Below are 72,089 nucleotides of genomic sequence, written 5' to 3'. Positions count from 1 at the left end.
GTTAGATCAAACTAGTTACATCTGAAAGTAACCACCGAAAAAGCTTAGCTAAATTCAATAGAACAGCGCAATCATGTTAAAGGAAGTTGTGCTATCATGTTACTGCTATTGTATTGGTGAAACTAGACTAAAAACAGATTACTTGAAGTTCAGCTTGGAAAGCACAATCATTAATATAGAAGTGGACAATTCAAATTTATTAGAAACTGGATGCTGTTTGTCAGCTGGACACCTTTTAACATGATGGGATCCACAGCAGCAAATTCACACCACCATTCAGTGGATTCAGTTTCCAAGTAGAAAGCTGGCACTTGAAAGTTCTCCTCTCTGAACCAAGGGCTCTGGAACTTGAAAATTCCTCTCCTGGGATTCTGGAATAGTTCTAAATGGTGCTGACTGAATAGTGAGATCTTTGTTTTATGTTGAGCACAGCAAGGGGTAGCCACATGCGCGCACACACACACATACACTGAGTAGGACTTGCACCGTGGGACAGCAGACGGAGGAATTCCGCTCTTACTCATCGTCATGGTGAACACGCATCACTTTAAGATCTGTCTGGACTTTTAAAAAGTGCCCCTTTTCTCAAATAACCCCCTTCCCATATCCTCAACGTTCCCTCCATAGGGACAGCTAAATCTTGACTCATGCATAAAATGACTGTAAGGCAATTTTCCAGCCAAGAGAATTATTCTGTCCTTCTGTTGAATCCAGGTTTATAGATGTAATGTCAGTAGTTTTACCATTTAGCAGGAGGTTTTCGGGTTGTACCATTACCATTTCTACATCACAGGTGAACATCTGGATTAAGTATGACACTGCCAGTACTTATTGGAAAGCTCTACCAATGGTCTTGTGGACTCACACTAGATTTAATTTCAGCCATGATCTAGAATTATATCTAGATATCTAGAGAATGAAGATCCAAAGTTGTTCCATAGCCCCCATATTGTAGGTAAGCTAGCTGTCTGGAAGCCAGAGTGTTATGCACAGTTAAGGTCTTATTAATGTTTGGCAGCCAGTGTTTGGAAACTCTGAACACAGCTGTTTTAAACTAGTACAAGATGACACACAGTCTCTTTGCACTCACACACGCCTCTTTCTCAGTAAGGGAGCAAAGAGAGGTAGAAGAAAAAGAGAGAGAGAAGAGACAGATGAGGTTATAGAGCTTCCAAGGATTCTGGTGTAACACACCAAAAAATATGCAGACAACCACAACACACACACACACACACACACACACACACACACACACACACACACACACACACACACACTCACAAGTTAGCTGAAGCACAGTCTTTTTGATTTTTTTCTTAAACCATATGAACTGTATATAATAACTGTTTATCTCAGTGTGTGTGGTCTCCACTCAACACTATCACTATTTTATAGCCATCCAACAGAAAGGCAGAGAGAGGGATAGAAATGAGAAAGATGGAGAGAAAGAGAGAAAGATTCTACATACCCTCAATCAATAGGGAGACAACATGTCTCTCGTTTCCTCTTTCTATAAACAGTACTACATTGTGGTACTGTGATAGAAGTGTCCAGGTCTGAGTCAGACCGAAAAGAGCAAGTGAGACATATCGTCAAATTTGCTGTGTAATCAGGAATGCATCCCTGCTGCTTACTTTCAAAAAACAGACATTATTCATACAGTCCAGTTGCTGCCCTCGAGTTCACATCTTATGGCCACCCTTTTCATTGCAGTCCAGTTTCGCCCTGCAGAATATGTTGAGAAGTCCATAATGACGAGTTTATTAAGGATCTCAGTCAAAAGAGGATGCCAGTCAAAACCTTGGCCGGTCCACTCAGCCCCGCCCACAGCCAGACAAAGAGCTGGTGCTAATCACATTTCAGCAAAGGATGATCCAACTTGTCATCTGTCTCAACACTACATACACTCAAACTTTAGATCCTCATGGAATGAATGTTACGATTTAAATATCTACTTTAAAACACAAAAAGGTTACCCCTCCTAGAACTTAAGACTCACACTACTTGCATGGCTGATGAAGGACCTCTGTCCAAAACATACTCGTTTGTTGGAATCCTCGTGTACTACACTGCAATTTCAACTAACTTTAAACCTTTAACTATGGTACACTGTAGTTACTCCCTGGATATTTCTTCCCATATATCCATCATCAGCCTAACTCATCTTTACCCGGGTATTATAACATAAGCTTTGTCAGCCTTAACATCAGCCAATTAAAAATTATCTGACTCTTTTTTTGGCCTCTTTTAGAGAGAACACACACACACACACAAGCAGACCAGACTGTCCAAGATGTATGATGAGGTAAAGTAAACCATTATTATCTGAACTTAGACAATGCAAACATGTTCACAGTCATTGCATACACTCCCTGCAAATTGAAGGTCCAGTTATGGTTCCTGAGCACCATCCCCACAATGTGAAATACCACGTGAAAATGTACTAAAGTAAATGCATATTCCCTTTATTGGGTCCATATGTAGTTGGAGAGCAGCCACATGTGTTGCCTCTGCACACTAGAACACTAGCCTGGCGTGACTTCCTTCCCTGAAAAGTGACTTCACGACTTGACTTTCTGAAGAATGAAGAATGACCAGGTAAGATCTACAGTGTCTGGTGATGTGTGTATGTTGTACCTTGTAGTCAACTACAGACATTCTGAAGGACTTTTCTCCTTCAGAATGATGTTTGATCTTAGTTTGTCCAAATACTTTTGGATCCATGTAATAGAGGATAATGGATTAAAGGATTTGTCATTACTTTATGTTTTACTCAATATTGATGTAAATATCCTCAGATTAAAACTGGGATTCTGCTTTTTAGCTTTTTAGTCATTGTTCCATTTTAAATCAGTACAGTACACCAGGAGCGTGGGAGAGGAAGAAATGTTAGCAGCTCGCGATTGAGACACCACCATATGTTGAAAAGGCAGAGCTGCTAAGCGCTAGCAGCACAGGAATCCATGCTGCCAGTGTGCTCTCTCCCATAGGAGGGAGAAAGTTGGGGGTCGGGGGAAAGAGAGCGTGAGCTAAGCTTTCTCAACAGGCTGACATCAGTGCAGGGGAGGCCAGTCTGGAGCCATTTCACCACAGCAAGAAAACATGGCTTCTGAAGAGAGCTCACACACACACACACACACACACACACACACACACACACACAGGAGTGCTGTATTCAGACCTATGTTGCTGTGTCTGGAGTTTGGAGGTTGTTTGGGGGAACTCTTAGCTGAAAAATCTCTGCATGGAGAATTTGGAGAACATAACAGAAAAACATTAGAAAACATTTAATAATTAAAAAAAAAAAAAGGAGGTCTAATCTGAACTGAATAACTTGAATGGAACTAAATAAAATATGGTGATATTTTAGTTCTGAGGACACCAGATGAGATTGTTGTGAATTTCAGGAACAATGAAGACATTACTTCAGTGTTACATTTCTGTTGACCTGGCACAGGACTGCAATTTATTTTTTAAACTGATACATCTCCATGGCAACATAGATAATTCTTGTTTTTCTTTTTTGGACTCTATGGTCCTTGTAGACCCAGAAATCCCATACAGTCTTAAGTGACAACTGCTCCCTCATATCTTGTTGGTGGCGTAAATTACCTTCATCCTGCGTTACTGGTTTGCACAGCAAATTTTCTTCCTTGTGTCTTGTCAGTCTGCAATGTGAGTTAGTGTGACATCTCATCAGTCTTTAATGATGAATAAATCTTATGCCTGGCTAGCCTTTAATGGCTAAGTTGCTTCATGTCTGGTCAGCCTGTAATGATGAATTAGCTTCATACCGTTTCAGTTTGTAATGGTAACTTAGCTTTGGCTTGGGATGGTCTGAAGTGCTGAGCTACCTTCATGATAGGTCAGGCTGTAATGATGAATTAGCTTCATACCGTTTCAGTTTGTAATGGTAACTTAGCTTTGGCTTGGGATGGTCTGAAGTGCTGAGCTACCTTCATGATAGGTCAGGCTGTAATGATGAATTAGCTTCATACCGTTTCAGTTTGTAATGGTAACTTAGCTTTGGCTTGGGATGGTCTGAAGTGCTGAGCTACCTTCATGATAGGTCAGGCTGTAATGATGAATTAGCTTCATACCGTTTCAGTTTGTAATGGTAACTTAGCTTTGGCTTGGGATGGTCTGAAGTGCTGAGCTACCTTCATGATAGGTCAGGCTGTAATGATGAATTAGCTTCATACCGTTTCAGTTTGTAATGGTAACTTAGCTTTGGCTTGGGATGGTCTGAAGTGCTGAGCTACCTTCATGATAGGTCAGGCTGTAATGCTTGGGCTCCAACCCAACCTCCCCAAACCTCCTAATAACCACAGCACTGACTTTTTCTGCCTAACTCAGCTGGTCCATCACAGAGGTGCTGCTCGGAAATGAAGTCGCTCACACTGGCCTCTCTGCCTTACATGTGATGGAAAATGTAGGAAAGGGAGCGAGAGGAGAGCAGGTATAGTTTCAGATCAGGGGTTGCTTAAATAGGGGTGAAACAAGTCAATCTAGAAGAGTCTGCATGAGTGATATGCAAACATTTGTGGTGTGTGTGTGTGTGTGTGTGTGTGTGTGTGTGTGTGTGTGTGTGTGTGTGTGTGTGTGTGTGCATGAGAGAGAGAGAGAGAGAGAGAGAGAGAGATTTATTCCTCACTTTGAAAGGTATTCATGCACACACACACACACACACACACACACACACACACACACACACACACACACACACACACACAGAGGACACAAGCACCACTGCACAGTTCCAAAAAGAATACACATTGCCCCACCTGCCTTTAGTCTCTTGCTCAGCACAATGGAATGGTGCAATTTTCTAACTGAAAAAATGTAGGACCCTGATTAATTCTTTCTGCTGTAGTTCTAAAATGCAATGCGTGTGTGTGTATGTGTGTGTGTGTGTGTGTGTGTGTGTGTGAGACCTTTGACGGTGCTGCCAATCAGTATGTTCTCTTCTACTGTACTGTCATTTTGAAAATGAAATAGAAATAAATTGGTTAAATTTCAAAAGTGCATCTTTAAATCAGCACCATGCATAGACCTGTTGCATTGCAAAATGGCACAGGGAGATATCAGGTTACTTATGGAATTTGAGCAAATATTGGATTTTGGAACTATGAACTTGCAAGTGTAGGTATCACTTATCGATTTTTTGTTTTTGTGAGGCTTCATGACTTTGGCAGAAATCGATGGAATTGAATACAGTGCCACTAAGTGTTTTGGAGTGGTTAAACCTCTCGCAAACCAGAGCCTTGTTGTTCAATACGAATGCCAAAAAACAGAGAAGTTGCTGTTTTATGATGATTTTGGTTTCATGTTACTCTCTCTCTCTCTCTCTCTCTCTCTCTCTCTCTCTCTCTCTCTCTCTCTCTCTCTCTATCATACACACACATGGTCACACACATGCATACACACAGACATTCACAGTTACTCAGAAAGGACCCTAAGCAATGTGTACAGTCCTACTTTTGACAACCTGGAAGAGTTGTCCATCAAAGTAGAGATGAACGAGCTTTTAAACGCTCCTTCTTCACGCCAATAAACTGGGAGCTAGAATAAACAGATAATCAAAGGGAGCAATTTGAGCAACTTACTGCAGGGCAAGCCAGTCAGCCAGTCATGTCTTATTGGTTAGTGAAAATGAATAATTTCAGATCAGGACTCAGAGACATTGTCAAAGGACATGAAGGGACACAGAACTGAGACTTCAGGGACACAGTCCTTACATGCAAAACACATGCAAAGAGGGTTGCCATGGAAGCTACAAAGAAGACAAACACTAAATACTCTCATTCTGGAAGGTTTATTAAAAACGTCATGGAGATGAGGTCAAAACTTACTACACGAAAAGCACTGCCCACATGACATCACCTCACTGTCTTGTTCTTTTTCTCTCTCTCTCCCTCTCTCACACATGCAAAACCTTTTTTTTTCAGATGCTGTCTGCTTAAATTTTTTTTAAAAGCACTTAAATCTTATACGAGGCAACCTTCCTCCTATCTGTCACCACACTTTTACCAGCCCATGTTACTGCTATTAAGCAATTATTAAACACGCTCTACTTTCAGTTACTTCATGTGTAAGTGTGCTATGCTGACCCCACCTAGACATGGTGATGCAGTGTCGTCGGGAGCTGCTTCTTTTGGTGTTCTTCTAAAAAGCGCTTCCAGTCTGACAAAATAAACACTGACCACAAAATAAACACGGTCCGACGAGTGGCTGGTGCAGTGCGGACAGGTTTTACGACAGAGATTTCTATGAGGCATTTCCTTCATGGAGACTTCTGATGTCATTAACGGTGCACCAAAGACCATTACACATGATACAGACATTACTCTTTATATACATGTTACTCTTTATACAGACATTACATATTATACTGTCCCATAATAAGGAACACAGGGCTTCAGATCAGCTATAAATCTCACACAGCTGTCTAATGAATCAAGTTTTCCACAGGTCTCAGAACAGCTCTGATGGGGGGAATGGACATTTTAAAAGCCTCCTGTCCTGTTTTTCTCTCAGTCTCTCTTCCCTCCACAGGTCTCAGAACAGCTCTTAGGAGTAAATTAACATTTTAATAGCCTCCAGGCCCTGTTTCCTTCCACCCTCCCTCCCTTTCTCAATTCAGAAGACTCGGAAACGGGTTTTCAGTGCAGGAGAGAAATGGAGTTCAGGGGCCAGGTACACAGACCAATTAAAAAGTCCCCATTTCCGAAGATGGCTGGAGGGAATGTAAGAAGGAGGAAACACTGATTTTGATCTTTTAAAAATCCAAAAGCCAGAAAGCAAGCAAGCAAGCAAGCACTGCTACCCACTGCCATTTAGGCTACATAAAATGAAAGAATGAGGGGTGGACTTTATAACCCCAGGGGTGGGCTCCCAAGCCCCATACATCCACCCACTCATGTACTGAGCCCAGCCCTCGCTGACAGCTCTCTCCTTCTGTCTCTCCTTCCTCTTCTTTCTCTCCATATGCTCGCTGTAACAGCAGAAACATATGTGCGCGCCCTCTCTCCCTCTCTGACATCATAACTGCGCCGTGGTCCAGCAGGCTGGTTGGGGATATGCGGTGAACTCCGAGAACGCTCCCTAATCGTTTCCTTCCCTTCCATTGCTGCCCCCCTCGCCTCTCCTCCTGATCCCTCTTCTCCGTTTTGATCCTCCTCTAAGGCACGATTACCCCTCGCGCCCTTACATGTTTCGGTGTGGATTTAGGACACAAAATTAAGTGTTTCTCCTTCTTCCTAGTCTCTCTTCTCTACATGTGTTCTGCGCCTGAGATTTCTTGCCATGCGCCTTCCCTTATCTTACTTTGCGTTTCTGCTTTCGGACTGATATCCTCTCTCTCTCTCTCGCTCTCTCTCGCTCTCTCGCTCTCTCTCTCTCTCGCTCTCTCTCTCGCTCTCTCTCTCGCTCTCTCTCTTCCCCTCATGCCGTAAAACTTGCCTGCTGTGCTACTATTCCACCTGAAATGGTGAATTGAAATAGACCAATCAGAGTGCCCCTGAAACATCAACAGCAACCAGTCACGACACAGGGGTGTGGCCTGAGAGTGTCAAATCTGTCAATTCATCAGATGATTCAGGGTTGATTAAGGGGGTGAGAAATGCACACCAAAGAGAGGAAGACCGAATCTGTGCAGTGTAAACAAATGCAGAATGAAAGCCACAATGAAATCACCATTACACTCCGCATGTTTGGCAATAGGCAAAGCATCCGTGGGACTGTGTGCGGGTTAAACAATTCATTTTATAGCAGGCTATATTTACTCACATGGGGACTTTCAAAACCAACAGAGGAGTTTATTTAGGATTAATTTTAGGATGACAAACAGATTGAGTATGAATGGAGAAAGAGGGAGGTCCTCTGCACCTTTTCTCTCTCTCTCTCTCTCTCTCTCTCTCTCTCTCTCTCTCTCTCTCTCTCTCTCTCTCTCCCTCTCTCCAACTTTACATTGGGGACAATGTAAACAGCAGTTTTTATGTGTAATGTTCATGTGTTCAATGAAGAACAGTCAATTTTCTCTAGGTTCATTGTAAGAGGGCTTCGAATTAAGAGATTACAGATTGTAAATAAAAACACGGAGTTGTATTAACCACCTGTGGGTCAAAGGTCGGGCAACAAAATTCCTTTTCTTATTTGTTTATTTTTTATAAAAGTTTCAGATAAAATAACATTTTCATATTAGGCAGGCTGCACTCCTAAAACAAAGGTGTGGAGAGGTAAAAGAGACACATGCATTTGGGAAAACCGAACCATCGGAAAAGAGAACCTGGCACGTCTGCGGTGCAAACCCATAATCATGGGTGGCGGTGCTGGACCTAGGTAGGGCCGGACCACAAGGGAGGCCAGACCTCAGTGGTTTGGGTTTTGGTCATGGGCAGTATGGGAAGAAAGGACAACAGAGCTTTAAATTACTGAGCAAATGAGCAAAAGTGACTCCTGCTGGCCTCATGGTCCCCACAAAGGACACACACACACACGGGGGAAAGTATTACTTTACCTGTGAAGTCTTTGCTTTCCATACTCCTAACCTTAGCTCTGTATTGTTTGATTTATTTTAAAAGAACGCATGCAAAGCTGTGATGACCAGTGAAGTCTTTTCATATGTTGCTGTCTTTGTGAGGACATTTTTTCCCTTACAAAGTACACAATTACATCCACTTACACAAACAACTAATGTTTCACACCCATCGACTAGGTCACAAGTGTGTGCACTGGGTGTCCTACACACAGATACACATGAACACACATAAATGTTTTTGTACACACACACACACACACACACACACACACACACACACACATACACACACACACACACATACACACACACACACACAGCCTCACAGAAACACCCCCCCCACACACACACACACACAGCCTCCCAGAAACACCCCCCCACACACACACACACATACACAATACCTCTATGTGAACACTATGCACTGTGGGCCAAGGATGGGAGTGTGTGATTTGGGTGTCAGTAGGTATGACATTAAACCTTATTTATGAGACTTTTCTTGTCACTATAAAAGCTTCTTTCCACTACTTGCAATAACTTTAGGACACCACAACACACAACACAGCACACAGTGGCACACTCAAACATGAATGTGCTTGACACACTAATTATATATCAAAACACTGCCAGGTAAAAACTTAAGGTCATTTGCTGTTGATAGAACGTGAGGTAAAACTATAGCACATATTACATCCTTATAACATTCTGTGACACTGCAGGATTCATTCATGTGTAAATGAGCCCAAATGCTATTATTATTACATCCATCAGAATCTGTATCTAAATTAATGTATCTAAAAAGTATGAATGTATGTAATATGGACTTATTAATTATTAATAATCAGGTATTATTTATATGTAGGTTTTCTCTTAAGTTGCATTAGTCAATATATAATAACATATAATAAGTGTCAATAAAAATAAAAAAGTAAATGAAGTAAATAATTACTCATTGTTAATCATGCCAGTTTTCCCTTGTCTCCTCTTTCATTCCTTCTCACTTTGTGTTTTCCACATGTGCCAAAAACACTTAAACTAGCTGGACTTCTCTCTCTCTCTCTCTCTCTCTCTCTCTCTCTCTCTCTCTCTCTCTCTGTCTCTCTCTCTCTGTATCTCTTTCCTTTGAAGGAGGGGTTTACAATGACCACTCCCCCACCCAAACCTTAGCTCTCCTAAGTAGAGGACCCAAGAGAACAATCAAGAATGATAGATAGATAGATAGATAGATAGATAGATAGATAGATAGATAGATAGATAGATAGATAGATAGATAGATAGATAGATAGATAGATAGATAGATAGATAGATAGATAGATAGATAGAGAAAAAGAGAAAAGAAACAAAATGGAGAGAGAAAAGAACAAAGAAGGAGAGCACAGAGAGAGAGAGAGAGAGAGAGAGAGAGAGAGAGAGAGAGAGAGAGAGTGAGAGGGGCATGGGACCAATGATGACATCACTACCACTCAGGTAGAATTGAAGCCAAAAATCTGTCTAATGTACAGCGACTGTAAGCGCGATGGACCCTAAGAAACTAGGAAAAGCCCATTAGAGGCAGTACAGAGATATAGCTCCTGGTCTCTGCCTCGCCTCCACCTCTCCTTGTCTCCCTCTCTCCATATAGAGTCAGTGGTGTTTTTCTCATAAAACGGCTGGGCCCCGGGTCCTGAGGGTTAGAAGTTTGGGCTTTAAAAGCTGGAAAAAATTCTCAGCCTTCTTTCCATTATTCATGTAGAAGCTTCCAGACTTACATTAATGGTAGAGAAGGATAGGAAGGGCGCTAGAAAATATATAAATTGTGCAAATTTTGTAAATTGCCAAAAAAGGAGATTAAAGCCGCTTTGCTGTGTAACCCCGTCCTGTTTTTGTCTGGAAAGTTACCCCTCAACTGAATGTTTGGTTGTTCAGGTCCATTACACTCATGGCAAAAGAAAATCACGTGGTCATGTAGCAAAGCATGAGAGAGCGTGTCCTAAAAAGCGATAGAGTGGACAAACAGACTGGACAGGTGAAGGGAAGAGGAGAGAAGAGAGAATGGAAGAGAAAGAGAAGAGGTGGAGGGGCTGGGGAGAGGATCAAGAGAAATAAATGCAAAAAGAAAAGGAGAGAAGACTGTTTGGGGGGAGGTGTTGCTCAAAAAAAAGAAGGCAGCTGTAGAAAGAGAAGATAGCCTTTAGGCAGAAGGGTCAGCTTGTTCCTTGTTCGTCTTCCGCGGTATTTCCCAGCTTTTCATGGCTGAAGCTGAATTGTACGGCATAAGGCTCATTTAGAAAAGGCACTGTTACACGCTGATAGAAATCTCACTGTTCAAGCAGTGCTAACCTTCAAGGTGTCTAGAAAGCAGAACAACTGGGCTGGATGAAAAGTGTGTGTGTGTGTGTGTGTGTGTGTGTGTGAGTGTGTGTGTGTGTGTGTGTGTGTGTGTGTGAGTGTTTAGTTTACACTGTGATAGATGAGAGCTGAGGGACTGTAATGCCTTTACCAGACGTCCTCTTTTATAAACATAAAGACGCACAATCTGGCGCAGAGAAAACCTTTAAACACACATACACTCACATAAACCCGCACAACCACCATGCGAGAAATTAACCACGAATGCAAACAAAATGTGTGTGTGTGCATGTGTGTGTGTGTTCCCTTCTGTTAGGTCAGTGGGGGATTAGAGAGTTCCACATCACTCTTCAGGAAGGGATGTTTTCCTACTGACTCATCCCAGCCAAAGTGAGCTCGCCCTGGGACACGGACTCCCAGCCTCCCCTTACACTCCTGCTCTCCCTGGAGCCCACAACCCCGCCTCCTTCTACTTCTCTAAGAAAGTATGAGTGTTACAAAAAAAATGGAAGTGGTGAATATTGCAGTTTGTCATCTGAACCTGTGGTTCTGAGTTTGTGGTGTTTGTGTGTGTAGGGGTGTTGGAAGGCTGCCTAGGTATCCTGTGTTACTGCATGTGCTAATGTTCTGTATAGACTACTCTACACTCTGTCTTACAAACATGCAAGCATGCGCACACACACACACACACACACACACACACACAAATGCTTGCTGGCTTTAATGACCAACACACTGAAAGGTAAAAGCTTCATGTCCTTTTCTGCTAGGTTTATTTCTCAGGCATGTGAAAGTACTTAATATGTAGTTAATATGTAGTTATTAGTTATTAGTTATTAGTTATTAATGATCAGGTATTATTTATGATGTCTATGCTTTTTTTCTTATAAATATACAAGTTAAGGATGCTGGTTTAATTTTTGTTACAGGATGTCACCTTGGGTTTTGTCCACCCGACATGGACATCAATTTACAGCCCTACAGAGATATAAGACACCCCCCACCTCTCTATCTCTTTCTTTCTTTCTCTCTCTCTCTCTCTCTCTCTCTCTGTTTCTTTCTTCCTCTTTAGCAAACAAGTCCAGAGAAACCATGGCAAGCTAATTTTTAAGGCCTTGCTGAGTCGTATTAGAACAACGGGAACAGAAATATCTGTAGTGCATCAGAGCCCCAAAACAAGATCAACCCAGAAGTAACTTAGTTTCCAGGGCCCGAGCATGCAAATGATAACATGAATGGCCGAAGAGGTCGCAGCGAGTCATGAGAAGCAGTTCAAAGTCATTAAGGATCTAAATGTATCATTTTTTAAAATGTTCATAATGATTTTGCCAAGTGTCTCATTCTGCCTCAGTTTTGATTATTGTCGCTGGGCACCATCTGCTTTTGTTTTGGTTCCTTTTTGTTCCCTGTTCTCTTGTCTTGTGAATCCACACCCTTTATTGCATTCATCTGTGTCTAATTTCCCTTGATTGGCCTGTATATTTATACCATGACTCTGTTGTTGGTCTTTGGTGGTGTTACTGGTTTCTTGTTGCAGATTTGGTGTCATTATCTGATTGTTTCTTTCTTCTTTTTTTCCACTTTTGTTTCTAGGTATGTTAGGTATTCAGGTTGCAAATAATTGTCTTCTGGTCATTTGAATATGGACTGTTGAAAGGCTAATGATTATGGAGTTCCCCAAAATAAACGTTGCTCAGCTCAGCGTTGGTGTCCTGCTTCCACTCACTCCACACTCACTTGCGTTACCCATATACCTATCCCTAGGTGCATATGTTGTTGCAAGCTTGTTTGGCATGAGCTCAATCCTAATGTAGTATAACCTAGATTATGTGCTCTCACTTGAGAATAATTACAAACATCTCACATGTATGAAATACATTCTTGCTAGCTAACCACAGCAGCAATATAATACAGACACCAGATTATTAAAGCGAATTTGAATCTAATAGAATAAACCCTTAAGACCAACAGAAACAGGTTCACTGAAATAATGATTGTGCTGTATTTCATGTTTTTGGTGACATTGGATTGGGACTTTATTTGAACTTTTTGTGTTACAGTGTACCTGGAGGACGATGGCACCACATTCGGCCAGCACTTCTAATCACACCTCGTCCGAATATTGTTGAAAGAGGCTCTGATACTGACATAAATGGATGTACACACAGATTTACATACTGACTGGTATTCATGTTGGTCAAGAGAGCCTCTGTTGTGCACTGCACTGTAGTTCTGTCAGCCAGATCTAAATCAATATTGGAGTGTATTCTACAGCTCTTGTAGAAGTGATAGTACGGAGCCCAAAGCAAGGACGAGGAACACCCCTACTGGTATATCCAGAGAGAGAAGCTCTTGGCTTAGAACATGACTTGGCCTTATCCCTTCAACCAGACTCAGCATGACAGTGTCTAATGGAGGTATTGAGTAAGACATACACAGTGGTTGTGTGTGTGTGTGTGTGTGTGTGTGTGTGTGTGGTAGAAGAGGGGGGTACAGGAATGTGGAAAAAGTGACATAGACAAGCAATTACCCCTCCCTCTCTACCTTTTTCTCTGGTTCACCCCCCCACTCTCTCTTTTTCAATTTCTCTCCCTCTTACTTCCTCTCTAACGTGTTAGCCAGCTGTTGTACATTCTTTCCACCTCACCACTTGGGTCGACTGTTTTTAACATTTTTTCCCTGGTTTACAAAAGAACAGCCATGCATGCACAAGCCTGACATGTACAGACACACATGGTTAGTTGGGGGTGGCGGGACTGTCCAGGTGATCCAGCTCAGCTAATTACATTTATTTCACTCGAGCCGGTCAGCCAGACATTGAAGTGCTCAGTGAATAATCAGCTCCACTTCTTCCAAACTCCAAACTGTGTGTGTGTGTGTGTTTGTGTATGAGAGAGAGAGAAGGAAGGAAGCATGACTAAAGGGTCAGATTAGGGGTTAAAGTTGAAGAGGATCATGTGGGCAAGGCTATGACAGACATCCACAACAAATGTCTAGTGTTTATTCCATATGTAAACCATATATAAACATAGATGTCACGAGATTTAAATGATAAATGCTAACAGTTTGTGTGATGCTTACTGATTACAATTTTACACAGATAAACAATAATTTGGCACTAGATACTCAAAATAAGGAAGATTTCGTTAGAATTACAATGTAATTCACAGAATTATGAATTCCAGTTCACGGGAATTACAATTTGCTGGATTTTGTTCGAGCCAAAGGAGAGCCCCACAGCAAAGTTTGAGCATCTGGAACTTTTCATGTAAGTTGGCTGAGACGCATTTTGACGAAACTGCAAGCATGGGAGTATAATAGTGTGGGGATTAAAAAGGGGAGGGGCCTTAAAAAGGGGAGGGGCAGCTTCAGAGACGTCTGATCAGGACATCTTGGCACTAGACAGTATTGGTGATAGTGATGACCTTCCTAACATGGTTGGTCTTTTATGGCTGGCAAACCAAATATAATCAATTACAGCAGAGGAAGAATGAGAATGGTCATCCCCTCCACCCAAGCCTTTCTAACTCTCTCTCTCTCTCTCTCTCTCTCTCTCTCTCTCTCTCTCTCTCTCTCTCTCTCTCACACACACACACACACACACAGAAATATGCGCACTTTGTCCTTCTTTCTTTGGATTGGTAATTGCTGCCATCTGCATTTTCAGTGAAGGCAATAAAAAATGAGTGATACATGATACAAAACACACACAGAGGAAGTCAAAGGTAACAGTATTATATAGAGCTGAACTGGTGTAACTCACACGAAACTAAGCGTGTGATTTTGTGTGTAAATTCTGTCTGAATGTAAAAATTTAAATCTAATTCCAACTCCTACTTAGGCATTACTTATTCCCTATCTCTTGGCCCTAGGAACATACATACAACACACACAGACACACACAGACACACACACACACACACACACACACACACGCGCACACCATGTAAACAGATATCTTACTGGTGGCTATTAGTGAAGACAAGCTCTTCATTCATGTTTTGCTCTATCAAACAGTGAGTCACAGCTGAACTCACAAACACACACACACACACACACACACACACACACACACACACACACACACACACACACGCACACACCACAGCGAGTGGACATGATCGGCAGAGCTCACATTCTCGTTTTTTTCTCTCCCTCTCCTAAATCACTCTTTATTCCCCTATTTTTTATTAATGCGGAAATCAATTAGTGTAGTGACTCATATGACAGGTTGAGACACCTCAGAGTGACACCCACCACACCGCCCATCTCTGGACTTCATCCTCATGTTATACTGGTTACAAATTTAAACACGAGAATTAACCCGCTAGTGGCTACACAATTTAATGGCCAAGTCATTAGAATTAGAACAATTCATGGGAATTGTAGGACTTCCAGGCCCTCTCCCCCAACACTCAAGCTGTTTTCATATACTGAGTGAATCTTCATTCGCCTTTACATACGTTGTTTGGAATTCACCCCCCAACACTATTTTGTAATGGCTTCTCCAGAGTAGAACAAGCCCAACACTGGCGCAAGAGGGAAAGATGGCATAAAATAGAAGGATTAACGAAGATGAGTGAGGAAGAGGGAGAGAGAGAGAGAACGATAAAGCAATGCAGCGAGAGACTGAGAGGGCGTGCAAAGAGAGAGCAAGATGATGTGGCTTTTTTTGTTCGTTTATCAGCCTATCAGTGAGAATTACAGCTGACTGCCACATGTCTTTAACTCATACTCTCTGTCTCTCTCTTTCTTCCTCTCTTCTGCTTTTTTTAGGTTCACATTGCTTCTCTGAGCCTCTGAGTAAATGGTTCTGTGGATGGGTGAATTAAGGATGCCATTGGCCCTAAACCTAAATGTGAAGAGCTGAAAACGAAATGCACTGTGGGAAATTGAGTAAATGGGAGTAACAAAAGCCCCCAGTACTGATTTATAGTCTTGATCGCAGTTTTAATCTAGTTCCATAATTATAGATGGTATAACATGCCACCTAGTGGTCATTAGGGGCATGACACCATGACCATAGCCTGCTCCCCATACGAACCCTATTACTCACACCACCATACAGCTTTGACTGCAGATACACAAACTCGCACCATGTGAATGAACACACATTCACATACACACACACACACATACACACACACACACACACACACACACACACACACAAAATATAAAACCCCACTGCTGAATGCTGCATGAAGTCATCAGCATCTGATCCTGTAGTTTAATTTGGCTTTGATTTGAATGTGCAGGGTAAACACGTTCAAACTGGTTTGTGGAAACTGCTCATGTATTGGGAGTTTTGCACCATCTCTGGTCTTAATGATTTCCAAATGGGCGCTGAATGTTGTGTCAGCGTGAGAATGTGTGTGTGTGTGTGTGTGTGTGTGTGTGTGTGTGTGTGTGTGTGTCTAGGTGGGTTGGAAAAATGTGTCGAATGGAACAGGATTTCCTTCAGCCAGATGCCAGAATATCCCCCCAACACACACACACACACACACACACGCACACACACACACACACGCACACACACACACACACACGTGCAAACATATAGGAGCTGTTGAAACAGCTCTGTAGCCCATCACAACTCCTGTCTTGTCAGTTAGACTCCAAAAAACACTGCAGAACTCTAAAATCATATTGAATACATCTCTAGAATACAGCAATGAAATACAGCTCCGGAATACAGTTCCGGAATACAGCTCCGGAATACAGCTCTCTACAGTCCCCAGCTGGCCACAAGCTCTATAACTCTTCTTTAATCTACTTTAGCCACTGTAGAACTAGAACTCGGAAAGTTCATGTATCTTGAAGTTCAGTGTAGTGAACTTAATAATTTGATATCTTGCAAAATGAACTGCGAACAAAAGTCAACTCCAATTCACTGCCATGTAAACTAAAATACTAAGCCATAATAAACAAATTAGGGGCTCTGAGGGACAGACAGACAGACGGACAGACAGGTAGATAATTGAATAAAAATGAACATTTGTTTATTTCCAAAACAGTGTTTCAGGCTTTATGAAACAGCTGTTCATAATCCTGAGCTAGCTCTCTCTCTCTCTCTCTCTCTCTCTCTCTCTCTCTCTCTCTCTCTCTCTCTCTCTCATTCTCACTCTCACACTCTCTCATTTCTGTCTCAGAAATGAGAATAACTCATATGCTTTTTTTTTCTTCTAAAACTAGTTGTTTATCTGTCACACAGCTTTGATCTTGAAAATAAAATCTAGTGGTTATAATTTCTTTCCAGCACTACCCCCCAACCCCACCCCCTTCCATGTGATAAGTGATTCCAGATGAGAGCAAGCTGGACCTGAGTGGTAGTGATGTCATCATTGGTCCCATGCCCCTCTCTCTCTCTCTCTCTCTCTCTCTCTCTCTCTCTCTCTCTCTCTCTCTCTCTCTCCATCCAGAAGAATGATAGAGGAGACAGGGAACATTTGCTTTGCATGGAATGGAAGAGATGAGATGGAGAATGAGAGAGAGAAAGGACAGTGTTCTCTTCTGTGGCTTAGAGGGGACAGCAAGACAGCAAAGAGATTATTCATTGTGCATATTTATACACATACAGATGAAACCTCTGTGAGTGTGTGTGTGTGTGTGTGTGTGTGTGTGTGTGTGTGTGTATGATAAGGTATTACCCCTTTGATTAGAACCCAGCATCACCTGAACTGTACTGATGGAGTACTCACAGCATTGTGTGTGTGTGTGTGTGTGTGTGAGAGAGAGAGAGAGAGAGAAAGAGAGAGAGAGAGAGAGAGAGAGAGAGAGAGAGAGAGAGAGAGAGAGAGAGAGAGAGAGAGAGGGAGGTCAGGCACTCACAGCACTGTGAAGTCCACTCACAAGCATGCATGATTAGAGTCACAAATTACAAACATGTGCTTGCTACCTTCTCCCTCCCTCTCTCCACATCTATTTCAACCCCCAGATTACCAACAGCACCTGGACATCTCAAAGCTACACACACACACACACTCTAATATTTTGTTGGACCGCCTTTAGCTTTGATTACTGCATGCATTCGCTACGGCATCGTTTCCATAAGCTTCTGCAATGTCACAACATTTATTTCTGTCCAGAGTTGCATTCATTTTTCCCCAAGATCTTGTATTGATAATGGGAGCTTTGGACCACTGCACAAAGTCTTCTCCAGCACATCCCAAAGATTCTCAATGGGGTTCAGGTCTGGACTCTGTGGTGGCCAATCCATGTGTGAAAATGATGTCTCATGCTCCCTGAACCATTCTTTCACAATTTGAGCCCGATGAATCCTGGCATTATCATCTTGGAATATGTCCATGCCATCAGGGAAGAAAAAATCCATTGATGGAATAACCTGGTCATTCAGTATATTCTGGTAGTCAGCTGACCTCATTCTTTGGGCACATAATGTTGCTGAACCTAGACCTGACCAACTGCAACAACCCCAGATCATAGCACTGCCCCCCCAGGCTTGTACGGTAGGCACTAGGCATGATGAGTGCATCACTTCAGCCGCCTCTCTTACCCTGATTCGCCCATCACTCTGGAACCTGGTAAATCTGGACTCATCAGACCACATGACCATAAAAGTACCAATCTTTATGCTTCCTAACAAATTGAAGCCGTTTTTGCCGGACAGCCTCACTGACAAGTGGTTTTCTTAAGGCTTCACACTGTGTGTGGAAATGCTCTTACTTTCACTATTAAACATATCCCTGAGTTCTACTGTTGTTTTTCTACGATGATCGACGATCATGATCATTCAAGATTTTTTTCCGACCACTTTCCTTCCTCGAAGATGATGTTTCCCCACTGTCCTTCCACTTTTTAATAATGTGTTGGACAGTTCTTAACCCGATTTTAGTAGTTCCAGCAATCTTAGATATTTTCTCTGCTTGATGCATGCCAATAATTTGACCCTTCTGAAACAGATTAACATCTTTTCCATGACCACAGGATGTGTCTTTTGACATGGTTGTTTAACAAATGAGAAGCTACTCACTGCATCAGTTAGGGGTAAATAACTTGTTGCCAGCTGAAACATAATCACCCATGCGGTAATTATCCAATGGGAGGCTCTTATCTATTTGCTTAGTTAAATCCAGGTGGTGACCTTTTTTTTGGCCAGGCAGTGTATATATGAATATTACAGGGAGTAGCTTGAGTGTACAGTGTAGTTGAGTATAGTACACAAAGTTTCCAAAGTAACAGGACCTTTAGGACAGGCCCTTCAACAGCTGTGCAAGCACATACATATATGCTTATGTGTCTGTGTGTGTCTGTGTGTCTGTGCATTTAAATGGGTCACATGTTTACATGAGACAGTTGGAAGGGCTGGAGGTTGAGAGGGGGATACTGTTTGGGTTGTTGCTATGCAATACCGACATAAATAAACTGCTGGAAAAAATACACTATAGACAGACATACATACTCACACACACAAACACCTGAAGAATAATTGAGTTGAAAACGCTAATGTTTTCCTGTGTTTGGATAATCAGACGTGTGAGTGGGTGTCTGTGAGACAAAGCCACATCAGTGATTTGGACACACAGGGATCATTTTCTTATGTCAGTAGATTTCAAGCACACGCACATGTGTGCGCACACATGCGCGCGCGCGCGCGCACACACACACACACACACACACACACACACACACACACACACACACACCAGCTGATTTAAAACAAGTTCACAAATCACCACTCAAATAAAAGAGTTTTCTACTGGAACTCCTCAGCTGGAGGATATTTCACCAGTTTGGGCCCTCATTTTCAGATGTGGATGTCAGCTCATATTTTTAGATGAGATTGATGAAAGAAAAACATCTAAAGACAGATGCAGACAATGGCTTTGGTGTGGGAGTGTATTACCTCAGCCAGTACCAATGCAGTGTGAACGCCTGTCCGACACAGGGCGTTTAAAACCTCCTCGCTTTTGACACGATTTCTAAGGTTATTTAATACCTATACTCGACCCGATCTGTCATGGTATGGACGTTATGGATTGGCGCATTTGGAGAATATGCGGTAGCCTATGTGTGAAGATCGAGGAGCATAATGGGGAACCAAAATGCACAAATCCCAAGTTCCAACCAGAAACCTCAAGCTGAAAGCCAAGTTTGCAATGTGCCACACTAAGCTTAGCTTGAGTGCTCACTGGCATCTGAGTGAGTCTGTCACAGCATGGTGAATGCAAATGACACACAGGAGCTAGAAGCTGATGAGGATGATATATAACATTAACATTCAGAAACATTCGCTAGATAAAAGAAAGGGAAGACATGTCTGGAGATGTTTTAAGTGCATACAAAAATCCTTCTTGAATGAAAATGGAATGCTTAATTGCTATTTAAATGCAGCTGGGGGTCTAGTCCATAGCTTATAGGCCTTTCTTGGACCTTCTTCAGAAGAGGAAATGCAAACCAGACATTTCCCAAATCCTTGTTTTACACATTGTGTGTAGATCTTGGAAATAGTCAACAAAGTTTGGAGCTGCCCACAAGGATTCTCAAGTCCCTTGATTTGGGCCTTGATTTGGGCATAAAGTTCTGCTTGATGCATAGCACTGTACATTACATCGTAATATCACCCTCCTTCCAGTAACAAAGTACAGCAATGTAGAGACAAAACTCACAGACAATAAGATTCTTTCATTCTGCTGTAAAAATAATGAAATCCAAATGAAATTTCACAAAATGTTTTAGAGCACTAAAGTGCATAGAGTAATACACAAGCTGAAATGAACATATACTGAGGCTCTGTAGAACTTGCAACAGAGTATTGTATATTTAACATAGTAATGACTGAAGTAACACAGCAACACTACAGAGAAAGAATAAAAATGTTTTAAGAGACAATATTTCAAAGTAGGGCACAGAAATTCATAAGTAACTGATTTTTGACCAATAAAAGTTGATCTATCCACAGAGTTTTTTGCTACACCATTCCACTGGAACCTCTTAACTGTTGTTAGCACAATTATTGTTCAATTCATTGGTAACACAAGACAGATATCAACCATCACTAAAGAACAGGTCCATCCAAATGAATCCAGGAGAACAACACAGCAAATATGAGTAACAGCAGTTAAATATATCCAGTAAAATATCAGACTTCAGGTAAAAAGTGATGGTGTAAAAGATAAAGAATGCAATCAGTAGGTACAGCACGAAAAAACAGACTCAAAAAAATATTCACAAGGACATACAAAGTCTGTCTCAAATAAAATTGTCTGAAACAACGAGGCCAGATAATATGCTTTTTTTTAAGCCTCAAAAAGTTTTACCCAGTAAAAATGGAAAAACGTCCCCTATTAAACAGACTTCTCTGGCATGCATGAATTTGAATGCATTTATATTTAGGTTTTCACATATAATTTGGTGATAATGTAAACACATTAGTGGACATAACCACAATAAATGTAATGTAATATATGTAAAATGTTAATATATAATGTATCAGAACTACAAATTAAAGATACAACATTGATTTATATCTCTGATTTGCATTGTAGGTAGCACTACATCTCAAAGCATGTAGTTTCACAGGACTTTTGGCCAACTATATATTGGTACCTTCTTGTTATCAACCAGCAAATCAAAGTAAATGTGATTATAAGATACCAAAAAATGTAATAGATTATTTCAATGAAAAATCGAATGGATCAAACTGGAATTTTAGGAATTGGCAGTGAGAAACACAATCAGAAGGGGGCGAAAACACAAAAAAAAGTCTCTGAGTCATTATGCACATGAAGGGAGTATATATATATATATATATAGCAACTCCCTTTTCTGTACTGTACAGTCTTTTTCTATCCAGCCGTATTAAAACTCTACACTATTCTTAGACAGGTGAAAGTGTATGTCAGATATGGTTTGAGCTAGTGACAGATGACTGTCTCATTTTTATTCTGCATATTCTCATGTCATGTGTGAACATGTTGCAGTTGTGATGTTATTTACATATTTCCACTTACTCATCTGATTTGCTCTCTGTATCTCATGTATCTTTGAATAAAGTCTACGTGCTTCTCAGCGTCTCTGACTCTCAGTGCCACTCGTTCTAAGAAATGTGCCCCAGGGCCCTGAGGAAGGACAACCAGACACAGGCGAGGCAGACAGTGGGACCAGAAGGACAGGGTTAAAGAAACTGGGGAAAGAGGAGAACACAGATCTATGACAGGAATTTTAAACTAAGATAGCCCAGATTCTGAAATAACAATTAAAATGATCAATTAAAAAAATATCAGAAACTAGATACTATTTTGCAGCTACACACTTTTTGAAAGGACAACTTTTATTATGACAGCTTGTATCTTAATTTGTTGTAATCAGCTTTCCTGGTTTTTTCCCTCAGGACCATCTTGTATGTGTCCTAAAACTCAGAGAAGCTTCTAGAAAAGCTGAATAAAGTATTAATGACTCAAAAGAACTTTGCTTTATCTTAACATGCCTCCCGAACACACAAACACGCAAGCATGGAACTTGCGCCATGGCACTGTAGACCTGAACTGAGAACATTCTAAGACCGACCCAGTGTTATGCCATACAGGGTTGCTAAGACCACACAATCATATGTCATTGAAATTGTAGAACTGGCTTGGTCTGGAACTGAATCTTTAAATCTGCAACATGAAGATCCAAAGATGTTCTAAAGCTGGAATGAAATGGTCATCAGCGATCCTCTGTTCCATAATTAACCAACCTGTATGAATGTGTGAGAGCAGGGGGATGGCAGCACCAACATGTCCATTACCTTTATTATCTAAACAAGGATCACCAGAAATGTGCATTTCCTGAAGAAAATGCAGAGTGATTGCACAGCTTAAGCCAGGCCCATGTGACTGCTAGGAGGTTGCTATGATCTGGCATGGTGGTTGCTATGGATTCCCAAGTGGTTGTTTTGGTCTTGCAGGGTAGTTGCTATGACGTTCCAGATGACTGGAATACCATTGCTAGGTGGTTGCCATGCTGTTACTAGGGGGTGCTAAATGGTTGCTGTGGTCTTGCTTTATGGTATCCCAGGTGGTTTCTAGGTGGCTGCTATGATATTCCATTTGTTTGCTATGGTCTTGATAGGTGTTTGCTATGGTATCCCAGGTGGCTGCTATGAAGTTCCTGGTGGCTGCTATAGTAGAGGGGCTGTAACGTGACAGATATGTACAGAATGGTTCACATATGTACTGTTGACAAGTATTGTTGATATTGTAAGATTAAATCAGAAATAAAGTATTAAAACTGAATTATGTGATCTTTTCACAATGGGAATTTGGATGGTTAACATTATTTTCAGGAGACTCTAGGCTACATAGATATTTTAAGTACATTTAATATGTATTTGCTAACATAATTATGATATCATTTTAATTCTATTAATATATTTGATAGTAGCTGCTTTGAATTTATTTCAGTGTGTATCTCTACATGTAACATACATTAATATGAGCACTGATGTAACATGTAATATTTTGTAGACAGGACCTTTGTATGTAAAACTTGACTTTATGGTGTTACACTACAAATAATGTTCTACAACAAAAACAATAGGTAAACAAAAATCATTTCAAAATCATTTAAAATGCAATTTTGAAGCATAAAGCATCTAAGCCAGACTGTTAGTTCACTGCTAGAACAGGATGTGGGAATTTTTGCATATAAGGGTACACCACAAGGTAAAAAACTGTGGGTAAACTACAAAAGAACTGCTACAAAACAGGAATGCAGAAGAACAAGATTACACTACTATATAGCACATTATAAAGTATGTGAAAACAACAATACTGCTGTAAAAGAATAACTACAACAATTATATAGAACATTATACAGCATATGTATAATGTGTAATATATCCATGAATATTATGTGTGAAATGTTTTCATAGCATTGGTGTAGGTGGACAAAAACATTGTTTGTCTTCTTTCAGTTGTGAGCTGAAAGCAGTTCATATCCAGGTCAGCTGACTACTATTCTGGATATTTACACTTTTAATACGATAAACTGGTGGGAAGAGCTTGTATGATCAAGATTATGTCATCTGTTGTCCCCTACATCTCGGTGACTTCTACACTCACAGGAGCATGGGCTTCATTCTCAGGGACAAACTCTTTGCAGCATTCATCGCAGCAGTCTTCACACAATGCCGAGCAAATGTCCTGGCAACAATGTTGGCAGCGGCTATGTAAGCACGGGTGGCAGCATTTTAAAGCCAGTGCCAAAACTGACAGTATCAGCATGAGAGAGAAACCTAGAATCTAGAACAAAAGACAACACGGTTCTGCTTAATTGGTCACTGGGTAGATTGTACGGTAATGTGCCCCCTACATAGAGAACATCATAACTTATTAATAAAAGCATACAAATACTACTGTGCATATGATAATAAATATCCATCTGAACTTGAAGACAGTTCAAGGACAAATCTGTCAATGATCCTATAGATTTGACTTTACCTATATACATTTAAATTATGTAACTATGCTCACCTTTTGACGAAACAAGTGAAGGCAAAATTAAGCATCAGTGATGAGAAAGATTGAGCTCATAGTTGCTTACCTTAGAGATGTAGAACCAGGCATGTGCACTGCGTTGGATATCAGTCAGAATTCTCTTTTTATCACACCATTCCCATGCAGGGACAGGACTGCTGTCAGCATATTCTCCATTTAATTCAGTGTGTAAGCAAGCCATATATCTACCATCGCTGAGAAACAAGGCTGTGCAAATGAAACTTGAAAAAAAGCTAAACACAAATCTGCTTAAGTAAATTGAACTAGTGGTGTTTTGACGACGTCTGCCTCTAGCTGAATCTGCAGTCTTTGGCATTGATGCAAGAAAAAATGTGACAGTAAAGGTAGTTGTTGCTGGAGTCACAAGGTACAAGATGAAAATTATTGTTCTGAATCGTTTATCACAAGGACACTCAAAATCATTCTCAATAAATTTTTCCAAAGCAATAAGGCCAATGATGATGAAGACAATCCGATTACCAATGTCTTTTGCAAACATGTTAAACATTTTTAGTTTATGTAATGGGTACTATGATGCCTAATAAACCAGAATACGAATGGACACTTGAGTGTGGAGATCAGAGTGGAGTTTAACACACAAGTGTTTTGCTTAAGTACCAGCCCCCGCAAAGCACCAACCATTCAGCTTTCAGAGCTGTGAAGGATCACATTACCTGCAAAACAACAAACAGGAAGCTGTGTGTGGAAACTAGATTTTGGGGCATCTTAAGATGATACATTTAATGTAATGAGGCTGCAAAACATATCAAAATGTGCTGTTTTTAAGACAAATGAGCTTCTTTGTAAAGAGTCTGGCACAATCAATCCATAATAAAGACAAAGTGCATATTTACATGAATTAGTGAGTGAAGTTGAGATTTACATGAAGTTTGGTAGTCATGCAAAAACAGCCCCATGGCAAAGTAACTCCACTAATTCAACTGCCACCATAATTTGGACATGCATTTTTCATACATGGACTTTGGTAAACCTAAGTCTGTTTAACTGAATGGAGAAAACAGTGATGTATTATTTGTAGTGTTGGGGAATGATATTGCAGTCATTGTGGGAGAACAGCTTTAAGATGTCTAATATCAATGATACTCCTCTCCCCAGCTCTGGGATCCAGAGGTGCTGAGCAACTGCTGTGAGACTGTAAGAGGCTGAGTAAGGGGTCATAATCCGCGAAATGTTGACTATATGGCTATTTATAATTCAATATTATTCTAGTATTATTATTTTACAGCATTTGCTTACCGGGCCACTGAAAACCTCTACTCACTTCTAATTGCACAAAACTAATCTAAAAAAACAAAAGTAAAAGTGTTTAGCTCCCTTCCTGTGACAGGATGTGGTTAGACTACATGTACTGTCTAACAAAAACAACAGCAAGCAGTTACCAGATATACTTCAAAAAGCCATTCTGTACATTGAGAAGAGTTTCTTTTTGGCATAATAAGGCCTCAGGTTTATTAGATCATTTCTGCCCTACAGTGTTCATAATTCTCAGAACCTCTAATGAACCTCCACCTTGTGGGATGTCTACATTTCCTTTATGACAAGCCTCTGGTCTTTCCTTCTGTAACATTCTGTAACATCTCCTTTGGTAATCTCACCCCACTACACTACAATACCTCTCTCTCTTTCATTTTTTTCATCAGTGTATCTTACTGAAAGGTTGCAGCAGCTGTAATAGTTGTTAGTGGGTCTTGCAGCTTGGTCCACCAGAAGTGTCCCCTTCTGCTCCTCAGCCACATACACTTCCACATACCTGCATTTATACATTATTCACTGACATGCCAAAGGTCATAGAACAGGAGCTAATTAACGTGGAGGACCCCCTTCTAGCCTTGCAAAGCGCAACAACTTGACATAGCATTGAGTCTGGGGGGATGTGGAGTCAAGTCATCTGGATAGCAACACACAGCTATGTGGTAATTTTAGGTGCAGGATCTTGGGTGCAAATGGATCTCTCCACCTCATTCCATAAATGCAAGATTGGGCTCATGTTTGGTGGATATGCAGGCCATATCATTTGTCAGAATTCTCCAGAATGCTCTTTGAACCACTTTTGGACAACTCATGCCCGAATGCACAGTGCATTATCCTGCAATATCCAAATATTTCATATTTCATCATGAAGAGCTGCAAATGGTCACCAAGCAGTTAAACACAGAAGGCACCAGTCAACGATGTGTGTAGGTGGACCAGTAGACCCAACCCATGCCAAGAGAACACACCCCACACCAGTATGGAACCACTACAAGCCTGCACAGTGCCTTGTAGACAACTGGGGTCCATGGCTTCATGTTGGCCTGCTTCACACATGAACCCTACCATCAGACCAAAGCAGTTTGTACTGTGACTCATTGGAGCAGTCCTCTAGGGTCCAGTTGGCAAGCCGCAGGAATGGTGCTGTGTCTGGTGTCATGGTGTTAACAAAGGAACAAAGGTGGGTCTTCTGCTCCCATACCCCATGCACTGACCTGTGGGATATGCCGGTGGGGCCTCCTGCTCTGAATATGCATGTGATTTCTGCCCAAGTCGCTTGTCTGTTTGCACGGACAGTTCTATCCAGATGCCACCAATTATAATCACTAAGCACGCATGGGCAACCACTGTGCTGTCCACTGTGGGTGGTAATGCCTTCTATGACATATTCCCAGTTCACATGTGACACTGGATCGAGGAATGTGAAATAACTGCAAAACTTCGGAAACAGAATGTCCCACCTGTATGGCACCCACTATCATGCCTTTTCAAACTGATAATTCATGTCGCCTTGCCATGAGCACACTGGCCAGTGTTCAACCTCAATCATAAAATAACATGTCACAATTTAATAAGAGTGTGGCTGCATCCAAGCTGTCCCCAGAGGAAACACCATAATCAATTGATATACTGCTATCCCATAACATTTAGCATGTCAGTGTAATCTGACTTGATATCATGGCAGCATGCCAAAACACTTCTGATCATGCATTTAGTGTAACCCAAGCTCTTTTTATAATTGTGCCAGTTCACGCCAGATTAGTGTATCTATGCCGGTTATGAAAATAGATGTTTCTGCCATGCCCACATGCCTGAACCATAGTCTCATACCTTACTTCTACCACGTCCAGACATCTTTGATGTCTGTCCCAGGTGAGCTCCTGTGCTGTTAGCCTGCACACTGACTGAAGCTGCTGCTATTCTGCCTTTCATCATAACTGTAGTTGCCATCGCTGCTCTGCTCTGTATGTTGTTTGAGAACACCTCCATCTCTGATGCTGTTTGCCCCACACACAATCCAGCTGCTAACCACACTAGCAGTACTGGTATCTGCTGCACTTTTGCCTGTTCATTTATGCCTGTGCTGTTCTATGCCCAACCTCTGCCCTCGCCTACTGACATACACATCTACTAATCTGCATAAATTCACTTTTACTGCTTCCCTAGGAACATTAATACAATTGCAAATAATGCTATTGTATTTAATTGATGCCATTATGTCCATCGTGTCCACCATGTTCATACTGGTTTTTACATAGAGACCAAAACAACCATGCATCACAAGTGAAGGTTATGTGTGTGTGTGTGTGGGGGGGGGGGGGAGGTCAGGAAGTGTTTAATAAAACGAATGAAACTGAACATAAAAGTGTACTAACTGGAACAAAAGAAGGCAGCATAATATTTAGAATGACCTATAATTGTTAAAAAAAAAAGCTTATAAAGAGCATAACAAAGACCTAACCTCCAGGTGGTGTGGCGAATACACCACCTGAGAAAGACGTGGCGGGAAATCATAACAAATACATGCGTAACACAAGGTGGATTGTAAACAAACAACACATGCAAAGCCACTGCTGCACATCGGAGACTACCAGCAAGGGGAGACGCCATTACACTATTTCATTAATGGCATTAGAATCTTTTACTCGAAGAGTCTGAACTACCATCATTGAACTCCTCCTCAAAATCTTCCACCTGCTTGCTAGATTCATTGCCAATGTAAATTCTTCACGTAGAATGTCTTAAAGAAATAATTATCTGAAGTAATGGAATCTCTGTTAAATATAATAAACTTCTCCTTGAACATTGGCAATGTACCTAAATCATTCAAATCAGAAAATATTAAACCACTAATCAAGAAAGCACCCCATGTCAGTTGTCAAATTACAGGACAATTTCAAACCTTCTTATTGTTTACAAGATCCTAGATTTTCGTGTCTCTAGGCTTATATTGCTTGATCTCAGTGCAGCATTTGACACCATAGATCACAACACAGTCCGATCTATTCTCAGACCCCTGCATTTTTCTTTATATATGCTATCTTTAGGTGAAATTATTCATAAACACCTTGTTAGTTTCCACTGCTACAATGATCATAGTTATATGTCTCAGTCAACCCCAAGGACAAATATCAGCTTACTATTATTGAGGAATGTATAAAGGACATCAGACACTGGATGTTGAGAAACCTTCTCTCATGTAATCCTAACAAAATGCAAGTGCTCCTATTAGGCACACTGGGAGCCAGGAGGAAGTTCTCTCTTTATGTAACAAACCTTGATGATTTCCCAATCATAGAATGTTTAATGGTTACAGATCTTGGTGCAATTATGGATGCCAGTCTCTTGTTTGAAGCTCATTATAACAATGGACTACCCCCAGATAGAAGGGATCCAAAAGTGAGAGGTATTTATTGAAATTGGGAGCTGGTAGAAGACACTTGGCAACAGGAAACACAAGGGATGAAGCAGGTTTGTGTAATCCAACATGGGCGAGATTGAGCTCGTGGTCACAATGATCTGAGGTTCTCAGGAGTCTGAAGATCACCAGGGGATTAGGCAGGAGGTCTAGTCTGAGGGGAAAGCACAATTCAGAGTCAGAGAAGGCAGGAATGAATGCTTGGTATGCTTCATAAATGGCAATACTTCTTGATGAATAAGTGGAACTAACCCCTATAAATAGCATGCTTGATTAATAGAATTGATAAGAAACAGATGATCAGAATTCTGGAGATGAGCATCACATTCAGCTTCATTCGGGAAGTGAACACCTGGGCGTGGTGTTTTTGGTGCTGTTGGCCAAATTTATTGCACTCATGCAAATAATATTTAAGATTGGAGCACTATCTCAGATAATAAGGAAAGGAACAAAGCATAGTTTCAGCTTGTTTCAGTTAACAGACAGGAAATAATTGAAAAAGGATCTATGAGTGAAGTTTATTTTCTAGCTACATCAAAAGTGCTGGAAATCCATAGATAAAGAATATATTACCCATAATCCCTTTGACAGGAAGACAGGGTTATAAGGAAGAGGAACAGGGAACCTTTTCTCTGGTCTCTTGCCATGTGGTTACTGATAGCAGAGGCATGATAGCAGATTGATCACATTTCTGTTTGGATGTGTTATGTAAGTGTTCCTTTGTACATTGTTGCATTTGATACTGAAACCCCAATCACAGACAGGAGTGGCGACACTGTTACTCACTACACACAAAAAAACAAAAACAAATTAGAAGTCCAACTATTTTCCCCTGTTGCTAAATGTGAAATCATAAAGGGGCAAAAACAGTACCAAAGCAACTGGCATTTACATTTCAACAGGTTGGGTATAAGATTGTTGAAAGTTGGTCTTAAGAAAGTTGTTGCCACTCATGAACACTGGATTTTTTGCCTTTCTGTTTCTCATAAACTTCAATGGCACTCAAGCTGGATGACTGTTACAGCCCATCTGTGCTATGAAAAAATGAATCGTGCATTTGGACACATTAGTTGGAGGACCATTGTAAAATTTGGCTGCAATTTGCTTGACTCTGCACTGCCTGTTCATCAGAAAGATTCTTGATGTCCTTCAACATCTCTTGAAATAAATACCACTTTTTATGAACCTATTCCTTTTCATGACAGGTAAAATATGTTTATGTGGGTAGGCCTGTCCCACACTTTCTCTACTGGGGGCAGGTCGGAACTCCAGGCAGGCCTATCCCACATATTCTATGTTGGGGGACAGGTCAGAAATCCAGGCAGGCCAGTCAATTTCTTACAAAAAAGATGACATATTGACTCATCTGACCACAATACACTGTATCTACACTGTGCAATGGTCCATCCAAGCCACCAAGCACAGAGAAGTCAACGGTGCTTCTGGATGCAGCTAACATATAGCTTCCTTTTGGCATAGTTCAAGTTCAAGCTCAAGTTCAAGAGGTTTTATTGTCATTTCAGCTATATACAAGTACACAACAAAAACAATGTTCCTCCAGGACCATGGTGCAACATAAAAACAACAGTGCAACAGACAACATGCTACACAAGTGCAAACAGTACAATTTAGTACAAAATGTCATAAAATAAACATTAAATAAACAATAATAAATACAGGACAGGACAAATACAAAATACAAAATGAGTAGACAGTGCAATTTAGTACAGTACACAGTACTGGGCATATGTAACGCGAGTTGTGCATGGCAATCAGTGACATGCTACCCTGAACATAGCAGTCACCGGTAGCAGCCAGAACAGTTCAGAGTACAGTGCTGGTTTAGTACAGTACTCTAGCAGCAAGTAGGATAATGTGCAAGACTGCAACAGGAGTGCATAGTTTATTTGTGCAAGGTTTGACTTCAGCACTAGTCCGATGCAAAACAATGTGTGAGTGAGTGTATAGATATGTATGTATGTGTGTATGTACGTATGTATGTGTGTGTGTGTGTGTGTGTGTGTGTGTGTGTGTGTGTGTGTGTGTGTGTGTGTGTGTGTGTGTATGTGTGTGTGTGTGTGTGACTGTCTATAAGTATGTATAAAAGTGCCCATTTTGGAATCTGAATTAGAATTGGAGTTAGCCAACTCTAACTCCCTTCCTATCTTTCTTTCAGGAATGTTGTTTTTAAATATTTCAATAATTTTCTTATATGTTTGTTGGCAAAGTGGTGATCCTTGGCTGATGTTTGTTCCTAAAGGACTAGGCCTTACCTGGATGCTGCATTTGCACCAAAATCATGATTAGTCATCTTTTGACATCACCTATTTCAAATTACATTATTATTTAAGTATTTTACCTCATAAAGGAGCCCTACATTGTCTCAACCCATTTTTTTAGAATGTGTTGCAGGTCTGAACAGCAGGAATATAAGCAAAACTGACCAGGCAAAACATGAAATGTATTGCTTTGTACTTCTGCAATGAAATACCAGTCAAAATAGTTAGATATTGCTTCTTTCTTTTTTTTTTTAATTTGCATCCTCCATAATGTCCAGACTTTTTCTGATATGTGTTTGTGAATATATACTAATTTGCTCTTAGTATCTCTGCTTCATGGCTGGGGGAATATTAGAGGGAATAAGATTTCGTTATGAAATGAGAGGAGCATTTCAAAACAGCTTTAAAAAGACTATGCCCTAGTTTTTAAGGAGGTGTGGTGGCATTGCCTAAGTTGACTGTCATTCAGACTGAAGCAGCTCCACTGCATTCTCAAGATTCTCCTTAAACAATAAGAATGGGCAGATTTCCATGGGTAAAATGATCCAGACTGTTTAGACACAGCTGGCTCTAACAATGCTTGCCAGCACACCAACAGGGAATTCATATGAGCACTTTAAATACGTCATAAGGCCTTATAAAGAGCTCAGGCAATGAAATGTACAGAGTGTTCTGTTACTTCACTGGATCGTCAGTGTTTATGTGTTCAACTGAGGCTGTCTTGCCTATATTCATATCACAGGATGATCAGCATGAAGTGAAACTTCTGTGACCCAAAGAGCAGAACTGAGAGAGACAGAGAGAGAGAGAGAGAGAGAGAGAGAGAGAGAGAGAGAGAGAGAGACTGTTCATTTGATTCTCATTCTACTGTATGACGATGTTCTACAACACATGGGAAACACATGGGAAAGAGAAAGAAAATACACCAAAGACAAATGGTAAAAATGAGAGGGGGAAGTAAAGAAAAAACACAGGGATAATGACAGACAGAGAGAATTGAGAAAATGAACGGATGATAACAGTTCCATGTGCGCCTCAAGGAGGAGTGTGCAGGCAGGAAGCGCTACATCTTGTGACTGGTGGTTAAAGAGAAGCAGGACGGGTACAGGACGTTCGCTTTCCATTCATCCTCGTGCCTCAGAGAGAGAGGGAGAGACTCTGTCATGAGTCTGGACCATTCGGTATGTCAAAGGCGGTTTTCCTGTCTAAGAACGAAGGGATGGTTTTGCTACTGTGGTCGGGCAGATACACTCATACACGCACACACCACCTTCACATTAAAGATGTGCATGTGCTGAAGGAGGGGGGGGGATCCCTGGAATTCTGCCTCACACGTGCGCTAGTGTTCCAGAACACTGAGTCAGACAGACACATTCTGGAATCATTCTTCCCTGCATCATTCCCCCTTTATGAGAGGAAATGTTCCAAAAACATATATTCAGTAAACAGAGGGTACATTGTGTTCTGGGGAATGTAGTTGTATGGCTTATGTGGTTATATGTGGCTTATACAGGATTGTTTCATGTCATGTTCCATTCCACCAGTATTATATGGAACAACCGAATGTGTGTGTGTGTGTGGGGCGGGGAATGGAGTTCCGCTTGCTGTCCGGACAGCAGAGTCCTTTGCAGTCTTCATATGCAGAATATTTACTGACCCTGCTCTTATACTGGCTAACTAAACTAAAACTTATTGTAGGGGTATTGTTTATTACACTGATGTTGTCTAACAAACCCTAGTACTTATTGTTTATTGCACTTATCATTGTTTAAGATAGACCTTATGTATTTTGGATTTCTAGGCATCAGCAGTGATCCCTGCATTTCTACAGTATTGGTATATTGGACTATAATTTACTTTACTGGCTAGGATGTATTCTATGAGTAAATGACAAAGCACTTTTGTAAGTCACTCTGGATAAGAGTGTCTGCTAAATGCCGTAAATGTACATGTAAATGTAAATGTGTGTGTGTGGATGACGAGAGTATATACCATATCCATCTATCCAATCATCCATGCATCCATCTGTCTTTCCATCAGTTTAGCAATCTATACATCTATCTATTTTATCTTTAACATTGTAGTATTGTAGTATTGTAGTAACATTGTGCATTGTAGTAACTTAGGAAATGTAACAAATTGTATGTATTCACATGTCATTTCTTTAAATATTATTGCTGTGTTGGTAACCAAAGATAACTTGCTTGTTTTTATGCACTTATTGTCAAGTCCCTGTGTGTGTTGGTGAGATGTAATGAGTTCACTGCAGTTTTGTCACAGAATTATGGGGGGAAAAAATCATGGAAAGTTGTTCCTCATCCTTCACCCTCCCTCTCTCTAATGCTCTCTCCCCCTCTCTCTTTCCAGCACAGTCTTGTGGAAAACACGTCACATGACTAAAACCTATGGAACAAACCAGAAACAGGCCAATTCACGATGAGACATTTGTCAAACTCTCCTGGAATCTTTATAGTTTCATACATATTTACATATGTTGAAGTGAAAGTGAAAATTAAGAGTTTATACAAACCCCAGGCACCTAGCCTGCAGCTATATGTGCCACATGTACAACCTCCACACTGAGTTTCTGATTAACAATTTCTGAGAGCAGTTTAAAGTGTATATAAAAAAGTATATAAAAAAAAGCACACTTGAGCTCACTCTTACACAAATGATTGCAAGTATCATTTTTCACTATGACTCACACACACACACACACACACACACACACACACACACACACACACACGTGGAGATGGCATGAAGCTGGCTGGTAGGCTGCTCTCATGAAGCGTGACCTGTATGAAACGGATGGGGAACAGAACGCTGTAAGGATAGCACAGTCCACAACACTTTCCTGTTTCGGAGTGGAGCGTGTACATGAGGGCCCTGAAACTGAAACTGAAACTGAAGCCGTGATACACTACTGCTACATTATTGGTGTTTCCCCTGCTCTGACACTTGACTTGAGCACTGACAGATGAGCTGAAACAGGAAACACTATGCAGTACAGTTGAATTACGGCCGCATGCAAGAAAGGGTACAGTTAACACACGCTGCTAGTTTTCTTTTGCTGCAGAGGTCAGAAGAGCTCTCCATAGCTTTTATTCAGGCACCAGAAATAAATCGCTTGAGCAGGTGTGCGCTAAAGGTGCAACTCGAGATCTTCTGCCATTATTGCTTCTCCTTTGACTTCCATATCTATAATTTGCATATTTGATTGTCCAAGCCGCCGCTGTAGCCAAATATAAAAAGCTCACCACTAAAATGCGGCTAAGGAGACTAAAAAACCTAGGAGACTAAAAAATCTAGGAGACTAAAAAACCCACCCAGAGGAACAGCAAGGCACTCCAGATTGGATTTGTGGTTCAAGACTATGTGAAAGCTTGCCAGAAAGTTTACTTATTGTTTGTTTGCTTTTGTCTTTCGAATAAGTTAGCTTGATTACCTTCCCCACAGCGTGTCTATCCTTCTTACCATTGTGAAACTGAAGCGCTTTCTCTTTTCCTCAACCCTGTTCAAAAAGAAGTGTAAATACAACAATGTAGCTAGTGCTAGCAGTTATCAAGAAGCTGCATGATGTAGTGTTGTTAGCATACTTTCGTTATTCTACTTTCGTGTGGGAACTTATTGCAGGTTGCCAAACTGTAACTGCACTGCAAACCAAAAAGGAGATAGATAGCACAACTTGCCCTCACTCACAGGACTCAGGAATCAGTGATGGAAAGCAGGCTGTGTGTGTGTGTGTGTGTGTATTCGGCCATGTCAAATTTCAGTCTGGTAGTCTTGGTCTCTCAAACAGACCCTGTGAGACACACTCCTTCATTCAGACACAAACATGCACATTGATTACCCTATAGGCCTCAGTCCCCACACCCTTTTGTCTCTGGGCATTCTTGCACATGGTCCGCTCAGGCACTTTGCCTGAGCTGAGGAAAAACGTTTTTTTTTTATCACTTAATCAGTTGCGTTACAGGGGAGAAAACACCAAAATGTATCCAGGATAGCGTCTGCAGCACTGGGATATGCAAATACCTGATTAGTGAAAATTTGTCATTTACTGTTTTTTAGATGACACTTGGCTGCCACCTAGAGGTGAAAAAGCTAAACTTGGTGAAATAAAATCCAGGGCCTGAACTAGGATTAAACCTAGTCTTATGCCTACAACCAATGGGGACTGGAAATCCTTTTTTTTTTTCAGGTTAGGCTTAGTTTTAACCTAGGTCTTGGATACCTATAAAATAATCTGAAATAATGTGTTAGGAAAACATTTGAGAAAATGAAGAACTCAACAGGAAAATAATTTTACATTAGCAATTTTAATGTTAATAGTCATTGGAACTGTTACTGGCATCTGCTAGGGTAAATATCAGACAGTTGTTCCTGAGTTGTTATTCTGCTTCTATTGGATATCATATACTATGTGACAATAATTATACCATATACCGCTGTTGCACTGATATTGTCCATAGTCTCAATAGTGCTCCACGTTGTATACCTGCTGCTATTTCACACTGTCACTTTCGTTATGCTCCATATCACTAGTCAGTGCAGATGGGATCACTTGAGCAATTGTGTACAGTATAGTGATTGTCCCCATAGTTCTTATTTTAACTCTATTTATTCAGTGCTGGATCTGATGGATCTCTCAAATTTCCCAAATGGTGATCAGTAAAGGGAATTTAATCTTATACAAATAAATGATACACTGACTTAAAATTTAACAGTGAAACCACTGAGCTACAGTAGTAAACTCAGGTGTTTTTGACATTGTTTAGCAGCCTTTTATACATGAATTATACTTGATATTCAGTTTAATTTTTTCATCAGTTTTTTTATCATTACACCAGTACAATATAACAAAAAGCTTTCTCACTTCCTCACTGGACTACATAAATTAATACAATACTAAAGTTCGTATAGACATTAGCGTGCAGACAATGACAAGTGCAATTAGAAATACCGAACATGTAAAAATGTGCTTAATAAAAACACAAGCTCATGCATGTAGTCATCATGCAATTTATAAAGATATGAAAGTGTCAGACAAAATTTAGATGGTGAAGAGGGCACTTTTACTTAACGCTTTGTACACTAAATCTCATATTGCACATCATTCAAAGCAACGCTATCTGGGTTACTATGGCCAGATGGAGGGTGCGATTTTATATGGCACTAGACATTCTCAGGTCCAGCTGAAAGATGCTTCAGTAAAGTAACCCTGGATTCCTGTCTCAGTCCTGCTCCTAGCCAATAACATCACCTCAGCACCCTGGACTGAGAGGCCATTTAAAATATACACTGTCCTTTTTGTTGGGATTCCTCCTCATATTAAATGGAACTGGCATTTACTCATCCTTCATGGAATCTAACCGAGGCAGCACAGAGCAAGCTTTGACTCAGTAAGACTGACTCATAGTTCAGCTTTGCCAGAGGGAAAGTTATGAGCGGATTTTAGGCCTGTCTGTCAAGCATTTCCTGAAACTACTGCACTGTAATGTTGGTCGTAAAACTGACAGTACTGCACAGGGTCCTGCTGTGTAAGTGTGGTTGATGACTATACAGGTCACAACAGATCTGGAGATGACTGTACAGGTCACAACAGATCTGGAGATGACTGTTTTCCAGATGGCATCTCACACATAATTTGTGAACAATATGGTCCACTAGATATGCAAAAAACACTGTAAAATCATACAAACACACAGGAACATATGAACAAAATTTGCACAGACGTCAATTCACGTAAAATAAAGCATAAAGTATAGATAAAGATTTTTCATTTATTTATTTCTTATATTGAAAACGATTTTCATACTTGGTGGTTCACTGCAAATCCTCAGATGTATGTGCACACCTACTGGCCCAGGTGGGTAAATACATTAATCAGGAAAAGACCTAAGAAGATACCTAAGAAGCAGACCTTAAACACAGCAGCCCATTAAATACACAATGCACTAGTTATACCTTGTCACTGTGGCCTTTAACCCATGTCAAGCAGTGGTCAGACATTTTTTTAAAGAAAGGCAGGAGAAATGCTAAATGACAACAGGTAGGCGAAGCTCTTTCTCTACTGTCGGGTACAGTTTTGAGGGGAAAAAAAAGTCCACTGGAGATGCTAAAGTGAAGCTCAGAATTTAATGTAACATTCAGATAGTTTTTCTATTGACATTTACTGTAGTTGACGTTATGATTAATTTTTTAAAAGCTACGTCGTCTTGAAGCTGCCAGTCGTCATGTAGTATCATTTGGGAGCACCTATGATGCCTACATTCGTGATTACTCAAAGCAGCTATGTAGCTAAATGCACCTCTAGCATAGCATCAGGTAGCTACCTAGCTATAGTTATGGCTATTTTCCTATCTGGTAGATAAAGCAGACTGGGGACTTGGTGGCTACCAAGCAGACTATGGCAAGCCATTTGAACTTTTATTCTTTCTTTTTTTTTCTTGATATCATGAATTTAATTTATACTAGTAAAAATTATATTCTTGTTATTCAAAAAAACAAAAATGACTAGTAAAAAATCTATTCTTCATAACAATAATTAAATTTACTAATTAAATTTTGACTGGTAAAAATACATTTTTAACTAGTAAAATCTAATTTCTACTAGTGACAATTCCTGACTTTTCCCATTTATTTTAATGGGGAAAACATTTTTGCTAATACGAATGTAATTTTCACTTGTAGGAATTAATTCTCTAGGGAAAACTTACAGCTTATGTACCGTATCTGGCATTTGTTTTCTATGGGTCCTTTGAGCAATACAGCACTGATCCCATTTATAGAAGTGTCTCTCTGTACCGTGAATGGTACCTCCAAGTTTGGGCTCTGCAGGACTGGTTCTCGGCAGATGTATGCAGGTCTTGGAAAGTGGTTTCGCCCTCTTGTGTCCACCTGAACTTTTGAGGATGGTCGTTTCATGTCAGGACGGTCAAGTTCACAGCTCAACTAAAGAAGTTGGGTATGAACCATTGGTACCATCCTACCAACCCTAGAAATTCCTTTTTGTATTTGGTGCTAGACAGATCCTAATGGTGTTGACCTTAAGGCTCTGAATGTCTCACCATGGTTGTGTCTATGAAAGACAATGTCTCACTTGAGAAACATTTTTTTCTCTACAAGAAGACCTCATTGATAACATTTATGGTATTTAGCTGACACTTTTATCCAAAGCAAGTTACAATTATAACTGAGTACAACTTGAGCAATTGAGGATTAAGGGCCTTTGCTCAGGGGCCCAACAGTGGCAACTTAGCAGTGCTGGGACTTAAACCAGTAACCTTCCAGTTACAAGTCAAGTACCATAACCACTGAGCTACTACATATCCACCATGGCGCCATAGCATCACTTCACAGTACAGTCATGGCCAAAAGTTGAGACACAAATTTTGATTTTCACAAAGTTTACTGCCTCAGTTTTTTTAAATCCTTTTGTCAGATGTTTATATAGAGTACAGTTATAAGCATAAGTTGTTTTTTTTTACTTTTATTTGACAAATACATCCAATTTAAGCAAAGACTTAATATTTACAGTGTTTACCCTTCTTTTTTAAGACTTCTGCAATTTGCCTTGGCATGCTGAATATCAGCTTCTAGGCAAAAACTTGACTGATGGCAATCCATTCTTGCCTAATCAGTGCTTGTTGTTTCTGTGTTTGTTTGTCCACCCTCTTTTTGAGGATTGACCACAGGTTCTCAATGGGATTGAGATCTGGGGAGTTTCCTGGCTATCACTTTTACTTTATGACATGATTCTCTGCCATGCTGGAAAAAGCACTGTTCATCACCAAATTACTCCTGGATCATTGGGACCAGTTGCTCTTGGAGGATGATTTGATACCATTCCTTATTCCTTCTCCTGAGCTAATGAGAAGATCACTGAAATTATGTTAGCAGGCCATGTTGTGGCAGGGCTGAAACGCAGTGGCTGGAATGCAGTAATTTTTGTGATCAAGTTCATTTTCATGGCAAGGAATGACTTTGCAATTAATTGCAATTCATCTGATCACTCTTCACAATCTAGAGTTAATGCAAATTGCCACTATAAAAACTGAAGCAGCAAACAAAAAAGATTGTGCTAGTCTTTGTAACTTTTAGCCACGACTATACACTGTATATGGATTTTATTTATTTATTTTGTACTTTAATAATAAGAGATTCTTTTCAATTTTGTAGCTTTTTGTGACTTATTGCCTTTTGTTTTTCTAACAGCTCAACAAAAAATATGACCTACACGAGTGTTTAAGGTTCGTTTTTTTTTTTTTTTTTTTTTTTTTTTTACTATTTACTGCTTAATACAGACTGTACCAGCTGCCTCAGGGGGATTATATGACCCTAGGTGGAACAAACTGTAACTTGCTCTACTGTCTGTTCAAAATAAATGAAAAAAAACCCCAAAAACCTAGCCTTATGCATTTGGGGTCTTTTTTTGCTTTTGTACTGAACTCATACTGAACTTTGATGTGCAAAGTGTGGTGAGAATTGAACAGTGACTTCTGTATACTGTTACACCTGCAACTGACTTTATTACATTATATTCCATCTCACTGACTTTGCCAGTGAGACATTTTTTAAAAAAACATTTATGTTTACTTACATTTTTCATTGTTTAAGCAATTTTAAAGCACAGAAGGCAACCCTGTCTCTTACTGTTTATGTAACCCTTGTTTCAGTCGGCTGTTCTGCAGCTGAGTAGGCCACATCCACCACAAACTGACAGTTTCTTCTACACAATTTGATTAGAGGGATAGAAGGCACTAACTGTTGATTTAAAACTTTTCACTGTCATGCAACGCAGCTCCTTTGAGTGTTTGCTTAATATTCATTTCAAAGCATCAAAGCAAAAGTCAGGAAACCTTTTAAATTGCGCCTCGGCTGGTACAGCTGTGCAGTTCTTGCAGTAGGTGAGCTGTTATCACCTCTATTTTTGCACTGCAGCAGCAGGTCTGGTTTTCACACTCAAAATTCACACATAGTCTCCTCTGTGTCTGACACAGGCAGTACAGATATGTACTTAGAGGCAAACTGGTAATTACCCTGTAAACCTTCTTAAGCTGTCCTTTCTAAAGGTTAAAAAAACAGATAAAAACAAAGATGACATGAAGCAATCATGAAACAGAAAACATGAAATAAAACTATTTGAATTTTCTTATGGTTATATGTAATTTCAGTGTTTTGTCTCAAGCATTTAGAAGGAAACCCTGAGAGGGTGTTATGTGATTTGTGGGTTTGTGGTGGTGGAGGTATTGGTGTTGAGTAAATGTAGTACAAAAATCTGACACAACTGATATTTTCACTCATAGGAGCGCATCATGGCAATGCTACAGTTCTTGCAACTCTTTTCTGGTAGCAGGTAAAACTTCATTTATCAAACCTGAGCTTAAAAGGGAAACATATTTGCAACCATTAACTGCTTACATTCCAGACTTTTTCTCTGTGCTGAGGTGTTTTGTTGTGCACTGTTAAGGTCTATGCATGCAGGCTCACACGGTTACCTTATAATTTGATGGTTATATAAATCTGGGGACTGTTCCACAGTGAGGAATGAATCTTATCAAGTAGAATTGCTTCCTGATAATTTGTTTGCTGTCTATAGGTGATATTCAGTTTATGTTTACAGGTACTCTGTTAACATTTTAAATGACCAGATGAAAAATCCAACATGCAGTTTTTTTCCCTTCAAGGGGCCCTTGTCATAGAAATAGTGACCCTTCCAGGATTCAGTGGAGGGTTTTTAACCCAACATCTTTCATGATTTGTTGATTAATTGATTGTGTGTGATTGTGATTGTGTTTATTGAGTTGTGGTTTTATTAATCTGCTTATAATTGAAAATCTATAGATAAGAAATCTAACATTTAGTTGATGTTTTACTGACTTAACTGAACTGTGTAGGTTGACAAGTAGTTGAGAACATGCAGTAGAATGACAGGTTTAGTAAAAATTTTGTTCCTTTTCTTTAAATAGCTTTTTTCTTGGTTAACAAGTCATTAATTTATTTATAAGTAGGAGTTTCCATATTCTTTGTTTTATGGCTATAGTTTTGCCATGTTATTAAAACAATCAAATAATAAAAAGACAAACAAACAAGAAAGACCTTGTTTTGCAGGTTTTAATTCCTCTGAGATTCAACAGCATTTGATTGGTGGAAAGTGCTGTAGTACAAACGAACGGCGCCACCAAGTGTGGGTCTTTCAGAGGACGACTACAGCTGAGGGTTTCTGTGGTGGGACTCTAATCAATAAGAACTGGGTGTTGACTGCAGGACACTGTTACAATAAAAGCATTGCTGGGTATGCGAAGGCTGAGGGATTAAAATACACTTGTTGCTTTACAATTATGCATTTCTCTTTCTTCTTCATAATGTGTGTGTGTGTGTGTGTGTGTGTGTGTGTGTGTGTGTGTGTGTGTGTGTGTGTGTGTGTGTGTGTGTGTGTGTGTTTATGTGTTTGTATCATGCAGACGTTTTTCAGTCTGGGCAGGTGTACATCCTTATAGAGAATTCCAAAAGTTTGCCATTAAGTCAGGTGACATCCATGTATATGATGTCACTGAGGATACAGGTGACATCATGCTGATCAAACTTCCTGGATCTGTAAGCTGCAGCTTGCTGGTCATGGATCTACTGTTGACCAAAATGGTAATAAAAAAACAAAAAAACAAAAACCCTTGGTTGGATTTCACACTGATGATTTAGTCCAAGTATGAAAGCATTCAGGTTTAAATTGAAACCACTTTAAACATCTGCAAACTGTCAAACTGCTCACCTTCTTATGGAATGTTTCTCATGCACCGTTTGCATATTTTGCAAATCAAAATATATTTCACATCCTCATAGTTATTTTTTTGTTTTGTTTTGTTTTTTTACTGTTCTGTTTCTTCTGTTTCTGTTCTGTTAAATGTGTATTTTAAGTCATTGTCATGTTTTAGACAGTCCTGACCGCAACAAACCTCTGCAGTGTGTCGAGCTGAAAGTGAGACACTGTATTGATCGCAGGGAAAACTATTTCTGTGGTGAAGGTCGGACTGGTAAACACGTCAGCCATGTCTCCGAGGTAGGATTCTCTGATGTCTATTACATTTAACATATTTATTTATGTTTAATGTTTTCAGATAATTTAATGATAGATATTTTTCATGTGGGTTCATGTTACATGCTGCTCCCACAGAGCTATACATCAAATAATGACATTATCTATTCAAGTAGTATATCTTAAATCTTATAGTCATGCTTTACTGCTGTGCAGTATGTAGTTTGGCTCTCTTGAAAAGCTCTTTCAGAGCTTTACAAATAATGTTTTCTTCCCCAAAGAGGCTTCAGCAGACCAGAGGTTAAAATAGAGTAGGTTTCCTAGGGAGGGAAGCATTAGTGAGCTACAGTCGGATGATTGCTGACCTGAACTGTGATGTGACTGTAGAATGTGCTTGTAGCTGATGCTACTGACACCTGGTCTATGACACCAAATATACTGAACACACGCTTGATTGGATTAACTTACTTTCCAGCAGCACTCACTGGCCACTAAAGAAGGTCCACCATTTGTTCCATTTTGACTGGTCATTATATAGTTGGAAAACACATTTTCAACACATTTTTTTAAATATATATATATAAATGATTAGTAACTGTGAATGATTACAATTACTCTTTTTAAGGCTACCTACAAATTTTTAATGTGCCACAATTAATTGCAGATTATTTATAATTAGGCCTGAAATAATAAATGATTATAAACAGAAGTATATTGTATTTTGTATAAGCAGATAAGTAGGTGTTTTAAGTAGGTGTTCTGGAAGGTCTGGGCCCCCCAAAAGGATACTGTTCTGAAACTAAGAAATAGAAGCACTCAATAATGTTGTTGAACAAATGCAGTGGTAGCTCAGTGGTTAATTTATTTATAATCAGAAGGTTGCCAGTTGAAGCTCTGAAACTCTAAAAGAAGAGTTTACTGATTCTCTGAAAAACAGGGGGACTCTGGTGGAGGCTGGCTGAAGAAGAAGCGGAGAAAGGACGCGATCTATGGAGTTCTCCATGGTTTCTTTGAAGCTAGAACTAAAATTGCTGTATTCACAAGTGTGTGTTCTGATCATATAATGAAGTGGATTAATCACATCATGAAAACATTCTGAGGAAAGTTCTGTGTGGAGTCCTGTGTACAGAATATAAAACATTGCTGTTCTGTTACACTATATATTTACATCCCCAATTTAAGAATAATAAATAGATATCAATTCATAATGTGCATATCTTTGACTTTCAATTTCATTTTTTCATATGTCCCTGTGTCGAACGTTCACATAAGGCAGGATACAACTGCAAGTCGAGTCCGTTTAAATAGTTTAATGAGAGCAAAAACAACAAACATAAAGTCACACAGGAACATAAATCCAGGCAATCACAGACAAATAACTGAAGAAACAGTAGGATTTAATTACACATGCAAACGCAGAAGGGAACAAGACACAGTGGAATGGCAATGGGGAATGAGCAGGGTGTGGCCAGGGACTAAAGAGCTCATGGAAATGGCACAATGGAACTGTAAGAACACTGTCACGGCAGGGCCCCCTTCTCTTAGACTCCTCCCTATTGTCATGATTGGCTACACTCCTGTAGCATTCCTGTCTCCATGGTTTCTCTGTCTTATGTCTTTGTTTTACTTTACTTCCTTATTGTGGTTCCATTCCTTAGTTTTGTTTTCTCCACCCCTCATGAGTTGTAGCTGTGTTTTGTTTAGTGCTCATTATTTAATCCCTGTGTTTGTGCAGTCCTGTTGCTGGTCATTGTGAATACAAGCCTCCATGTACGTATCCTAGCTGCTGTTCCTCTTTTCTCTGCCTGTTTTGTTATTCGCTAGTGTTAGTTAATGTTCTTATCATTGCTTGTGTTTTTGATATAGCTTGCTCAGGTTTTTTTGGCACTTCATGTGTTTAGTTCCTTTTAGTTAATCATGTATTCTCTACACCTTGGCTTTATGAGCCTGGACTGTTATAATGATTACGACTCTGGATTTGCTCATAATAAAAATCACTCTTCTCAGCATATGTGTCTGCCTCCTAACTGCTCAACTTAAAACCTATATTTTTGTGTGTATGGGGGTGTGTCTTCATGGCCACACTCTTCCTGTGTATCACACTTGTTCCTTGTATAACGTTGTTAACATGTGTATTTAAGGGCATGTTTAGTCAGTAGTCTTACATTTAGCAGACGCTCTTATTCAGAGCAACTTACAAAAGTGCTTTGTCATTTTCTTATAGAATACATCCTAGCCAGTGTCAAGGAGCACTCCTCCCCATATGAGTCACGTGGTACGGCCCACCGCGTGCAGGGGGATTCACATGTATGTCGTTTGTAACCACACCCCCCCAGGATCGCATACACCTCTTTAGGGATTAATATTACATGTTGGTCTGTCTATTTAAACCCCTGTCAGTCTATGCTCCCCGTTGGTCATTGTTGCTTTGTAGTGTTAAACATCTGTGTAGCAGTAATACCTGTTTGTATCATCTCTATTAATGTGTAGGTTATCCTTCTTACGTGTAGGTTAGAGTCCAATATACTAATGAACTAGAATACTGTTGAAATACAGGGATCAGTGCTGATGCCTATAAGTGCAAAATACATAAGCTCTATCTCAGACAACAATCGGTGCAATAAAAAATAAGTACTAGAGCGTTAGGTAGTCATCATAGGAGCAGGGTCAGTGGTCATTTAAATATTTTGTGAAGTTTGTTCCACCATCTAGGACCCAGGACAGAGAATTATCTTGATGCTTGTCTTTCATGAGGCTTGAAACATGGTATTTCAAGATGAGCCGTACTTGAGGTTCGAAGTACTCAAGGCACGGATTGGGCTTTGATCATTAACATCATGTATGGAGGATCTGGCCTATTTTTGGCTTTGTAGGCAAGCATCAAGGTTTTAAATCGTATGCGGGCAGCTACTGGAAGCCAATGAAAGGAGCGCAGCAGTGGAGTGACGTGTGAAGTTCAGCAGATTAAAGACCAGTCATGCTACTGCATTCTGGACAAGTTGGAGGTCTGATGGCTCTTAGAGGAAGACCAGCAAGTAGCAAGTTGCAGTGGTCTAGCTTTGAAATTACAAGAGCCTGCCCAAGTACCTGGGCAGCTTCCTGCAAGAGAAAGGGCTGAATCCTTCGTATGTTACAAAGGAGAAAACTGGAAGACCGGGTCAGATTTGTGTAACGTGACAAGGAAGAGCAGACGCTCGCGGATGTAGATAGATAGGTTTATTATGCTCCAACTTCGTAATGGGTGAACCAGCCAGGGTCTAAACCAGGAAAGCCAATATAGGGGTAATCCAAATCATGTAGGTAACCAGTCCGAGTCCAATAACCAGCGAGAAAAAACTAATTAGGCAAACAATACAAAGGGGTAGGCAAAAATCAGTAGTCCGGAGAGCAAAAACACGATCAAATATACGGGAAAGCAAACAATGAAACAACACTCTGTATGCACAGTCGGAACTAGTGGCAATACTTCACAAAATCCAAATGTGAGAGACAGGCTTAAATAACCAAGTATACAGGTGAAGTTAATATTCAGGTGATGATGATCTGATGTGAAGTTCAGGATTGATGGAGTGCTGGATTGGGTGATGAACTGCCTGCTGGGTGTTGTAGTGAGACGAGGAATCAGGTGATATGACAATTTGAAACATGAGTTGAGAACAACTGGTTGTCCAAAGGTATGCCCAGGCTATGAACAGCTTCAGATGGTGATACCAGGGAGGAAGGAAACTGTGCAGTCATGGTAAGGGCTGGGAGTTCCTAGCTCAGATTTGCTGAGGTTGAGCTTCAAGCTGTGAGCTGTCATCCATGACACAATGTCAATCAAGCATGCTGAGATGTCTTAAGACCTGCACATTGGAGGGTGGGAAAAAATAAATAATTGGGTGTCATTGGCATAGCAGTGGTAGGAGAAGCCATGAAAAGATATTACATCATCAAGAGAATGAGTATACAAAGAGAAGAGAAGAGGGCCTAATACTGAGCCCTGGGCAACACCAGTGGAGAGTGTACATGGATTGGATGTTACCTCTCCATGTTACCTGATAGGACCTGTTACCTGATTGTCTTTGTCAGTGTTTAACCCATGTAAGCTGTGCTTACTGCTAACTGTTGGTTGGCGTTCCAAAAACCTGTTTTTTGCTTGTGCTTAGTGTTTTTCTTCCTGTGTTATGGTTTCATTTTTGTGTGTCATGTTTAATAAATCTTTTCCTTGTCATAGCTGCATCCTGCCTCACCTCCTGTTACAGACACACAGGTGGATAGACTCAAGACAGGGATGACATGAGTAGGAAGGTGGCACAGAGGTAGCAAGAGATGAAGCTGAAAGAAAGAGTTTTTTTATTATCCATAACGCATACGACTGCAAAGCAAGCGACACAAAAAGAAAACAAAACAGGTGTTGGAAGTAGCATTGCATTCTGTCATCTCTCCCAGTCTCTAGGTGACACAGAAAACAAATCCGGAGAAGAAGAGTGACCACTGAGCCTGCCTGGAGTTCAGCCTCTTGGTGGTTTGGAGGTACTCCAGGTTTTCATGATCAGTTATCACTGTAAAGCAGAGTCACACTCCTTCCAGCCAGTGTCTCTATTCTTCAAAAGCAAGTTTCATTGCCAGGAGCGCTTGGTCTCCCACCCTGTAGAGGGGCTTAGCTTCTTAGAGAAGTAGGCAATGGGCTTTAGTTGTCCTTCCCTCCCCATGTGTTGGGACAACACCGCACTGACTTCCACATCCGACATGTCAACCTCTACCATGAAGGGCCTCTCTGAGATCGTTGCCAGCCTATTAGTGCCTCGACTTTGCAGGGCTGCATGCAAACGCTACCCTCCTGGACGATATACCCCAGGAAACTGACCTCTCTACTATGGAAAAGGGTACAGAGAACATCACGAACATGTTGGTCCAAGGAGGAGATATAGATCAGGATGTTGTCGATATAAGCGATGATGAATCTGCCCCAAAACTCCCTTAAGACCTAATTTATGTATGCTTGAAATATTGAGGGGGCCGTGGCTAAACCATACGGCAGAACTAAATACTCATAGGGCCCTGAGGATGTACTGAAAACTGCCTTCCATTTGTTGCCTTCCCTGACCCATATGAGGTTATAAGCACTGCATAGTTATAGTTTAGAAAAATACCGGGATCCCCTCAGCTATTCAAGTGCAGCAGGGACTAGGGGAAGAGGACAGGGGTATTTTACCTATAGTTCATTAAGCCCTCGGTAGTCCAGACACAGCCTCAAACTCTCCTCCCTCTTCTTAAGGAAGAACATACTGGCTAAGGCTGGAGAGGTGGAGGAATGAATATAACCCAGAGCAGATACCTCCCTGATGTACTCCATTATACGGTTCTTCTCCAGGCAGAGGGGATAGATCTTGCTCCTAGTAGGTACAGGCTCCTCCCTCAGGTTTATGGCAGAGTCCCATTCATGATGAGGGGGGAGCTGTGTAGCCTTAACGGAGCTGAACACCTCAGCAAGGTCTTGATATTCCCAAGGAATGGTGAAGTCCTTGTCAGGGACTTTCTGTTGATCTACTGATATCGACTGGAGAGTTACAGCTCGATTAGGGAAGCACTGCCTGTCGCAGGAGGGCACCCACTTGATGATGTGATTATTGGACCACAGCAAACATAACCAAGGGAGACCTAATGTGAGAGGATGAGAAAGAGAAGAAAGTAAATAAAAGCAAATGTGCTTTATGTGTTCCCCATTTATTTCTAGGAGAACACAAGGAGTGACAATAGTGATAAACCCCAAACCCACAGGTCCTCCGTCAAGCACTTGCACACTTAAGGGAGAGGGCAGGGAAATTGCTTTAAGCTTCGGTTTCATGAGAGACTCCAGTTCATCATGTTTCCCGCCGCTCCAGAGTCCACCAGTGCTGTGTCTGAAAGAAAGCAGCCCTTGTGTGACACCTTTACAGGTATTTGAAACATCGCGAGAGCTTGGGAGCAACTCACCAAATCACCCTTCCTTCTCTGCTCATTGGCCTTTCGACATACCCTGGCCACACCCAATTGCATGGGTTCCTTGGAAGCCTCGGCAGGTCTGGCTGGCGAAGTAACCTCCCGATACGGCAACCCTCGGTGGCAGCGATGACGTCGCTCCTGCAAGAGGCGGTCATACGTGATAGTTAAATGAATGATCTCATTTAAAGTAACTGCCTCCTGTTTACCGGCTAACTCTGCCTGCAGCTCTTGTCTTAAGCCACTCAGGAACATGTCAATTAGAGCCAGTTCGTTCCAGTGAGATCCTGCTGCCAGCTGCCGGAATGCCATGGCGTAATGTGTCGCTGTATGCAGCCCCTTCCTCAGGCACAGCAGGGCTTGCCAGCAGATTCTCCCTTTGACAGGGATGATGAAACACTCCTGGATGAAACCGGGGTAGTCATTCAACAGTGGTGAGGAGTTAACCACCAGAGCGGCTCCCCATGCACGAGCTCTCCCCGTGAGTCTGGAGATCACAAAGGACACCTTGGCATGATCGGGCAGAAGGGGCTGGTATCCAAAAAATAGTCTGCATTAAAGTACAAACCCCTCGCAGCTTTCTGGATCTCCTCCAAAAACATGAGGGGTGGCGATCAGACACCTTACCCCATCCAGAATGGGCAGAGTAGTAGGAGGAGTTGCTCAGCTCTCGGGACCCGCGGTGAGAGTACTCACGCATTGTCCGAGACCCTGCAGCATGGAGTGGATCTCACTGAGTTCCTGCCTGTGCTGCCATCTGAACAGTCAGCAGGTGTGCCCAGTCAGGAAGGAGGCACAGAGGGAACTGTTTTGGCATTATGGGAAAATTCTGAGAAACAGCTAACCAAAATCAGCCTATGAGATATAAATATATTAATTTGACTTAAGGTAGTATGACATATGAATTTATGAATATATGGTACAGTAGAATCTGATCATAATTACACTGCTGATAGCCAAGGTCTCCTATTTTTTTTGTGGTAGTGCAATTGTTTTGGTATTATGGGAACATTTTGAGAAATAGCTGTCCATACTGTCTCAAACCTCTATTATCGATATTAGGATTTTTGAAAAAATGGTACAGTAGAATCTGTCCAAATTTGCACTGGTGATAGGTAATGGCTTCCACTCTTGGGTGATAGTAGAACTATTTTTGCATTATGGAATAATCCAGAGAAATGGGTAATCATACATTCTCTGAATTAAATTAAATGAAATCATTGTAATTATCATTACAATACTAGGACTTCAATATAGCTTTATTAAAAACTGGTGCAGTAGAACCTTTTCAAACTTGATCTGGTGATAGCCAAGGGCACCCACTCAATTGGCAGTGGGATTTTTAAGTCCTGGAGTACCCTCTGACATGCACATTTGCAACTAGTGATAACTCCTGTTTTAGCTGGCAGTCAAGCTCTATAATAAACATCTGATTATGTAGAAAAAAAAACGTTTTGCATAGTGCTTATTAAGCTATTTAAGTATTATTAATTGTGCTTAATGAAATGATGCAAATAAACTAGTTCAATCAAGTAAACTGTATTTTGTACATATACATGTAGTAAAAGTGCATGTCTAAACCAAAGCTCTTCAAAAAATACGAAAGTAACTCTTTTGTACTTTCATAACATGAGATGCTTTTCAGTTTTGTAGCTTATCGTGACCTATTTCAGTGTTGTTTGTATAGAATAGACTGACAGGAAACCCAGCCTTATGCATTTGTGGGCTTTTGTTACTTTTGTATCAAACTCACAGGGAACTGTGATGTCCAAACTGAACCATGAACCATGACGTCTGTGTACTGTTACTGTCATGATTAGTCCCTCCCAGCTTGCGTGTTTTCCCTGTCTTGTGTATTTTAGTTCCATGCCATAGTTTCATTTTCTCTGGCCCTCGTTTGCTTTCCACACCTGTCCCTCATTTAGTTCACATATTTAAACCCTGCTTTGTTAGTATATTCTTAGTTAGTATATGCTTTAGTATAGTATATTCCATCTCAACTAATTTTCTTCTTTTTTTTTTCCATTGTTTAAATAACTTTAAAGCACAGGAAGCGACACTGTCTCTTACTGATTTTGTAACCCTTTCACAGTCAAACATTGTGTTGCCACATCATCAAACTAAGAATTTCTTCCAAAGCATTTATTGATCACAGGAATAGAAGCTACTACCTGTTAGTTGAAAACTTTTCAGTGCCATGCACTGCAGTTCCTAGGAGTAGTTGCTGAATATGCATTTCAGAGGATTGAACCAGAAATCAAGGAACCTGTTGAATTGGGCCTTGGGTGGTACAGATGTGCAGCTCTTGCAGTAGGTGAGCTATTGTCACCTTCCTTTTTGCACTGCTGCAATGGTTGGAGTGTAAACGTTTCTGGTTTTCACACTGCAGCAACAGTTTTGCTTTTCACACATCACATTCACACCCCCCCCCCCCCATATCTGATGCAGGCAGTACAGAGATGACATTTAGAGGCAAACTGGTATTACCCTAATCCTTCTTCAGATGTCCCATTTAAAGGCTAATAAACAGCTAAAAGCAAAGCTGACATAAAGAAATTATGAAACAGAACACATGAAACAGGTTTTACTCATAAATTAGCTTTTTTTATTTTCTTATGGTTAAATGTAAGAATGTTTTTTTTCTCAAGGATTGAGAAGGAAAAGTCTGAGAGGGTGTTGTGTTATTGGTGGGTTTGTGGTGGTGGAGGTGATGCTGTGGATTAAATTTAGTACAAAAACTGACACAACTGATATTTTCACTCACAGGAGCACATCATGCCAATGCTATATTTCTTGCAACTCTTGTTTCTGGTAGCAGGTAAAGCTTAATTCTTCAAACCTGATCTTAAAATGGAAACATTTGCAACCATTAACTATTTTTCGTTACTGATAGTTTGGTGACTATCCAGATATGATCTGATATTCAGTTTATGTTTTACAGGTAGTCTGTTAAAATTTTAAATGACCATTGAGATGAAAAATTCAACATGCAGTCTTTTGCCTTCAAGGGGCACTTGTCATAGAAATAGAAACGATGGCTATCGCTCACACCTTTTACATGATTTGTAGATTTTTGCTGATATTCTGCTAACAGTTATTTGGCTGTGTGTAGTTGTTCAATTGTATAATACACAGTTGATGTTTTACTTATCACTTTATAGGTTTATAGATAAGAAGTCTAGCGTTCAGTTGATGCAATTAGTAAAGTATTGAGAGTTAAATGATTGTGTAATTGAAGTGTGCAATATGCAGTTGATATTGACAGTTAGTTGCCTATCTATAGTTTAACATTTAATAGATCCTTTACTGACAGTGTGTTGATAACTTTCAGATCTGTAGATAGACTATCCAAATAAAGTGTTGCTCTGAAGTCAAGTTCATCTGCAAGGAGAGACGATCCATGTTCAAAAGAACCGTTGTCTCTGCTTTTTATCAGAAAATTCCTAGCTGCATCAGTACTTATTATAAATGACTTGGAGTAATGCTGTAGGATGAGCCAAACATGTGCGGATCAGCCAGATACCATCCTTTTTGGTGGAGGGACAATCCAAAAACATAGGCCAAGATTATAAGATTACCAGAGCAAAGGTACATATGAAGAGAAGCCAAAATGGTCCAAAAACAGAGGCAGAAAGAGCAGTTTAGAAGGCTACAGGGAAAATCCAGAAAACAGAACCAGGTAATCACAAAACTGGTCAATGCACATTAGGTCTACTGAGTCGAAGGGCTGTATGAGACAGCTTTTTACAATTCTGCTATTAATCACCATTTTGTAGACTTTTAACCAATTTCTTCCTTTTCTTTAAATTGTTTTTATTTCTTGGTTAAAAGCTCATTTATTTATCAGTGGAAGTGTCCATAATATTTCTGTTTTATGGTTCAAGTTTTGCTATGGTATTAAACCAATAAACTGGACACTGATTTAAAAGACAATCAATCAAACAAAAAATAGCTTTTTTTTGCAGGTGTTAATTCATCTGTGATTCAACAGAATTTGATTGGTGGAAAAGGCTGTACTAGAAATGAACGGCACCACCAGGCGTGGGTCTTTCAGAAGAGAAGTGAAGGAAAAGAGAGTTTCTGTGGTGGGACTCTGATCCATATGAACTGGGTGTTGACAGCAGGACACTGTTACAATAAGAACATTGCTGGGTATGTGAAGGGTGAGGGATTAAAAATACACTTACTTTTAAAAATACAATTATTCCATCATTTCTTTTTCCCCTTCATGATATGTGTGTGTGGTTTTCCAGCAGAACTGTTTCAGTCTGGGCAGGTGTTCATCCGAACAAAACATTCCAAAAGTTTAACATTAAGTCAGGTGACATCCATGTATATGATGTCACTCAGGACACAGGTGACATCATGCTGATCAAACTTCCTGGATCTGTAAGTGGAATCACTCCTGCTCAGCTTCCTGGCTCCTCCTGTCAGACTCCTTCTAATGGAGAGAAGCTGCAGCTCGCTGGTCACGGATCTACTGTTGACCCAAATGGTAAAAACACATCTGAACAAATTGCTCATAGAAGAAAAGGCTATTATGTACATTTAAATAAATGTTTCTTATAAATATTTCAATAAATACTTGCACTTAAGTACTGTACATTTTTATACATTGGCTGTATAGTGTAGTGCATGTTCTTGTCAGCACAATACTAAGTCAAAATAGATTAAACTTAGATGCCACTTTTAAAATAGAGGAATGCCACATTCTATGGCCATTTTACTTTTTAAAAAGCCGAAAATATGATTCAAATCAGTGCAATCCTGCGTCAAGTTTCTTAAAATGTGTTTATTCCTTCAATCTTCTCTCACTTCCTTTATGCTTTGTTTGAAAGTTTGCTTTAGGTTTGCTTCCAGTGCAGTTTCAGATGCAGCTGAATTACATTAAAAATACTGAATAAGCACTTAGAATAATATCAGACCCTTAATATCATTTCCTCTTCATCTTTCAGGCCACCCTGAAAGGAACCGTCGTCTGCAGTGTCTTGATCTAAAAGTCAGAGACTGTAATTTCTGGAATGAGACTGTAGTGAGCAACTATTTCTGTGGTGGTCTTCATAAGAAAGCCTTCACCTGCCCGGTAGGCTACCTACCAATATAAGGTTATGTGTATTTATTTCCTTAATTATCTTATATTTTATTGTATATCTAGTGATACAGCAATTTAAATTAGAACCTGGTCCCACCAACAATTAAATGACAAAATCAAATCACAATGTTTATCCATCAAAGCATTACATCCTATAGCTTTGCCTTACTGCTGTGTCACTGATATAGTTTTATAGGTTATTTATCCTGATAAATCATTATAGTTTATTTATCCTGTTAAATCATTAGGTAACGTATGAGGCTGAGATGGACCCATTTGCAGGTTATGAGTTTTAATCACTATAGGGCCTAGGCTGAAGTCCAAAGTCCAACGGCTAAAATATAGATAAGAACCAGGAAAGGGCACATAGTATAACCATGTTGAATGGGCTACTACTCTGAGGAGGAGGGCTTCTCATGTTGAGCAGAAGGGGGAACGCATTATCTCCAGCATTTTTTCTTTTGGTTTTGTCATGTTTTTTTTTTTTTTTTTCATTTTTTATGTGCTTGTGCTGTTTTGTTCATTCCAGCAATAACAAGAACATCATAATTCAGAGAATTTTACTCCCTCAGACTTTTTAAAAATACTTAGGCTCTCTTGAAATACTTGGGCAGATTTTGAACAATGTTTTTTATTACCAAAGGCATTTCAGGTGGGCATAACTTAAACACAGCAGCACTGTTTTTGTTACTACATGAAAGGAATAAAATTAATAAACCAACATAATGTTGATCAAAACAAACACTGAAATGTCTTGTTTCCCATGGGGAAGTTACGAAGGACACAGAAATTGATTTATTATCAAATAGCACACTGAGCTAAAGTAAAAATGTATGAAAACTACTAAATTAAGCTATTAGTCAAAGGAGATTACATATAACAAATATATATTAGGATCTGGAAGTTACTATTTCAAGATATTTCAGCTTATTCTGTGCTAACAATGCAGCCTTATGATGAATTATGTTAAACATGAGTGAGTAAGTTACAAGCCAGGTGCAGGAGGTGCTTCATATCTACAAATTCCTTAACAATGGAAGAAGAGAAAGAACTCTTTTTTTTTCTCTCAAACAGGGAGACTCTGGTGGAGGCTGGCTGAAGAAGAGGTTTCGGAGAACAGGTGTGATCTATGGTGTACTCAGTGGTAGATTCCATTATCAAAATGGATCATGTACTACAAATTCCAGATTCACCAGTGTGTGTGCTCCTCTTATCAGGAAGTGGATAAATGATACCATGACTAATCATATGTGAGTCCTATATGAAGCAATAACAGTAGAGTTACATATGAAGTTACAGATTAAATACTACAGCTGATCTGTCACTCTGTACTTTAATACAAACATGTTTGGTTATGTTTGACCTTCATTTTTAGACTGATTGATTTTTAATTTAAAATATGTTACATTTTCTGTCAAATTAAGGTAAAGAAACATTAAAAAATGTTTTTGATTAGTAATTGTTTAATGAGATGTCTAACCAGTGAACACTGAAACAGATTTTTCTTCTGCCCAATAGCCTGATGGGTTTAACTGTTTTTGTCTTTGACTAGTACTTCCAAATATCTTCAATAATGTTACTCAGAACAAACTCTTATTGAAAGAATACATAAAACATTCTAATAGAAAGAACAGTTTCTTTCGTTTCTATCATTTCTTGAATTGAGGGAGGGAAGTGATGATGTATCAACCGGTATCAACAAGTCATTAAATATTACTTTCTGAATTTCTAAATACAGTAGTATTAGTATTAGTAGCAGTAGTAGTTGTTGTAGTAGTAGTAGTAGTATTTGTAGTTAAATTAAGTTCAATTTAAATCGTGCCTTTTTCATGTCCAATGTAGAGAACAGGAGGGTCAGAGAAGGTGGCAGGTGTGTAAAGGAGCTCGTGTGTCAGTAGGTGACTGAAGGGGATAGTGGGTCACTGAACAAGACAGCAGATCACTGACCACGGGTCACTGGGGGGGACAGTGGGTCACTGAACAAGACAGCAGATCACTGACCACGGGTCACTGGGGGGACAGTGGGTCACTGAACAAGACAGCAGATCACTGACCACGGGTCACTGGGGGGGACAGTGGCTCACTGAACAAGACAGCAGATCACTGACCACGGGTCACTGGGGGGGACAGTGGGTCACTGAACAAGACAGCAGATCACTGACCACGGGTCACTGGGGGGGACAGTGGGTCACTGAACAAGACAGCAGATCACTGACCACGGGTCACTGGGGGGGACAGTGGGTCACTGAACAAGACAGCAGATCACTGACCACAGGTCACTGGGGGGGACAGTGGCTCACTGAACAAGACAGCAGATCACTGACCACGGGTCACTGGGGGGGACAGTGGGTCACTGAACAAGACAGCAGAGCATTGACCACGGGTCACTGGGGGGGATAGTGGGTCACTGAACAAGACAGCAGATCACTGACCACGGGTCACTGGGGGGGACAGTGGGTCACTGAACAAGACAGCAGATCACTGACCACGGGTCACTGGGGGGGACAGTGGGTCACTGAACAAGACAGCAGATCACTGACCACGGGTCACTGAGGGGCACAGTGGCTCACTGAACAAGACAGCAGATCACTGACCACGGGTCACTGAGGGGGACAGTGGGTCACTGAACAAGACAGCAGATCACTGACCACGGGTCACTGAGGGGCACAGTGGCTCACTGAACAAGACAGCAGAGCATTGACCACGGGTCACTGAGGGGGACAGTGGGTCACTAACAAGACAGCAGATCACTGACCACAGGTCACTGAGGGGGACAGTGGGTCACTGAACAAGACAGCAGATCACTGACCACAGGTCACTGAGGGGGACAGTGGGTCACTGAACAAGACAGCAGATCACTGACCACGGGTCACTGGGGGGGACAGTGGGTCACTGAACAAGACAGCAGATCACAGTGGCATAGTAAGTACTCCTATGCATTTTATCCCCTTCAGATCGGGGTCAATTCTCTTTCTCAGTGGGCGTCTGTGTTACTTTTCTGTTTCCTCTGTACTCCTCTATCTTGCGTCCACCTCTGGTGGGTTTTAACTATTAGAGGTTACAATTTTCATAGCCACTCACCCACAGAAGTCATTGTCCAGTCCTGCTTCCAGAATTTCAAAGTGCTCGGCTACCCCAGCCCTGCTGCCCCAGTCCTGCTGCCCCAGCCCTGCTGCCCCAGCCCAGCTACCCCAGTCCTGCTGCCCCAGCCCTGCTGCCCCAGTCCTGCTACCCCAGTCCTGGTGCCCCAGCCCAGCTACCCCAGCCCTGCTGCCCCAGTCCTGCTGCCCCAGCCCTGCTACCCCAGCCCAGCTGCCCTCACTCCTGGCTTTCCCTGTTCCCCTGCCTGTGTTCCCAGCCTCCCTTCTTCAGTTCTATGTGGTCCCAGCTGCCCCAGCCAACAAGTACAGCTGATGTGGGTCCCCGTAGCTGTGAGGGTGCTCATGAGGGCATTACCCTGCCAGCCCTGCCCCACTCTCCATAGCCTCAGCTGCCAGCCTTGCTCCCTCAGCTTGAGCTTATTATGAACTTGAATGTATTATTTTGTGCACATGCACACACATAACACTACACACATACATAACATATAGTGTCATACAGATAGACTATTATTAAATAATGTATTATTATTGTTGTTATTATTATTATTATAGGTGAAAAAATTAGTAGGTTGACAAATTCTTGTCGTTTTGAGTAAATAAATGTATGCTATACACATTAATGAAATCTAGTGTTTTTTATTCACTGCAGAAATTTGGAATGTAATATTTAATGATATACTGATAGCAGCCAATACACACTGAAACTGTTTATTCCCCCACATTAAGCACTAATACAAACTTTTAAAAAACTTTAAGTAGTTTTTTTTTTTTTCAATAAGAGCATGAGTAACATTGAAGTGAAATACTACTAGTACTGCGCTAGTCAGCTGACAGAAACTAAGTTAATCATAATTTCGCCTTGCGGAGGAATAAAATATATTTATTTCAATTTTCACTGGTTAGACATCTCACCAATCCTAAACTTTTTTTTTTTTTACCCTAATTTTGATTTATAATAATAAAGTATAAAAATAAATGTATATTAGAAATCAATCAGTCTAAAAATGAAGGTCAAACAGATGCACATATTGGAATGCTGTTTGTATTTATTAATTGTAACACAAGTACAAGGTGACAGATCAGCTGTAGTATATAGTCTGTAACTTCATATGTAACTCTAATGTTACTGTTTCATACAGGACTCATATGGGATGTGCTGCCTCAGGGAATACTCATTTTATCATCTATCCACTTCCTGATATGAGGAGCACACACACTTGTGGATAAGGAAATTTTGTCACACCTAGTAGATGCACCTGCGTGAACACCATAGATAACAGCTCTTAATCCAGTCCTCTTCTTCAGCCAGCCTCCACCAGAATCCCCCTGTTTGAGAGATGGAGAGAGCTCGTTCTCTTTTCCATTGTGAAGATTTAGATATGCAGAACCACATAGACCTGGCTTATAACTCATTCACTCATGTTTAAGATAATTCACCACAAGAGGGCACTGAAATAGTTTGAAATAGATTGTAACAGGCACTATTCCTTATTTTATATTTTATCTTATAGTTAAGATATTTAAGGAATGACATTATAATGGTAGGTGTCCTACCGGGCAGGAGTAGGCAGGTGGGTTATTAGGAAGACCTTCACCACAGAAATAGTTATTATAGAGTCTAGGACAGTTTGTGACATTCAGATCAAGACACTGCAGAGGTTGGTTCAGGTCAGAAGTTCCTAAAACATAAAGAATAAATTATATTAAGGGTCTGATATTATTTTCAGTGCTTATTCAGTATTCTGATGTAGTTTGGCCACAGCTGAAAGTGCAGTACAATCAGACCCAAAGCAAACACTGAGAAAAGACAGAAGCAATAAACACATGTAAAGTAGCCTTGATTGCACAAAGTTGAATCACATTTTCAGCTTTAAAAAAATTAAAATGGCCATTGAATGTGGCATTCCGCTATTAAAAAATGCATCTAAGCTTAATCTATTTTGACAGTATGGCTCTGAAGAACATGCACAACACTGTACATCCAATGCATAAAAAATGTTTAGTCACATATTTAAATTAGTAAAATATTTAAATGAAAACTATTGTAGAATGCTCTTTTGCCTTTTTTACCATTTGGGTTAACAGTAGATCCGTGACCAGCGACCTGCAGCTTCTCTCCATTAGAAGGAGTCTGACAGGAGGAGCCAGGAAGCTTAGCTGGAGTGATTACATTTACAGATCCAGGAAGTTTGATCAGCATGATGTCACCTGTGTTCTTAGTTACATCATATACATGGATGTCACCTGAGTTAATGGCAAATTTTTGGAATGCTCTATTCGGATGAACCCCCGCCCAGACTTCAACACTTCTGAGGACAGACAATCACAGACATACACACACAGACACATGCATGCATGCATTATTCAGAGGAAAATGAAAATGATAAAATAACATTTTAAAGTATTTTAATCAACCTCTACATACCCAGTCACTGATCCATTATAGCAGTGTCCTGCAGTCAACACCCACTTCTTGTCGATCAGAGTCCCTCCACAGAAACTCTTTCCTAAAGGTGTGTCTTGAAAAACCCACACGTGATGGTGCCGTTCATTGTTGCCACAAGGTTTTCCACCAATCAATTCATGTTTAACCACAGCAGATTCGACTCCTAAATTATTATTATTGCAATTGTTAATAATATTATTACTATATGTCAATCTACATTCTCAGAAATCAACATTATGCATTCACAGTGATGCAAACAAAAAACTGAAAATATTTTTGAATGTAAGCAATACATTTTACATGGCTATATTTTCCCTTCTAAGCCCAGGTATGTGAATAAGATTTTACCAGAATGAATCAAAATCAAGACTTGCAGGAAGTTCAGTTTTGCCATGTAGGCCTCCTCAGTCTTCAGTTCAGCAGAACATCAAACGTTTAAGACTTTTAAACTCACTCTAACTCCCACAATCACACACCCCCTTCCACAGTCTCACCAATCACACAATATCTCAGCATTTTTCCTTATAAGTACATGAGACCAAGTACCCAAGCATATCATATATACATCGTTTATTTCCACTGAGTTCAGCAAAGTCCACTGCACTTGAGCCCCCCCACCATCATAAGGAGAACAAACTGATAGATGGAAAGAAATGAATTGGGTTATAAGCTAAAGAAAATATCTGTTGTTATGGTTTGTCTTTTGCTTTTTCTCATCTACAGACATTAGAAATTAGTCTATGGGCATAATTTATCTAGATAGATAAGTAGCTACATTAGCTAACTGTTAACACTAGCTAACTAGCTAGCACCTCTTTTTAACCGTCATCCCATATGAAGTAGGACCATTTCCCTTAACTCTCAAATAAAGCATATTTTGCATGATTTTTGAATAAAGTTATGCATAATGTAGAAAATGTAGTGTATTGCTGGTCAAATCTCTTGCACCCTGTAACATGGATTGATCACGAGGCAGATGCATATGCTGAGAGGAGCGAGATTCTTTAAGGACAAATCCATAATCAGAGACATTAGAGCAGTCCATGGTCAGTGAGCCAACCAACCACCATGGATGAACAGTGAAGTCCACAGTCTGCTGGAAGAGCAAGCCTTCAAATCAGTCAACAACAAATAGCGACATACATGCTAAAAGTATATAGACTGCAAAGAACAAATACAGCACACACATTGCAGCCTACATCAGCACCACCAATACAGGTTCTGCTTGAATAGGTTGAATTTGCATATTGAATAAATATTCTAGCCTGCTCTATATAACACAGAAAGTTACAGACATGTTCGGTCCTTCTGATTTTGTCCTTCATGCTGCAGAAAAAAAAGTCTGTGTGTGTGTTGAAAAAAACTTTGTGGTCAGTGAGGTCTAGTCAGCAGCATCAAACAGAAGTTACAAAGCTGTTTATGAGTCAGTGGTGGGATTATCAGACAGTGGTGCCTTGTGTCTTTTCATGTTGTTTTGTGTAAACAATGACATATGTAGATGTATAAGTTCTTAGGAAAGACACAAAGGCTATAACAGCTTTTACAAAGTGGTAACCAAGTTAAGATTTTGCATGCTTGATTAGCTGGTCAATTTCGTCTTGTTTATTTTATTACCATAATATTTCTTGCAGCTAATCTCGCGTTGGAACAGAAAGCATGCAAATGTGTTGAATAATTAAAAGAACACAATACTTATTTTAAAGACTTTTGTCTCCATAATATTGCAAAACCACAAAGTGACTGGCCTGTTTTAATTAGACCAATGAAGTTTGTGGTTTATATTCATGTGATGTGGTTTATATTCATGTGATGAGGTTTATACTCATCTTCTCATGCCTCAAGCATATGTGGCAGGTTGTAAATATAGCCATTCTGTCATTAGTGTCTGATACTTCATAATATAGTGACTCCTATTTGGCCACATTACTCATTCTGAAGACCAGCTGAAGAGGAGTTCATCGTAACACTGGTGTTTCATAATGTAGTAGCTCATATGCATCATGGTTAGTCCCTCCTAGCTTCTATGTTCCATGGTTTCCCTGTCGTATGTATTAGTTTGGTTCCATTCCTTATTTTCGTTTTCTCCACCCCCTCGTTTGGTTTTCCACGCCTGTCATTACTTTACCTGTTCTTCATTTCCAGTCTTGTTAAGTTCATGTATTTAAACCCTGTCTTGTTCCCTTTGTCTTAACTGTTCATTGGTTGAATGTATGTCCATATTGATGTATTTGGAAGCCCGTCTGTGTTTAGAAACCTTCGTTTGTTAGCCTGTTTTGTGTCTAGCCATTTGTTTTTCCTTACCTCCGTGTGTTTTTTCCTAGCTTCTCTGTTATAGCCTGCTTCCCCTGTTTGCCTTTGTTTGCTTTTGGTTCATTGATCCTAGCTCTTGTTTTGTTTATCATGTATTCTATTACTCTCCATGTTGGCTCTATGATCCTGGAATACTCAGACGACTCTGATTTTGGATTTGCCCCTAATAAATCTCGCTCTTCTCCACACATGCGTCCGCCTGCTTACCATTCACCGTTACAATATGTAACCACAATACACATTCTGAAGCGTATAACAACACAAGTTTGCCTCTGATATGCATCTCCATACTGCCAGTGTGAAATGATGACCATGAACTTCACTGTGGACGTGTGAAACCAGACCTGCTGTTGCAGCACCAAAATAGAGTTGCTAAACCATTGTAGCATGCACTGCACATTGTTACAAGAACAAGGTCCTGTGAAAAGAAAAAAAGACTTCTGTTGAAATGGTTGAAAAGCTTTTTGCATATGGCATAAAAAAGTTTCAATTTATATCATGTGCATTGTTTTAAGATAACTTTAATATGAACAGCACACGTGTGAGGTCAGTTATGACAAGACTTACACAAGATATTTATCAGAAAGAGACAGTGGTGCACCATGAAGTGAATGATGAGCAGAAACACAAACAGGAACAGCAAGCATGAACTGCTACACTAACAATGACCAACAACTATCTCTACAAACACAGGGCTTTAAATACATGCAGACGTGGCATATACAACAAGTTTCAGGTGTGTGATAACAAAGGTGATGTGGATACAAACAAGAGAGCAGTCACAATAAAAACAGTCAGTGTTTTATGGTGTCTGATGTAAGCCTCTATTAGTTATATGAAATAGTTGTACAACTCATTAGTTGAACTCATTATAGATTAAAAGTACTTCATAAACTCAGATTTTATAATAAATTCTAACAATTGTTCATCAAGAACATTATTCATATTATTGTTGTAAAGCATTATTGTGGAGTGTTCTTGGGTGTGTATAAGGCTCTTTATAATCATTAAAACTATATCAGATTCTGACATACTTTATGCATTAAAAGTTAGAATGCATTACACTCACACACTCACACACTCACACACACACACACACACACATTCACACCCTCACTCAGACACACACACACACACCCACACACACACAATCACACATTTCCGAAGCAGTTTCCAGGTGAGTAACTGCAGTGTACTGTAGCAAAAAATTTAGAGATAGTCAACAATGCAGTGAAGTACACAAGGTTTCCAGAGAAACAAGAACACCTCATTTGCTTGTACAGCTGATGAAGGTCGTCCTGAAACATCCGTTTTGCCTCTCTATCTATTTTGAGGGATATTCCTAATTGTAGTGAAATACAAAGTTTCACACACACACACACACACACACACACACACACACACACACACACACACACACACACACACACACAATCACAGACTTCTTCCAAAAAAGTTTCCAGGTGAGTAACTGCAGTGTACTGTACTAGAAAATGTAGAGATAGTCAACAATGCAGTGAAGTACACAAGGTTTCCAGAGAAACAAGAACACCTCATTTGCTTGATAACACACACACATACATATATATATATATATATATATGACCTATGAGAGAGTTTGTGTTTAGTATTTACATTTAACTGCTTAATACAGTGCACATTGTACCAACTACCTCAGGGGAATTATATAACCCTAGGTGGAACAAACTGTAACTTGGACTATTGCCTGCTCAAAATAAATGAAAAGAAACCTAAGGGGGTGGGGTGGGGGGTGTTGCTGATTATGTTCAAAGTGTCATGTTCAAATGTTGGTGTGAACTGAACTGTGACTCAGTGTGCAGTTCTGCTGCTGAGTAGGCCACACCCACCACAATCTGACAGTTTCTTCCACATTCTTTCTTCTTGGTTAGTGGGATAGAAGGCAATACCTGTTAGTTTAAAACATTTCACAGTCATGCCATGCAGTTCCTAAGAGTATTATTATACTTAATACTATATGCTTAATATATATATGAAACCATTAAAGCAGAAATTAGAAGATCTTTTGAATTTGTCCTCAGGTTTTACTGATGTGCAGTTCTTACTGTAGGTAAGTCGCTTTCACCTTCTTTTCTGCAATGCAGCAGTGGGTCGGGTTTTCACACATCACGTTCACACATGGCCCCCCCTGTGTCTGACGCAGGCAGTACAGAGATGGCACTTAGAAGCAAACTGGTGTTACACTGTAAGCCATCTTCAGCTGTTCCTTTTAAAGGCTACAAATGAGCTAAAGGTAAAACTGACATGAAGCAATCACAGAACACATGAAACAGTTGTATTAATAAATAAACTATTTTATTTATTAATTTTTTAATTTTTCTATTTTATTTTTCTTAAGGTTATATGTAAGTTAAGTGTTTGTTCTCAAGCATTTAGAAGGAAAACACTGAGAAGGTGTTGTGTGATTGGTGGATTTGTGGTGGTGGAGGTGATGCTGTGGATTCAGTTTAGTAGAAATCGCTCACCCATCTGATATTTTCACTCAGAGGAGTGCGTTATGGCAGTGCTAAAGATCCTGCAACTCTTACTTCTGGTACCACGTAAAACGTCATTTTTACCTGCGGTAAAATGTACTGAACATTTACAGAATTTAGCTGATGCTTTTATCCAAAGTGACTTGCAATTATGACTGAGTACAACTTGAGCAATGAAAATGATAAAATAACAAGTATTTTATTAACATCTACATTTCCAATAATTTATTATAGCAGTATGATACAGTCAATACTCACTTCTTGTCAATCAGAGACCCTCCACAGAAACCCTGATGCAATCATAATACAGAAAATATTTTTGAATGTAAGCAATACATTTTACATAGCTGTATTTCCCCTTCTAGACCCAGGGTTTGTGTATGAAGCTTTACCTCCTGTCAAATGCAAGAGTTGCAGGAGCTTCAGCATTGCAGTGTGTCTTTATATTCAAATTCAATAAGACTGAGGAGAAGCAGGGCACTGTTTAACATTATATGGAACTTATATATTATGGCCTGCATTGCTGACTAATTTATACTATATTAACTTTGACTGATCATTTTTTTTCCCAACACTTCAACCAAAGACGTTTCCTAAATATGATATATGACATGATATATTTTATGGTCCCCTGCAACCCTGTTCAGTACCTTCAACATCTCTGGTCAAGTCTAATCCTGCTGTCCTGTCACTGCATCGCTTTTTAATTACCATAGCAATTTCATTCACAGAAATGGAATTTGAGTCACTGAAGATTTCAGGCACTGGCTCTTAATCTGATTCTGTGTTCACTGGGCTGTTCCTTCCACTGCCCAACAACATCCCCACTAGAGGTCAACACTTCCCCTGCTCTGCTCAGATCAGCTTGGGTGACGTCGCATTTTCCAGTTCTGAGAAATGTGAGAGTTTATCTCAGCAATTGCAATAGGTGCAGCCCATCTGACCCTCTGCTACCTCTCAGTTGATCTCTTTCTTCAACTTTTTTCTTTTGCTACAGTTCTTACCTGTCTTCTTACCTGTCTTCTTTTTGTCAACACAGAAATATTTTTAGTCTGTTTCCGTTTTTTATTTTAAAAAATTGTTGCATAAAAAAATCACCAAACAAGTGCACACAAAACACCTGTTCAGTTCCTTTATGCCATCCTACACATTGAAGGGCCTGGCAGGGTTGGGTTGTTGCAGACCTGAAGCAGTGGTGAAGGCCATCTTGAGCTCCTTGAAGGCATTTTCAATCTGAGTTGTTTTTTAGAAGCCCTGACTCATTCTGGAATTTTACTGCTTACTATATCTTTTCTAAACTATTCAGACTCAACTTTGTTTTACTTTGTCCTTAAATAAAGTTCCTTTATAATGATCTAATTTTCAAAAACAAAAGTAACTTGTATGTTCCTTTGATTTATAAGCAACATTTCTCACCTCATGGGTATTTTATTTGGAATAACAGTGATTTGCTATATAAGAGCAAATCACTGTTTTTAATAGATGGTTCTCTGCAGGCATCTTACTGGTGAGTCAGCACAATGCGGACAGTTAACAGCAAACAGCTGAAAATTGTATATCATATTTTAATCAATCCAAGTAATGGTGGAATCTAAACTAACATATGATCAACATTACCGTGACAAATTCACCAAATTACTTCCAAGCAACCTTCAAAGGCTTGAAACAAAGATGATCAATTCGTTCTTGTTAAACTGCAGACAATATTTATATTCCTGGAATATAATCCAAGAATCCAAGACCTGATGCGTCAGTTGAAGTTTATAAATTATAGCACCGCAATGTGCACAACATACAAACCATCTGGGTCTGTTGATGCTCTGCTGAACAGCTTAAACTCATCTTAAAAATTGTTAGTGTTATGGATGAGATTGCCACTATTAAAGCTAAAACCATTCCAGGCCAACAGAAAGCACCATGGGGAAATGTTACTTCTGTTCAAAATCAAAAGATAGAATGCAGAAAGGCTGAATGCAAATGCCATAAAAGAAACCTTCAGAATCACAGATAACTACAAATATAGGCTGCATATTTACAATATAATTATATGCAAAGTAAAATAATCTTTTTTCTTCAGCATTATCAGCAATAACATTAACAGTAGCAAAATATGCTTCACAATGGTTGACAAATTAACACATTTTCAAACACAAACAGCCCCTGAATTAATATCAACTGAACCACAAAATCCGTTTGCATCCTTTTTTAATACTAAACTTCTGCAAAAACTTCGGGTATTGAGGTCTGTGAGCCCTTGTGCTACGCCTCACTTCTTCCCATCTCCAGTTTTCCCCCTCTAATCTGTCTCCCTTCCAAGGCTCCCCTTAGCCATTACAGTTCCTCCCTGTTTTCTGGCTTTGTTTGGGAAGTTTTAGTTTGGTTTCCCCCAGAGCATCTGGGCTGCCATTCTTCCCATGGTGTCCTTGGTTCTCCCTTTTCCCACACTTGGCGCAGTTTTGTCTCGTTTTGTCGTCCTCCGTTCCTCTGAAGGGTGATATACAAACAAGTAGATTTATAGCTTCCACAGTCTAGCGGGTCTTTGTGTGCCTTGCAGCAAAGCGGCCGGGGTTCAACTCCCCTTTGGTTATTTACTTTTCTTGTTTACCTGTTCCACTATCTAACTGTTCTGTACACGAGCCCACCATTAGAGTGTGATTGCTCACCCAGTAGGCTGTCAGGGTCATTACCCAGCTGACTTGGGTTTGAGCCCTCCTTACAATACCTAAAGACAATATGGGGTTAAAGGAGTGTAAACACAAAGCGCACGATGACATGTTAACAAAACAAAAACATGTTGGCAATGGTGCCATGTAGTGTTACAATTTATTTTTATAAAATATTTTATAACATTTTTATATTACATTAGACTATAGAATATAACAAACACTAAAGTTTAAAATAAATGTAACTTTTTATAGTGCTGGTAAAAAATAATTACAATCTGAAGAAATATGATGCATATAATGTACAACAAGCAATATCCCTTATTTGTGACTTTTGTTTCTTTTGGATATGGGGTGTATTTATTAAGACTTTCTTCGTATGAACTCTGATCTCACTTTCAGTTGAATAATAACTGTGGAGCAGAGTCAGTAAAAGTATCTCACCATTTTATGTGTTTGCATTATTTGTTTGACATTGTCTTTTGTTGTAGCAGAAAACTGTAGATGTCACAAAAAGCCCACCAAAAACAACAAAGTATGTACAGTTACACTATATACTTCCTTATTCGAGTATTAAGGGTATGTAGGAAGAGTCTGAATGAGTACTGCACAAACTATTAAACTAGTGGTCTCTGTTGACTGAGGGCGAAGCTATCCGCGCGTTACCGATTCACGGTCAAGTCACTGAGATTCAAACTGGAATGCGCCGATATCCACGATATTGTGGTATTTCCTTGCCCATCTCAAACAAACGCTTTCTAAGCAGAGAGAAACGGAGACTAACATTTTTTTGAAGAGCTTTAAATTAGACACGTACTTTTACGACATTTATAAATACAAAATAAAGTTTACTCGATTAAAAGCAAAACAGTCACAAAGTTTGAACCATGAGCTCAAAATACTAAAACAAACTTAAAACGGATGTTTAAAAAAAAAGTGCATCATATTGTAGGAAGATGTGTTGCTGCACAAAAGTACACATTGCTAGTATGTGTGCTTTGAATGGATACTGCATCAACACAATTAGTAATATTTTAATGTAGCTTAAGTACTGTTCAAAATGATTTTCCTATATAGTGTTTCTCAGAGGTTTATTATACAGCTTGACTGCCAGCTAAAACAGACCTTAAGACTGGTGTAATATTGCAAATATGCAGGCCAAGGGGATCTCCAGTGCTGAAAAATCACACTGAAAAAAAACAACTGAGTGGTGGCACTTGGCTATCAGATCAAATTTGAAAAAACTCTACTGTGCCAGTTTTTTTTAAAAAATATATTTATATTGAAGTCCTTCTACTTTTAATAGAGTTTAAATGCTCACATAATTTGATCTGTACGTCCATGTAGTCTTTAAAATCAGAATTGGTTAATTATGTTTGGTGTCATTTGTGACTTTGTAAAACATAACTCATTACATATCTGATAAAGTTTTTATTTCCCTGATTATCAACCAGCAGAAGAGAACTGGTGTTTGCTGAATCAGAAGAGACCAAGAGTCAGATGTGTAACTTTGTGCTTTAAGTCAAAGTAAATGTAATGTGTGTTGTATTTGTCCAGTAGAAAGAAAAGAACACAAGTATATGTATGTTGGAGAGGAAGCAGTTGTGAAGAAAGATAACAAACGTACACCCATTTTTACATTTGTACTGGCGGTTCTCTTTCTAGTCATCCTAAGGGAAATGGAGACACACTCAAGATAACTGAAACAGAAATATCACACACCAACATCTCTGTATACATTTAAAATTGCATTTATTTAAAGATTCTTTTTCTCAGGAAGTAATATACACAAGTGTCAGGAATACTGGATGTCAGACAATCTCAGGTTGGAGAGCAAATGGGCAAACATGGCCCTGAAGGTTTGTGTTGCTTACAGAGGCTGTAAAGCAACTGACCATGGTCATCTACAGAGTAGGTGAAGTCCATTCATTTCACATGCACAGGTGCAGGTGCTGAGACACAACAGACAAATAAAACAAGTCTGAACAGGACAATTGCCTACAGTGACTGTTTCTTCACTAATTATGAAATATAAGGTTAATTTAGGAGTTTTATATGTAATCTCTTTAGTACATTCTTCTTTCTTTTGCTGCGGTTTTCGTTACAGACTCCATTCTCAAATATGCTTAAATCTGCCATAATTTAATACATTTTCTAGTTTATCTGCTGAAATGCTAAATGATACACAGAACCTAATAGAAAATTAACTCAAAACTCTAGTATTTGAGGGTGAAGTAAATGTCAAAAGAAGTCATTTTTTTAACCCATTGATGCGAGGTCCCCTATGCTCACCTGTCTGTTGTCCCACCTGCTCAAGCCCACAGATGTTTCTTTGGCTCCACGGGAAGTAGAGGCAGCCTGGCCAGCCTGGCACTTGTCCTGCCTCTTGGATTTCTCTTCAATCTTACACACCCGGGGCATATGGTTGCGCTGCGGCCCCAGGGAGGGGGCAGGTGGAGCTGGGCACGCAGCTCTGCTCTCTACCTTATGTAAGGTTGCCCTCCTGATCAGCAGCGGTTTGTGGCAGCCCAGGTCATGCTGGTGCCGGGAAGCTTTGACATTGGAGGCACAATGGCGGGCTGATGTTAGGCTTTCCAGGTCCTGGTAGAGGACCTCACCCACTTCTGGCCTGCTGTAAAATGTGGAGTTCACCTGACTGTCCTTGTCCTGCACCTTTCCTGGGACTTCCCTGACATGTTTGTGGGGGACATGCAGGGTCACACCAGGCTTGGGGCTTTTTTGTTTAAGAGCAGGCAGTTTTGGGTGGAGGGCAGGGAGCCTTGAGATGGATGGAGCTGGTGGAGTGTGATCAACCTTCACACTCACAGCACCGCTCTTGGTGCCTGGCTCTATAATCAGAAAAGGGAATTGAGCCTGGCTGCATCGCTGACCTTCATCAAGGAGTCTGCCTGTTGACTTTCCACCATTTCTTCCATCGGTGGCCTTCAGCAGTGCCAGTAATCTTGTACCCGTGCCAAACTTTCTCAGGTTTTGAGAGACTTGAGGTTTATATTCCTTCCTCTGGGGGACTCCAGAAATTTCTGGAAAATAGTGGCTGCTTCCTCCTCTGTGCGAATTAACGAAACGAAAAGGAGAAATATTTGGGTTTGCCATTGCCTCTGTAGGGCTTTTTTGTAGAGCTTGGATGTTCTTCACATCAGGGAAGAAGTTCTTTGTACTTCCTGCTCCCCTCATAGTGATCTCACAGGGGAAAACCAGAAAATATATTAAATCTTTAAATACTTTACAAAGAAACATTAAATTATACCTCTATAAACTTGTCTTATTCTGTGCAACATTCTCTTAATGCAAATAACACATACATCAAAAACATTTTACATAGTACAAAAAGTGCATATTAATAATATTGATCATTTTGATAATGTATTATTTGAAGTTTATCAGTTGATATCCCACTAAATGTATATTAATACACATTCTCTTAAATTAAACTATGCAGCATTTTACATAACACATAATTTGTGTATATTATTTGCATTTTACTTTATTATTTACTTGTATATTATTTTTACAAAAAACCCTTAGATGATATCCAACTACTCTTCAGCAAACGTTTGTCATGATAAGGGCTCGTTCCCACTGATCACGTGGTACGCCCCGCCACGTGCAGTGGGAGTTCGCTGTTGACTGATCGGTGTGACGTGCGTCTTGTTTGTAAATACTCCGCACTTGTTAGCGCACACCTGCACCCGGTTCTTCGTTTCGTGTGTGTGTGTTTCGTTCGATATCGGTCATCGTACATGTGTACACGTTCGTGTTAGTGTTCATTGTTTACTGGTTGTACTCATGTGTGTGTCTGCCTCTTCCTGTGTTCACGCTGTAATGCTTTGTTATATATGTTTGTTACGCATGTTTTAGTCATCGTGTTTATAATCATGAACATTTTCAGATTCTGGCATTAGAATCTGAAAGCTCTTATTATTTCTTACATTATGATGTCAACACGCAGCGCAGTTCATATTTCGTGAAACGAAACTTATTTTTAATCAAAATACAAAAGTTGTATTACAAATATATTTTAAACTACAGTGCTGATACTTTTCGACGCCGACAAGTATACAAACGGTCATAAATGTGGACGTTCTTCCTTTTAGACCAAGCGCTGATTTCAGTGAACGCGCGTGCCATCGATGATAAAAGGGATGCGAATTTAAGGGACAACAGAAATGGATCTAAAACCCAGCACTGTTCAAAGGAAAAAAAAAACGCTTTGTATATAAAGGCACGAACATCTCAATATAAATAACACATGGTAATTATTTCCTTTATGCACTCTTTTCATATAGACGTTTCTCAGGTTGCCTTAAAGAGAATAGTTAGGCCTACCTTTGATATCGGAGAAATCTATAAGTGACAATAATCCAAATTATCCACAGGAAAATGTGAAATAACAATTGTTGAATATCCTTGTAGTTCGTAGTTTGGTTTGTCCAGTTTGCGCACTCTGTCCAAATGGTAACCACGAGGCCAGATAAGCCTTTTTATAGATCTTCTTCAGTGACGTCACAAACACCAGGTATGACGACATAAACACGGCTGTCTCGTTTTAGCATTACTAAAATGTACTACTGGACTGTGTATTACCGGACCTTTGATTGATAGTTAGTGTAAGTTGAAATATCTTATTTCCTCTCAAGCGCAGAGGTTGTTTAGCCATAAAGCTCCAGTGTTCTGTCCATGAATATATTAGGCGTATCCAGCTATGCAACTGTTCATCTTATTTGTTTTTGATTTTTTTTTCAGTGTATAAACCATTCACATATACATGATGAATGTGTATGAAATTTCTTGTATTTGTAATATTAATTGAATGTTTTGCCCCCTCAGTCCCTTAACAATATCACATCATTCGAGCTCTGTTCACTTTTTTATGTGGCACATTGTAAGAACCCACATGTAAATCTCCCCATGGTGACAAACCTGCAAGTAACATATTTTCTTCCTCATCTCCCCGATGCTTTTTGTTTCATCTTGCTAGCTATTATTATTATTATTATTATTATTATTATAATTATTAACATTTATATAGCACCTTTCTCAGACTCAAGAACACTTTACAAGCAGATATCAGCTGTTATAGTCACTCACATGCCGATGATTAGTTAACATGCTACCTTAAACTTCAACCTAGATTTTGGTGTTTTTTCTCCTCCTGTAATGGTACATTGAAAATGATTAGATTTCTTTGGCTAAAGCAATGTCTTCATTAAGGCCCATTTCATGTGAACTTGTTTCTTTCTTTTTCTTAACTAAATCTGGCAGACAACCTTAATAATCATGGCTTTTACACTTTGACCAGGTGGCTAAATTCACTAGGTTAGCTAGCTACCCTGAATCATCAAGAATTGATTCAGCAAACAATCAGGATAGATTTTCATTTCGTTTTGATTCAAACATGTCAGGACAAAATAGCTAAGTAAAGGAAATAGCTAGGTTAGGTAGTTAACCACTCAAAGTAGCTTACTTTAGGTAGATATTGGTCAAAATGCACTCTTAACTAGTTACATTAGCTAGCAGCTGTGATTATGCTGTGATAAACAAATATTGACAATCATAGATTTTAGATTCCTCAAAACAACTATTCTATATTTTGATGACATCTTTGC

At 39.9% G+C, this 72,089-nt stretch overlaps 3 protein-coding genes and 1 long non-coding RNA gene across 8 annotated transcripts; 2 read left to right on the top strand and 2 right to left on the bottom strand.

The window, feature by feature from the left end:
- Window positions 1-22,262: 22,262 nt before the first annotated feature.
- LOC113583958 lies at window positions 22,263-24,938 on the bottom strand. Its single transcript, XM_035521562.1, has 3 exons — window positions 24,416-24,938; window positions 23,935-24,114; window positions 22,263-23,005 (listed from the first exon to the last, which is right to left on the bottom strand). The coding sequence occupies exons 1-3, from the start codon at window positions 24,875-24,877 to the stop codon at window positions 22,928-22,930; spliced, it is 720 nt and encodes a 239-aa protein (XP_035377455.1). The 5' UTR covers window positions 24,878-24,938; the 3' UTR covers window positions 22,263-22,927.
- Window positions 24,939-41,510: 16,572 nt separating this feature from the next.
- LOC113583948 lies at window positions 41,511-43,464 on the top strand. The gene is made up of 4 exons (XR_003411363.2): window positions 41,511-41,635; window positions 41,805-41,982; window positions 42,273-42,397; window positions 43,311-43,464. It is a non-coding gene; the product is annotated as an uncharacterized LOC113583948 (long non-coding RNA).
- A 7,626-nt stretch (window positions 43,465-51,090) lies between these two features.
- On the top strand, window positions 51,091-54,837 carry LOC113583962 (trypsin-4-like). 4 transcript variants are annotated; one of them, XM_035521619.1, is made up of 5 exons: window positions 51,091-51,155; window positions 52,329-52,489; window positions 52,591-52,832; window positions 53,293-53,420; window positions 54,504-54,837. In XM_035521619.1, exons 2-5 carry the CDS (start codon window positions 52,440-52,442, stop codon window positions 54,681-54,683), a joined length of 600 nt encoding a protein of 199 aa, XP_035377512.1. In that variant the 5' UTR covers window positions 51,091-51,155; window positions 52,329-52,439; the 3' UTR covers window positions 54,684-54,837. The 4 variants fall into 4 exon arrangements, with proteins under 4 accessions (XP_035377512.1, XP_035377511.1, XP_026876418.2 ...); XM_035521618.1 differs by having other exon boundaries at window positions 51,099-51,155; window positions 52,290-52,489; XM_027020617.2 differs by having other exon boundaries at window positions 51,132-51,155; window positions 52,303-52,489; window positions 52,594-52,832.
- A 2,719-nt stretch (window positions 54,838-57,556) lies between these two features.
- LOC113583959 (chymotrypsin BI-like) lies at window positions 57,557-59,400 on the bottom strand. 2 transcript variants are annotated; one of them, XM_035521570.1, is made up of 5 exons: window positions 59,325-59,400; window positions 58,956-59,049; window positions 58,601-58,839; window positions 58,085-58,209; window positions 57,557-57,856 (listed from the first exon to the last, which is right to left on the bottom strand). In XM_035521570.1, exons 1-5 carry the CDS (start codon window positions 59,368-59,370, stop codon window positions 57,692-57,694), a joined length of 669 nt encoding a protein of 222 aa, XP_035377463.1. In that variant the 5' UTR covers window positions 59,371-59,400; the 3' UTR covers window positions 57,557-57,691. The 2 variants fall into 2 exon arrangements, with proteins under 2 accessions (XP_035377463.1, XP_026876415.2); XM_027020614.2 differs by having other exon boundaries at window positions 58,956-59,139; window positions 59,325-59,381.
- Between the last annotated feature and the right edge of the window lie 12,689 nt (window positions 59,401-72,089).

This window comes from Electrophorus electricus, chromosome 22 (assembly GCF_013358815.1).
Source record: "Electrophorus electricus isolate fEleEle1 chromosome 22, fEleEle1.pri, whole genome shotgun sequence".
NCBI classification, from domain to species: Eukaryota; Metazoa; Chordata; class Actinopteri; order Gymnotiformes; family Gymnotidae; genus Electrophorus; species Electrophorus electricus.
The sequence above is the reverse complement of the archived record's forward strand: the minus strand, read 5'-3'. Positions and strand labels throughout refer to the sequence as shown.

Bases quoted from the DNA above. Each gene is read 5' to 3' on its own strand.
- LOC113583958 (XM_035521562.1), bottom strand. From the start codon at position 24,877: ATGTTTAACATGTTTGCAAAAGACATTGGTAATCGGATTGTCTTCATC. The intron at 24,115-24,415 runs GTAAGCAACTAT...CTTTTGTTCTAG, and splicing joins CCTGGTTCTACATCTCTAAG to ATTCTAGGTTTCTCTCTCAT. The intron at 23,006-23,934 runs GTGAGTGTAGAA...GTCACGTTACAG, and splicing joins AGAATGAAGCCCATGCTCCT to CCCCTCTACTATAGCAGCCA.
- LOC113583962 (XM_035521619.1), top strand. From the start codon at position 52,440: ATGAACTGGGTGTTGACAGCAGGACACTGTTACAATAAGAACATTGCT. The intron at 52,490-52,590 runs GTATGTGAAGGG...GTGGTTTTCCAG, and splicing joins TACAATAAGAACATTGCTGG to CAGAACTGTTTCAGTCTGGG. The intron at 52,833-53,292 runs GTAAAAACACAT...TTCATCTTTCAG, and splicing joins ATCTACTGTTGACCCAAATG to GCCACCCTGAAAGGAACCGT.
- LOC113583959 (XM_027020614.2), bottom strand. From the start codon at position 59,370: ATGGCAAAACTGAACTTCCTGCAAGTCTTGATTTTGATTCATTCTG. The intron at 59,140-59,324 runs GTAAAATCTTAT...ATAATAATTTAG, and splicing joins CTTGATTTTGATTCATTCTG to GAGTCGAATCTGCTGTGGTT. The intron at 57,857-58,084 runs GTAGGACACCTA...TCTCTCAAACAG, and splicing joins CACCTGCCTACTCCTGCCCG to GGGGATTCTGGTGGAGGCTG.